Genomic DNA, 71,200 nt, shown 5'->3' with positions numbered 1-71,200 from the left:
CTATGTAAGAATTAACTGAAAATCTCACCTTTTACTAAGTGCATTGCAACCAATTTTGTAAATTGGCAGCAATGCATTTAGTACTCATCTGTCAGAGATGACAATTAAAATTAGGTTGGCAACAATGTATTTCATACAATATTTTTTAAGTGGTGATTACACGAAGTATCGTAAAAGTACCAAAAATACTGCGTGTATGCACAAATACTTTTTTGGGGAATAGACTAAAGACTTGTCTTGACAACTATAACATAGGGGTTTAAAGGTGTGTACGACCTTTTAAATGACAAATGTAACTATTTTCAAAATTGCTTTATTAGAATTAGATATGAGGATATTAGGTATAATTTGAGGTATATTTAACAAAAATAGTAGTTTATGTGACTGCTACATAATGAGAGGCATCAAAATACGAGTGTGGGTTTAAGAAACGAACGTTAGTGAGTTTCTTAATAGGATCACACGAGTTTTAATGCCTAATTATGTACAGTTACATACACTACTTTATCTAAACAGTAAACACATACTTAAAACGAATTAAAAGATAAACTGTACGCCAAATGACGGTGAATGAATACTTTTTTCACGCATGTCACGCATCCATAGTTTTTTTTTAATTCCTAGACAAAAGAATAGAGTTCCTATTCTCATGTCACTCGAGATCAAATATCGTGCGGTTAATATTAAAAAACATACTAAACTGACGTTTCATATCGATAACTGTTTTAATATCTATGGATACTAGAATAGAGACCCACTTGAGTTTTGACTGCTGTTCCAAATTTAAACTCATAACGATACTAAAAATTTGTAACGTTATAACTACTTATAACATTACATTACAAAGTTTCCTACTACCACAGATAAGAAAGTTCTCATAGTAAAATTGGTTGTATAGCCTGACCAGTGATATATGATAATTGTCAAGAGGGCGCTGTTATTCTCATGTATAGGGTGACAATTCAGTGTAGTATGAAAAAATTAGTTCCAGTGAAATTCCGCAACATGGCGCACCCTCAATAGATCCTGGTTCACCTATAATAAAGCTGGTCATTTCCTACGGTTTCTGAACGCATTATAGAGCACTAATGACATGTGTGTAGATAAAAATTTTAACGGTATTGTATCTGGAGAAACCCAAACTTGGTATGTTTTGAAAAATATTTTTATTATACTTTAAAAAAAAAGACTCAAATGTAATGATGTGATTGATATATTTTTGGAATCGGCTCAGAAAGCCCTTTCGTTTAATACTACACACGATAGGTTTCTAAACAATTTTTTTTTAAATTTCATACAAAAAAAAGATGACGTCATAACTCCTCTCGTTTTTTTATTTGTTGGTGCTTCGGGTCAAATTGTTTCAAATGTCCTAAAGATCAATCGTACCGATTTTCATACCTTTAACACCATTTGCAGCGTTTTTTGGCGAACCGCTATCGCTATAACAACAGCAAGAGCAGAACACGTGTGAAGGAATCCATGTCTGATTAAACAACTGGTAGTCGAATTTTATACTTTACTATGCAGCGTGGCATCGCACGCGGCGCCGCACGCCGCTTGGCGGCACCGCGCGCGGCGAAACTCACCGCTTTGCGGCACCGCGCGCGGCGAAACGCACCGCTTTGCGGCACCGCGCGCGGCGCCGCGCACCGCTTTGCGGCGCCGCAGCGCGGCACCGCAAGATTTTGCGTTGCGGCGGGCGTCGCCGCAGATTTCTGCGGTGCCGCGCCGCGCGGCGGCGGCGGCGCCGCACCGCTGACATGTGGCCGGGCCCATACATAATAGTACAAATGGCGGACTTAATGCCGAAAGGAATTCTCTACCATTCAACTAATGGGTCAAACCAGAAAGATTAGGTGTATGTGTAGGTAGGTCTTTTAAAGTACGTAAATGTACTTGAAAACAAGACATCAGATCAATATTGCTATTATGTATTTGTAAATTTACACATACACTAACCTTTGCCCCAAAACATAAAATTTTATTTGGTTTTTTATCCAAACAACGCGCAGCAACAGTAAATATGTGTTTTGGTTGTTTATTTGATTAGAAAGATTATTTTACAAAAATAAATTAAAAATAACACAATTTATTCTAAACACAGCTAAAATATTAGTTTAAATACCCGTGTAACAAGTAGATGAGACGACTCGTAAGCGAGCCCGCGCGTCCCCCGGGGCCCGTTGCAAAAGGAATGGATAATTCAATCACCTCCGGAACGTACCCGCTAATCCCGAAATTAGCAATACGATATGAATAAATAGATTTCGGTCGAACAAAGCTCGCCCTGGGAATAGAGGGAGTGTTTAGCGAGTCATTAGTTTTGCTAATGACGGGTTGCGTTGCGTGCGTTTATTTTATTCCAATGGCATTATGGCAATGTGTTATGGCGGGGCATTTTGCTCGGCGTTTTATGAAGGCGTTTATGTTTAGGTTAAAGCCGTTAAACTTTTTACCCGGCAGCAACCCGGCAGTCGAAAGAAGAGGAGCTAGTGCCTTTCGAACGTCTATTTATGTATGCATTCTGTATGTATGTCTATTTTTGCGTTGTTCGTTATGTCAAACGGCCCGACGAATTTTACAACATGAGGTAGTGTAAGATTCTCCTCAATACAATTCATAGGTAGTGAGGTGTTGAAGAGACAGTTAATTATATAATTAGTCCGTTTATTTGTAATTAATTATTATAACATGATTCGCCTTTACATGCCCTTTTAAGTCGTCCACATTCTTAAAATAAAAATACATAAATACAATGCTAAAATAATCAGTTCGGTATGGGTTGGTTTAAGAAAGTTTGAAATGCAAATTCGTGCCCAATTTCGAGGCTTCTAAAACACGAAAAATCAATGTCTGAAAACGACAAAGAAACACAGCTATGTATTTCTGTTTATGGCTGAGGCGCTCGGTTGTCCCCATTTACATAAACAGAGCTTCACAATATTTACAGGAAAGCATCTGTCTCACCCTCGCTCGTCTTTCTCTGTCATTGCCTGGAGTAGACTCTGGGCCGATACCAGTATGGCATTGCTACGATTTGACACGGTGATGGTGCAATAGTTTTTTAGTAAACGCCTTCTCCAGAGCACACTTAACGCTCATAATATCTAAGTAGGTAGGTACCTAATATAGTTACCTAAACTTTCTCAATTCGCATCAATTTCGAGGTATAACTTCTGTTGGAAGGTCAGATGGCAGTCACTTTGTCAATTCTTGAGATAATTTTGAAAAAATCTGACACCAGTTTTCATTAAGCTGCAACCAGGAAAACGCTAAGACGAAGGACTTAAATCATAGGTATTTACCACTATCCGCACTGTTAGCTATTCGTAAAGCTTTTTTCAAAGACAAAGTCCAACGATCATCAGTTAAAAGCACTATGAGTGTTGCAAAATCATAGTCAGGTGATTAAATATAAATTAGAAAATTCTTTACCTATTTAAATATATGTGGCTCTAGCGGCTCTTGCATATTCAAGCAATAGAAAGACAAATATAACAAATAGACGAACGAACGAACAAAGTGACTTCTCATCTGCTCGCAAAAATGGGTGTCGAGAGGGTGGTGACGAATCGGGCTGCGTCCTCTCAGGGTTCAGCCCGGGGAGGCAGCGGGGCCGGGGCCGGAAGCAATTAGCCGGCGCGCACGCGCGCGCTTCCTCCGCCTAATTGGCGTATCGCTCGATGTGTCCCATTATAATCCATGTTGATATTATCTGTGGATTAGTGCCGTGGTTGCGGTCACTGTCTTGAATGTGTTATTATCTGTGAAGGCGGTGCGGTTGCTACTGATGCTTGCTTGAAGCCACTTGACTATACATACCTACACTACATATGAGGCATGATATGTTCAATCACGGTTGAATGTACAATCATTTGTGGTTCGGTTCGTTGGTGTTCTGTCTAGTTAAAGCATCATTATTGTATTTCTTTGATTATTCTATTTTTAAATATAAAGAGCACCAACCCCTCTGTGATCAGAACCGAAGGTGCTTAAACCTATAGGTAGCTTAGGTACGTCTACTTATCCCATTATAAGAAACCATTGGTTGCGGTCACTCAAACGCTTAAGTTTCCATACGTTTCCAGCGATAAAATGTGGCTGCGCCATAATAAACGCCACGAGCTTCCGACATAGATAATTAAAGTGTTTGAATATTATTTTAAGGTCTTATTTTAACCTTCCCTGATTGAAAATTTCAGGACACAAATAAAAAAATATTTTTTATTATATTAATGTTCTTTGATTCCCGCGAGTGAACCCCTAAGGTTCTTTATTTGAAATTTTTATAACGGTAGTAGATGAGTTGAGCCAAGTAGTGGAGCCCGCAGTGGAGGCGTGGAGCAGCAATTAGTCTGTTACTAAAAGTACATCAACACCCAAAATATCTAAAGGAAGACAGCAAATAATACACTCAATAAATAATGAACCACTTGTTTAAAACATGGCCACTACGACACGCGGTCATCTGAAAGCAATCTGGTTCACAACTTCACAACGCCCCCGCGAAGACAGAAGACTGCATGTCGAATAGACGCGTGGCGAACACGCGTGGCGGTAGCGATTAGCAACTATCGCTGAATCAGACATTGTTAGGATTTCCTTTACTTCACTGATGTGTAGAGAATGAAATAATTGTATTGACATTGAGAGGACTTGTAATGGTCGCATTTGTCCCTACTGGCAAATTGTGACCAAAGCATGCAATTTGACTAACTTAATAAGGAATTGATATGTGTCGCCATTAGATATAGGTATAGGAGCGGCCGAGGGGCTCAAAAATATCTGAACACACGCTCTATAGTGCACGCAATAGAGGAGGGTTCAGATATTTGTGAGCACCTTGGCCGCTCCCATATATCTGATGGCGACTTTACTTAGCATACCTATACCTAGCAGTTAAGCATAATTCTCTTTCTAACACATAGGTACACTAATTACAGTGGAAATGGGACTTTTTAAATAATTTGTTGGCCTATCAGCAACACTTTTAACTGACCATGAGTACTTATCTTTGCAATAAATACGAATTGTCTACATCACAACTTCACAACAATGCTTGATGAAGACTGTATCGAATTGTTGAATAGAGACGCATGGCGTGGCGCGTGGCACACGTCGATTAGCAACTGTTACTGAGTGGTGGTTGTTAGACTCGTTAGGCTTTAGTTAATGATTCCACTGGTGTGGCTTTGTACAAGAATTAAACGGTTCTTTTGACATAAAGAGCTTGTAATGTCCGCGCTCGACTTTCTATCTGAAGAACGGGGAAAAAAATTGAGTAAATTGAAAGAGATTGTATGTTGGCCTACTGTACAGCCTAAACGACTTGAGTGATAATAAAGTATGATAAAGTGTCGTTAGATTTGTGTAGGTTATGAAACCCTAAACATGTACATACCTACTACTTGTGTTAACCTACTTACAAACAGGTAGCTTTAGCAACACGTGCTATACTTAATTACTAACAATAAGATCGATAATAAATGTATTACAGCTTTAACTTATAAACCTCTCGTTAGTGTAGCAAATTAACATTAATCAACTTTTTGAGTTTTTCTCGTGAACAATTTCTCTGCTCTACCTATGCGGCGCAACCGAGGCTTTATCTCATACAAAAATATGATATACCGATGGATGTCAAATTTCAGATAGCATAATAAATAAAATTACTTGAAACACAAATCTCTAAAATGTACCTAAGTATGTTACGTTTATGGAACAATATATTTGGGTATATCCACCGTGATCATTTATAAGCTTCATATATACGTTACGTTACGTAACCACAACAAACAGATGTTTGTAACATGTTTCACCATACAATTATGCAGCTTATGATGAAGAAAGGAAATCATTTTTCATAAACATCAACCCTTTATCACAAAATTCATAAACAACATAATAATTAAGTGCCATCGTACTATTAGCTATTATCTAGATAGGACTATGTCGCTTTTGACCGAATATCCCCGTTTTCAACTTGAATGCGATGCAACCGATGGCTTTTTTAAGACATTCCAATTTCGTTATTTGTTCGTTACCTTTTTTAACCTTTTTATTACCATTACTTATATCCAGAAAAAAATGTAATACCTGCATGCTGAAAATTTGGTACAAGTGGTACAACAAATAAAAACATTATTTGAAATCATTAAAGTTACTTTCACAGCTTGTTTCATCGGCACGGCGACTGACAATGACGTTTAAGTTCGAAGTTAATTTTAGAAGATACAGTCATGCAAAAATGTAAAATCTGGTAATTAAATATCAAAATTGAGAATTTCAATTAAGTAAGTAGATAAGTAAGTTACCACGCAGTAGGACAAAGACAAGGCATTTAGTTCCCATGATGTAGAACTTGTAGAAGTCTGTAAGTAAGTAATAACACCTACTGACTGTGACAAGGTCCTAAATGACCATAAAAGGGGAGACCGGAGTAGTTCATCATCCGATAATAGCGGATTATCGCGACAACCCTTTGTGGTAAAAACTGCACCAAACATTTGCCGCTACTGATTATTTAATGCGCGCCCGGCATTAACTCCGTCAGTGAATTTGTAATCACGACGGCTCTGTGACATTCTGACGTGTTGGTAAATATTTATCAAAATATTACGGCTTTTCGTGTTTTCATTCGGTTCGGTATTTATTTAAATGTTTTGTAGTAGATTGTCTTTTGTCTAAACCAAACGTATTATGCAGGTGCGCGCCTGTCCGTCTCTCAGTCCACCTGTCAGCCACTCAGCGGTTTATAATATAACTCAAGACCGTATTAGGATTTAGGTCAGCGCAATACTAGGTACCTATAGGTATAGTCCTACTCTCCTCTCCTTATTAATTTTACCAAATTATCATTAATTCCAAAAAACCGTTTTCAAAAACTGTCGAATATTCAGAAGGGTTTCAAGTACCTACATATGTTATTCTCTTATGTCTATTAAAAATGTTAGAACATTAATGGTGTTGGGAAAAAAATACTTTCGGACGATTACCAAGGAAAGGAAAAGTTGACAAATTACTGAACATTATTTTCATTTGTGTACGTACAATACAATAAAAAAAAATTGTTTGTCGTCTAAACTGTGTTTTTAAAACACCAAAGGCAACCCTAATAAAGACATCCTACTTAGTTTAAAACATACAAATGCAGCCCTTTCATAACTAAATATTATCGCGACCCCTTTACGTCAGCGCGCTACGGGACTTCACAAATAAAATATTCACATCACACGTTGAACAAGCCCTCCGCGTCCTAACAACCACTTTCGCCATCAGTCGCTGTCAATTTATATTTGCCTGTAGGTAATCAAAATTTGCGCGTCGACACGTTCAAACGGCAGTTTGTCCGAGGCCGGCCAAGGGAAACACCCTGCCCCCCGCGTGCTTCCTGCCGCAGGGTGGCAGAGGGGCTTTAGGACCATATTCTCAGGCGGCCGACTAAACTAGCCCAATGAATAGGTGTCAAGAGCAATGCGTCAGAGTGGCCCGGCGGCTCCGGGCGCCCTACGTGCCGCGTAACCGGAGCTCCTCGCCTCATAATGCTACATAATTCAATTGATTCCCCGACACTACCCGCACGCTTGCTACTAACTTCGTTTGGAGCGTTTTGATATCGGATACGCTTTGACGCCTCCTTGTGCAATTCTTCTGACCGCTCGGGGGAAAATAAAAGGCGAAAATTCGATTTATAGGCTATAGTGATGTATTAAAATAAATACTAACTTAACAATTAAGTACTTAATGTTGGTACGAGACAGCTGGCGATGAGTAGGTAACATGGCCGACGTGGGTGGGGTAGGCGTGAGGGGCCGGCGCGTAGGCCACGTGGTGAGCGGCCGGAGCTTGGGCATACGCCACGGGAGCAGGTGCGTACGCGACATTAGCGCCGGGCTGGGCATAGGCGACCTTGGCGGCGTGCTGAGCGTAGGCCACGGGAGCTGGTTGCGCGTACGGGATGGGCTGCGCGTAGCTTATAGCGGGCGCTGGCGCCGGGGCGTAGGCCACTCTGGCGACAGGTTGGGCATAGGCCACTGGTGCCGGCGCCGGGGCATACGCTACTTTGCCAACATGTTGAGCATAAGTCACTTGCGCTGGTGCAGGAGCGTAGGCTACTTTGGCGACAGGTTGAGCATAAGCCACTTGGGCTGGTGCAGAAGCGTAGGCTACTTTGGCGACAGGTTGAGCATAAGCCACTTGAGCTGGTGCAGGAGCGTAGGCTACTTTGGCGACAGGTTGAGCATAAGCCACTTGAGCTGGTGCAGGAGCGTAGGCTACTTTGGCAACCGGCTGAGCGTAGGCTACCGGGGCGGGAGCAGCCGCGTACGCGACCTTCTGGGGCGCTCCCTCGTAGCGAACCACAGCGTTGAACCCGTGGATCTTATCAGCAGTGTACTCCACGATGCGCTGCACGCCATCGGGCTGAACGAGAGTGTAGAATCCGTGGACAGCATCTCCGTTGCGGTTCTCTTTGGCTTGTTTAGAGTCTCCGGAGAGCTGGTCGTGGACGGAGTACTCGTACTCGTACTGGGCGGGGGCCTCGGGCTCCTCGTAGAGCACCTTGGCGGTGGGCGCGACCTGGACTGCCTCGGGGGCGACCTCCACGACCACGGCCGCAGCCGCTGCTACCATGCAGAAGAGAGTTGTAATCTGTTGGAGAGATGGATGACTCTATAATCAAAGCGCTAATATCCACTACAACTAGCATTCACCAGAACTGGAATAAATTAAGGTACAACAACTCTTACGACTGATTTTAATGTTACCATTTATCAATGTCTTAAACTTTGATTGAAAATCGTAGATGTGAATCAAGGGGGTTGTACAGTTGTATATGGTTGTTCATTTATTTTTCTAAAAGCTTTAATTATGATAAAAGCACTGAAGGCAGTTAGGATTCCACATTTAATCAAATCTAAATCATTGCGTAGCTCGAACTAGTTCTAAATAAAACTGGATTTCATTAAGTAACTAGGTAAGTACTGGATTTTAATCAATATATTTATTAACGAGATGAATTGATGCTTTACTCACTTTGACTGCCATGTCGAGTGTTTGTCCGTCAGTGTGCTGAGATGAGCGCTGGCGCAGCATTTATACGTGACAGTTGCGCATACGATGACACGCCCTGCGTCTAGGGTCAAAAACCGGATCAATTCAAACGTTATGTAATTTTGATGGGAATTAAGTTAACATCGATAACTATATTGGATTATCGATATGTTTCGATAACAATCAGCTATGCACCAACAATAATGAATGAATGATAAAGTGAAACCGGTTATCCTCGTTGCTTTGTATTAAGCTTAATGAGCTTACATGATTGATTTAGATTTGATAATAGGGTTGTAGATAAGTGTTCGTATGAATTATCATGCGCCAAAAAACAAAAGTTACCGATGCGCTCTCCTACGCGCAAAAATTAAAATGGCGATGGGCCACATAGCCAGACTGACTGACGACCGCTGGACATTGCGAATAACCTCATGGTTAGGACCAACAGGAACCAGGAAAAAAGGCAGACCTACCACAAGGTAAGTACCTACCACACGACATCACACAAATAGGAGGCAAAAAATGGATGGATGCTGCCAAAGATAGAGAACACTGGTCATCACTGGAGGAGGCCTTCACCCTCACAGGAGGGGTTCTTGCAGAATAAAATAATAATAAGAATAATAAGGAAGAAATCAAATTATATTTATTACTAATTGGATAATATTAGAAAACATTATTTGATTTCTAAATATGATAAATATAATAATAATAATCATCATTCGACGATCATTGTCCCGATAGTTGTTTCAGCGAACGGTCTAATAGCGAAGAGTCTCGACCAACATCTTGAGAGACTCTCGCTAGGTGGTTGGATCAAGGGCCAGATGCAGAAGGCGGTGATCTTGGACACAGCGCGGATAGTCCGCCGGTTCCTCTCTCTGCAGCCCTGACCACCGGCAGCTTGGGTCTTGCCCCGCTGCTGGCGGCACCCTAGGTTAGGTTTTTTATAATATGTTTATAAGTATTTTGTATTGTTTTTGTATTTTATTTTTATATCCATATTGTAAAAAACCAACCTAAGAAGAGAAATAAATAAAAGAATAATAATCATCTCTATTGGGATCGATCTATCATCACTGACAGGACTATTGTAGCCAATAAGCCTGACATTGTGATAATTGATCGATCGCAACGCCGGGCCGTGCTCGTTGACATCACCATCCCCCATGATGAAAATCTCGTGAAAGCCGAGAAGGACAAGTCCAGTAAGTACCTAGACTTGGCTCACGAGATAACCGCCATGTGGGATGTTGATTCGACGATCATTGTCCCGATAGTTGTTTCAGCGAACGGTCTAATAGCGAAGAGTCTCGACCAACATCTTGAGAGACTCTCGCTAGGTGGTTGGGTCAAGGGCCAGATGCAGAAGGCGGTGATCTTGGACACGGCGCGGATAGTCCGCCGGTTCCTCTCTCTGCGGCCCTGACCACCGGCAGCTTGGGCCTTGCCCCGCTGCTGGCGGCACCCTAGGTTAGGTTTTTTTATAATATGTGTATAATATTATATATTGTTTTTGTAAGTGTTTTTATATTTTAATTTTATATCCATATTGTAATAAAACCTAACTTAAGACGAAAAATGAATAAAGAGAATAATAATCACTTGCAATACTAAACCTAAAGTAAATTTATGTCTACCTATTGTTTTTTAAGCTAATTTGTTTGTTAATTAAGTATCTGCCAGAAATAGAAGGCTTTTTTATTTTTATTTTATTTATTTATTTTATTATGAATTAAGAATATCAAAGGCCAGATAACAGGAATCAATAACACAATTTATAGGTATATAGGTATTATGATATAGCCAGTACCTACGTCGATTTGAAACCTTCATGACGACTGTGGGACTCTTCAACCAAATGATCTCCAAGCCGCTTGATACTGTGGGTCCAATGCATGCTAGATAATGCAAATTAATTCTTGTAGGTATCAGTATTCAGTACCTACAGGAAACCTGAAGGTTTTTTCTGAACAAGTGCTCTAAACAGTTTGAACATATTTGAAGTATAATATTCGATTTTAATATTGTTAGTAGGTATGTCACTTTAATCATAAAGGTAACCGAGCCTGTGCAATGTGGTTGTCTGGTTGACCTTCGTTAAATTATTAAGTAGCTAAATAGCGTCAAAATCCGTACTCACATTTACATAAAAATAGAATCAAACTCACCATTAACGCATAAATCGACTTTGAGCAACTTTAATTACCTCGATTAGTACCTAATAAGTTTAGAATTATTGGCGTAATTTCCTCACAATATTTTTTCACACGACCATGTTCACATTGAAAATTTCGATCCTCATACAAAAATATGAGAAGTTGGGTGAATTGCAAAGAAACGTACATAGTTAAGGACCTGTAATAAGTCTAAAGTTAATTGATTCCATTGTGTTATGACATTTCAGCCGTTTCTATTTTTAAGTTATACCTATGCAATACAATAAATACATTAAAAGTGGAAAAATTCACTGTCTTGGGTGGGACTTGAACCCACGACCACTAGTACAGTGCTCTTCCATCTGAGCCACCAAGACCGCACCCAATTCAGCGAATATTTCCACCATATATGAGCCCTAGGGAGGCTCATAGCGACATCTACCGCAAGAGTACTACACTTCTTAAACGGCTACCAGAGTTTCAAATCATATTGGAAATGAATTGAGTGCGGTCTTGGTGGCTCAGATGGTCAGCACTGTACTAGTGATCCAGTGGTCGTGGGTTCAAGTCCCACCCAAGTGACCCAAGACAGTGAATTTTTCCACTTTTAATTTATTTCGAAGCTTAATAGCATCGTTCGCAGACGTTTCTGCTAAATACAAAATTAATTTACAATAGGTAAATACAATCCAATACAATTTACCGACGCAGTTAATTTCCGTAACACAATGGAATCAACTAACTTAAGACTAATAATTAAAGATCCTTAACTATGCTTAACTACTTACAATTTATATTGCAATTCATCCAGTTTTCAACATTTTTAAAAATGGAAATTTCGCAATTTTTTTAAACTTTCTAACGGCACATTAGTATATCAACTACAATCGAAAGCCGCACGAAAAACTTGTACATACATGGTTACACATTGGTAATCAATGTAATCATGAATAGGTATACCTACATGTGCGATAACTCGTCTAACAAGATCATAATATAGCCGATACGCGTTAGACCATTACTCTAATTCCAAATTGCCAAACTATAATTTACATAATTCTGTACGCTTGGGTAACTTGATTGTTTTGCTAAGATTTAAGTAGTAAATTTTACATAGACATAAATACTTCGTTCGCGTGGAATTTTATCATAGTTAAATCTAGTTTTACAGACACGTTAAAACCAACGCACGTTCTTTCTTATTTTCATGAACAATTTTGAATTTCGCTCTTCAAAAAATAAGCTAGATAATCCGATTTCTTGATTTGTAGTACATAGGTACATATTTGAAAAGCGTAACCATAAGCCTACGTGACACACGAATTGATCCTCGTAGCCTTACAGATTACTATCTGTCACCACCAAAAACCTGCATAACTGTACAAACTAAACAATACCGCTAATTATCATATCACGCTGTCGAAGTCTTCGATCGATCAAGCATCATTCCAATCACTGTGCGACTCAGACTCAAGTGGAACAGTATAATAGGACCTCAGATTATACATATACAGTCGAGATCACGGTGAAATGGATAGATAAACGAGTCGCGCAGCGCTCATACAACCGATTGGAATGCGTAGCGAGCTTTTAGTGTTACACATATTATACGCCATGTCGGCCAAGGCCACGGTCACCTAACCACTTTTATGACGACCATAATTAAACCATCTTAACCAGACCTCACCTATTGCCACTTACTACGATATTCTCCTTGCGTCCGAGAAAGCTCGGGGATCTACTTAGTTGGACGCTGGCAATTACCGGTTCTACATGTTTTAGATCTGTATGTAATACAAACATTTATAGAAGACACTTTCGTAATTGTTTACAGTAGGTATTTATGAGATCGGCTTTTAATATTGCAACATTTAAAGTAACAAATTGCTTCTTGCAAATAAACTTACCTAGGTACTGAAGATAATTTTCTAGATTAAATATCATTCAAATATATATGTAAAAACTGCCTATGCCAATTCTCGGGATTAGTTGCCAAGCGGACCCCAGGCTCCCATGGGCCGTGGCAAAATGCCGGGATAACGCGAGGAAGATGACGACTACCGACTTATAGTGGCTAAATTATTTTATAAAAATAAAAACATACAGAATTCGGAAACTTAAGTTTCCACGTCAAAAAGACAATAATTAAGCGTTAAGAATATTTATAGGTACCTGCCATCTCATGATACAACTGCTTATCTGGTTGCACCTATGTATGTTGTAACGTATCCCAAGTCTAATCAGTCAAGCGAGAAGGTAGTTCAAAGTCGATTAGTTACCTAAGATACCAGTACCAGTGTTAGTGCGAGCCAAGATAACCCATAGTTGTTACGGATCTCGAGGTCACGTTGTCTTGGTCTTGGTACCTATAAACTATACCCGTGTCTGCGCAAGCAATTAGAATAGGTCGTACCTACTCACTTGTTGTTATCGTCTTGTCAAATCAAGTTGATCTGGTTATGCATTTCTCGAGTGACACAGCATGACCTTCAACTCACAATATGTGAATGAGCATTACGATTGACAACGAAAAGGCAGCTACTAGTAAGACATGTAAACATTGTTAATGCGTTTTTATTTTGGAGTGCAGATTAGCCCTCCGGCCGGCGCTGGTCGCCTGTAGGCGCATGTCGAAGTATAAAAAGTGTCGCGGGTCAGTAAATGTCATAGTCCACTACAGACAATCACATCAGCAACAATGGCCGCAAAGGTGAGCTTTTTAATTAATCATTTAATTACCTACTTTCATTCAATTTAATCAGTTAATTAATTTTGCGAATAATAGATTTGGGATTAGTTTCCGAACCAGGCTACTTGGAAAAGGGCATCCTTTTTCTACAGAGCGAGAGATAGCGGAGGAAAAACAATCACTAACACCATCCACGGCAAAGCATTCTCGTACTATTACGCTACTTCGCTTACTTAGCATCTTATGTATAAATGTTATTATAACGATTCATTATTTTTCAGTTCGTCGCTATCCTCTCCCTGGCCGTGGCCGCGTCCGCCATCCCGTTGGTGCCCCTCGCCAAGGTGGCCTACGAGGAGGCGCCCGCCCACTACGAGTTCCAGTACTCCGTGGCGGACCACCACACCGGCGACATCAAGCAGCAGCATGAGGCGCGCGCCGGCGACGCCGTGCACGGCTCCTACTCGCTGCTGCAGCCCGACGGCGTGCAGCGCATCGTGGAGTACACCGCCGACAAGGAGCACGGGTTCAACGCCATCGTCCGCTACGAGGGACACCCTACCGAGGCGCCCCACAAGGTCGCCCTCGCCCCCGTCGCCAAGCTCGCCTACGCCGCTCCCGTCGCCAAGCTCGCCTACGCCGCTCCCGTCGCCAAGATCGCCTACGCCGCTCCCGTCGCCAAGATCGCCTACGCCGCTCCCGTAGCCAAGGTCGCCTACGCCGCCGCCCCCGCTCACGTCTCCTTCTCTTCCCCCGTCATCTCCTACCACCACTAGACTGATGTTTGAGGCTCGTTGTTATTATGACTAGTTTCTAATAAATTATTTATTGAACGAACTTTGCATTTCACATTTCTAATTCCTAATGGTACCTATTCGCAATTGGCTGCACTGGGTAATTTAAATAGCAATGGACTGCGACACTTCCAATTAGCGCGAGACTGATCAATACTACGCACACGCTGTTACAGACTGTAAGTATGCTTAATTATCTAGCGCAAACTAGATTACCCATTTCTATTTAACTAAGTACCTACAAAAAGTGATACTGCTGATAGTAAAAGATAGCTGTGAAGAAGTTTAGATAGATCTGGCTAGATCTGGTTTGCAAAAATATTAAGGGATATTATCATATTATTCTAAACTGGGGGCCTATCAAAGATGACAATCATCTGCAGAAAACAAAACGAAACGCTCATCATCTTCCTCGCGTTGTCCAGGCATTTTGCCTCGGCTCATGGGAGCCTGGGGTCCGCTTAGCAACTAATCCCAAGAATTGGCATAAGCACTAACTAAACAAAAGAAAACAAAACGATACACTATTCTGTAAAAAAGTTATAAAAGCGTTTTAATTAACAATTTTATATTAAAGTTACGAGTACCTACTATAAAACTTTTTTTTATAGTAGGTACTCGTAACTTTAATATAAAGTTATTTCCATAACATTATTAACATTTGTATTTTCGTTTTTAATAGGCTTTTTTTAATGTGGTTTTTGTTTTTTTTTAGTAGTGTAAGTTGTGTAGGTATTTTTAATTTTATTTGTACGTATAGTAATTTTTGACATGTGTTTTAGATATTAGATATATTTACTTGAATTGAATTGCCTCTCTATCACTTTTCCGTTAGGGCTTGTGGACAAATGGCGCGAGGTTTTTTCGGCTGCTTTTTGAAACGGTAAAATAGACCTACATAAAAAGAATTGGATTCACTACAGATAGATTTTGCTCACAAAAGCAGGTAGATACAATCGGTACATCTTTTCACCTAGCAGAGTCGGACGATTTTCGGTGCACATAGTGTCAGTACATAATGTCTGCCGCATGTCCAGCGGAGGTATCAGTGTCGTAATCACGGGCCGGCGGCGCTGCCATTCAATGAGATGAAATCACTATGCGCGGGTATGAATAATTCAGGTGCGGTCCGCCGCCGGCCGGTCCGACATCGATATAAAGTTTTCATATGTGCTGTGATAGTCGGTAAAGATAAGGTACAGAAGCAGTTTCGTAGCTTAGTAAGTTGTCTTCAGAAATTCTAATATTACTTGGTCCTTCGTATAGAGTTCTCACTTGAGCAGTTTCAATAGCTTGGCGGATAGTGAGTAGTAAACGTATAAAATTTACTGCTCACTATCCGCCAAGCTATTGAAATATTAAAATAAGTACCTACTTGGCGCAAGGAGAGATTTTTTATTATCTTCTCTTTTTCATTTGTTAGCGGGTTCATAGTACATATTAAGGGTATTGTTTCCCAAATAGATTAAGCCATGATGTATTGTTTGCCCGCATTTTCGTTAATCATCATTAATTCGGTTCAGAAACGCGTCACTTTTCAGGATTTCCATAATACAAACCTAACATAACCTATCTATGTATACTGTATAGGATAACCTAACGAAAATCCTGCAATATTAACGGTTTCAGTTTTATGATTAATGATAGTACCTACCTATGACAAACAATACATTACGACTTAAAATTTTATGGGAAACAACGGGACCCCACATATTAATCATATCTGGGGGCACGGCAGTGTCCCTGCCAAGTTGAGCAAAACAAAGAGGCACGGCCGTACCGTTGTTATAGTATATTACATACCTAGGGAGGTGAATTCGTGAATGCTCCAGATCGCAGGTGTTTAGTTTTTAATGCCATTAAGTATATCACCTCATTCATTCCCACCTTTTTGTATATATTATGTCGTTTGGGGAAAAAAGTAAAAAGAAGAAAGTCTGTAAAATGAAAGAACACGTGCGGTGCGGACAATTTTTTCACGTTGCTAATATAATGCTATTATTTCTGAAGAACTGCGGAATACATTGAAATATTGCGGAATCATTGTTGTCTTGAAGACATGGACCGGGGGTGAGTGTAGGGCTCATATCTATTTATTTTATATTTTGTGTTTTTTCCACCCTTCATATGAAACGGGTGTGGATTTGGCGAGGCCATTGAACCAGCGCAAGGCATAAGTCAAAATCCACGCCGAACCGGCTGGAAGGCTTAATTTTACAGCAGGTGTTTGATGTAACTTCTAAACCGGTTATGATCACGTCTTAATTTTTTTGTGCATTATTAATAAACTTAAGGCATTAATTTGAAGTTAAAATATTATTTAAAAAAATTATGTCGAACTGACTCAAAATCTCACGAAAAACTTTACTTCCGGTTTTCTACAACAAAAAATTAAAAATATTTTTTTTACCAAATCATAAAAAAAAACATCCTTTTTGCTATTTGAAACAATGTCATTTGTATTTTATAAAAATACCACAGATTCTCAGTAAAGCGTTAAAAAAGGTCTTTCCTCAAACATGGTTAATTCTTCAATAGCCCATAACTAGGCAATAAAGAGTGACATGAGAAAAAAAATGTGTGTTCATATTTATGCTTACTAGTACTATAATTGACCGGAATATAAACAAAATCCACGACCTCATTTTTTTTGCCCCACTCGCAAATTTTAGAGCGCATAGTTTACATTCGGTCAAATTCTAAATCTACAACAAATTGATGGATAAGTATCTAGTTTGTAATTTTCTTATAAGCCAAATTTAGAAATTCATGAGTAATTAGGTATGATTAATTATTAAATAGAAGCGGGCGAAACGGCTAAGCTTAAAATAACTAGCTTTCGCTAAGCATACTCCCAGCCTGCAACAGCGAGTGCGTAGTATTGATCAGTCTCGCGCTAATTGGAAGTGTCGCAGTCCATTGCTATTTAAATTACCCAGTGCAGCCAATTGCGAATAGGTACCATTAGGAATTAGAAATGCGAAATGCAAAGTTCGTTCAATAAATAATTTATTAGAAACTAGTCATAATAACAACGAGCCTCAAACATCAGTCTAGTGGTGGTAGGAGATGACGGGGGAAGAGAAGGAGACGTGAGCGGGGGCGGCGGCGTAGGCGACCTTGGCTACGGGAGCGGCGTAGGCGATCTTGGCGACGGGAGCGGCGTAGGCGATCTTGGCGACGGGAGCGGCGTAGGCGAGCTTGGCGACGGGGGCGAGGGCGACCTTGTGGGGCGCCTCGGTAGGGTGTCCCTCGTAGCGGACGATGGCGTTGAAGCCGTGCTCCTTGTCGGCGGTGTACTCCACGATGCGCTGCACGCCGTCGGGCTGCAGCAGCGAGTAGGAGCCGTGCACGGCGTCGCCGGCGCGCGCCTCATGCTGCTGCTTGATGTCGCCGGTGTGGTGGTCCGCCACGGAGTACTGGAACTCGTAGTGGGCGGGCGCCTCCTCGTAGGCCACCTTGGCGAGGGGCACCAACGGGATGGCGGACGCGGCCACGGCCAGGGAGAGGATAGCGACGAACTGGAAATGAATGATTTGTTATAATATCGTTACATTATTGAAAATACCTAGTCTTGTCCTCTTTTGATGCACATCCTTTACAAATGCTAATGAAATTATAAAACTCCTGTATCGCCTGACATATAGGTATAGGGTGACAGTTCAGTATAGTATGAAAAACTTAGTTCCAGTGAAATTCTGCAACATGGCGCGTAATCATACTGATCAAGTGAATACGAGTGCTAGAATAAAAAAGCAAATATGCGAATATTTCACTTATCAAGTAAGTACCTATATTTTTTTATATAAAATAAAGATTCTTAGGAAAGAGTAGGTATTTTTACTTTGACAAATAATAATTATAAGACTTAACAATAATTAAAATAGCTCACCTTAGCGGCCATTGTTGCTGATGTGATTGTCGGTGGTGGACTATGACATTTACTGACCCGCGACACTTTTTATACTTCGACATGCGCCTACAGGCGACCAGCCCAAGCCGGAGGGCTAATCCACATTCCAATATAAAACGCACTAACAATATACGCATGTCGTACACACTTCGCTATTTGTTGCCAACACGAGGTGAAGGTCGTCACGATAACGACACTTGCGCGAGAAATGTATAACTAGATCAACTTGATTTGGCAGCGAGTTCAAGTGGCCCCACTTTCCATCTTTACATGTCTATGTCTAAATATTGGAAAATCTCCCGATCAATTATAATGAAACCTCATTTTTAAGAAGCGGAAGCGGTGGTTGGTTCGTTTTTCCCAGTCTTTGACCACCCCGGTTTTGTGTGGGTACAAAACATGGTGCTCGTTTTAGGTATCTACCTTATATATTTAGACTTGGTACCTATCTAAAAGACTAGGTATCTAGCTAAAATTTACCCAAGAAAGACCACAAAAAATCATTGACGCCGCCATCGTCATTATAGGTATAAAGTATATGAATGCCTAACTTTGATATTCGTCAACAGTCAATATCAATAAATCCAGCTAATATCGACTACCCACTCAAAATAATGAATCTATTTGAAAACACGATCCAATCACATCATCAATACAAAGCTACATCGTACAAAGCGCCGAAGTATTTTCCTTATTTTCCGCAACCGCCAAAAACCTAATAGTGCTTCCATTATCCGGCCATGTTTGAGGTCCCTATTCATCGTGCCAGTAATTACGACAGAAAGGGCGGGATTTATCAAAAATATTTACATTGTACGAGTCAATTGGCATGGGCTTAATTTGCGGCGGCCCATGGGGAAATCGACTTTACATTCAATTTGCCGCTGCACAGATAAAAAGCAATCTCTTTCCATTTTTACCTGCGCCGGTAAATCGCTGTTTCGGTAACAAGGTTTTAAAGCTAACATTTGTAGCGGAATATAGGGTAGCTTTAGGGGAAACGGGGATGCTTTGATAGTAGTAAAATAGTAGGCATAACAGCATCATCAGTCTTAGATATCTTAGATGTTAGTAGCAAGCATATAATAGGGTAAATTAATTTGAAATCTGGATAATTTGAAAAATTACAAAATTACTCCAAAGCGCTGGTGGCCTAGCGGTAAGAGCGTGCGACTTTCAATCCGGAGGTCGCGGGTTCGAACCCCGGCTCGTACCAATGAGTTTTTCGGAACTTATGTACGAAATATCATTTGATATTTACCAGTCGCTTTTCGGTGAAGGAAAACATCGTGAGGAAACCGGACTAATCCCAATACGGGCCTAGTTTACCCTCTGGGTTGGAAGGTCAGATGGCAGTCGCTTTCGTAAAAACTAGTGCCCATGCCAATTACTGGGATTAGTTGCCAAGCGGACCCCAGGCTCCCATGAGCCGTAGCAAATGGCCGGGACAACGCGAGGAAGATGATGACAAAATTACTCCAAACAAGTTTTTTTAACAAAAGGTACCTATACCGTTACCCTTACTACTTTAACAACGACACATCGCTTGAGTACCAAATGGCTTGAAAGATGACCCAACTGTGTTGATGTGGTAGAAGATAGAAGGTAGGTGTAGGTACGTAAGTATCCCATTGTAATTGTTTTTGCAGTTAATCATTAGGTAATCTTAAAAAAATCGCTGGGCTGTTAAAAACTTTAACTTACTTAGCATTTCAGGTTACAAAAGGGAAATAGTTATTTGTACAACAAGAGATCAAAGTTTGATATTTCTTCGAGTGCTTATTTTGAGTCCCGTGCAAGCGAAAGATTCTATACTTTTTCTATAATTTAGAATCACTGAGTGAGCAAAATCGCATTTTGCTCATTTTGTCTCACTCAGTGAGCAAAATGCGATTTTGCTCACTGTTTTTAAGTAGCAAAGTACCCTTGTTCGAGCTGTTGAGGTGAGAAAAATATTGATTCATTAAAAAAATCTAATTCAAATTAATGGCAATGCAAACCACCGCTCTTAAAACTTCATTAGTTCCTCAAGGACAGATTAAAAGGTTGTTTTAAGGAGTATTTAATGGAAGCTCCCGCGAGTATCATGACATGAGCGAGGCAATCCGCTTACCGGCAAAAATTAATCAACCGCCAGACGGCTTAGGGGCTAATACTGCGGCCCTTCGGCGACACGGGGCCGATACGGACACGATAAGGTGTGTTTTAGAACTTTTAAAGGTGAATACTTTCTAGAAATTAGTTTTTTTAGAAATAGAAAACATAACACCATGCACTATCTGTACGTAGATAACTCGGTACGTATTAGATAATAATTGTTAGGCCGAATTAAATCGTTTACAAATCGCGGAAATACGATTTTTTATATACCGCGTCTTGTGTCAAACACGTTTAAAGACTGCCCTATTGTAAGCGATTACCGTAGCCTATGGATGATTGCAACTTCAGATTTGTCACATACGCGTCGCCGACGTTATAAAAACTTGTACCTACCCTACACTACACTTTTTTGAAGAATCCTTTTTTGTAATCCTAATTCCTAAGAAGTTAATTTTACAACTCTGCCGTAGAAGGAACAGACGAAATGAAAAATAAAAATAAGTACTTACCTTGATCTCGAAAATTAAAACTTAACCATAACATAACCTATATTATAATATATATAATCATAACATACGTTCCTGAAGGAAGATTCTCTGGGAAAGGTATGTCTGATGTGCAGGCATCGGAGTTTTTGTCGCATGGTAAGACTAATAGCAAGCTATGGAGTCGACATTTGCCATAAATGTAAACTCTTATTCATACTCATACTCATTTATTTAATTTATCTTAAAATGCCTTTAGAGCGGTCGGTCGTGTATATTATCTTAGTCGAATTATATAAAAAAATATTTTTCTATTACATTATGAATTCATAACTTCAACTATTTTAACATACAACTATACAAACTACATCGCTGCGAAAGACCTAATGTCATGTAGGTACTGACCGCTGATAAAATTGATTAGTATTTGTCATGTGTCAATCACTGGTGATTGCAAACGTAGTAGTTATTTATATCTGTATGTGGTAAATACGTTGAGGAATATTCCATAATTAATTATTATGCCTAACCCAGAAATAGCTGCAATTTTGGCATGGATAGAGCTATACAACGATTTACAATATGACTATGAAAAATCTGCTATAGTGTGCTTGAGTTGTGAAGTACAACTCGCCCAATTGAAACATACATTTATTGCAACAAATGAGGTTTAATAAATTAAACTTATATACGTAGTAACTATTTAGTAATCTGTTCTCATATTAAATAAAATTAATCATGAGTATGAGTATGAATAAGAGTTTACATTTATGGCAAATGTCGACTCCACAGCTTGCTATTAGTCTTACCATGCGACAAAAACTCCGATGCCTGCAGTGATGTGCCCTAGAAAGTTTCCAAAGGGGTAAAATTTTCATATGGAAATATCTCATAGTAATTTTGTATGAGGATCGAAACTTTCCATTAATAAAACGGAGTTTCTTTATTTCTTGTAAAATAGGTTTTTAATTTCATAGCCTTATGGGTTAAGGGGATCAGGTTTAATAACAGAAAATTTAAACACTGTAGTAAGCATAACATTACTTGATCACTTTTTGGCAGCAGTTTTAGGCGGTGGCGGGCACTCGTAGATGTTAATGCACTTGTCCTTAGACACTGACAGGAGTTTGTTGCCTTCGGGGTTGAACTGCACGCCGCACACCTGCGAATCAGTGATATGATACGTCAATCTTTGTATAAAACGCCTAGTTATAACAGTTTACTCAATTGGTAGATGTCGCTTTTTATTTCTACAACTAGCCAACGGACCTAACGGTTGTCTATTGTGGATGTTATAAGATAATTTTGTTTTGTGTTTTCGAGAGGATTAGTGTGGAGTTCAGCCGAATTAAACATACTACTGTAAATAAGTATAGGTACGAGGTGTTTGATTCAAGCTTTCCTTTCGAGACCCAGAGTCCAAAATTGACAGTTTTCTTAATGAACACAATATCTTCGTGGAACGCATACCTAATTAAAATATAAGAAGTTAATTACATGTTTAGAACACCCTCACTGTGTACAGAACTTTAAACATAAGTAGGTAGTTTACAAAAATTAACGGAATAAAGGTTTTTGGATACTAAGCACAATACGAATAATTCAAGCATAATTTTTAACGCATTCATGTCCGTTCTACATATGCGTCAACAACACGCTCTCCAACATCGGTACCTACCTACTCCATGGTTTTCTAACATAATAAAAATCTCGCAGGCCTGGCGTGCTTGCTTTAATTTATAAACTATACTTTATATAGACTCCCGCAGAGAACGATTCACCGGATGACTCTAACAGCGCCGATGTGCGCCTTGGTCGAGGCTAGCGACTCGTACGGGGCCGTCGGCGGCGGCGGCGGCGCGCCCGTCTGCACTCGCTACCACCGTCTCCGCTCTGCGTGTGAGTTTCATACTGCTTTACAGCATCCCACACTTGTTCTTAGAATCACAGTATGATACTCACAGCTCCTGTGTGCTCCTTGAAAACATGTAGACCTTGTAGTTTGTCGAGACTGGCGACGCGTACGGCACCGTCAGCCGCAGCGGCGGCGCGACCGTCTGAACTCGCGGCCGCTGATGCCGCTCTGCATGTGAGTTTGATACTGATCTACAAACTTGCACACTTGTTCTTAGAATCACAGTATAATACTCACAGCTCCTGTGTGCTCCTTGAAAACATGTAGACCTTGTAGTTTGTCGAGGCTGGCGACGCGTACGGCACCGTCAGCCGCAGCGGCGGCGCGACCGTCTGAACTCGCGGCCGCTGATGCCGCTCTGCATGTGAGTTTGATACTGATCTACAAACTTGCACACTTGTTCTTAGAATTCACAGTAGGATACTCACAGCTCCTGTGTGCTCCTTGAAAACATGTAGACCTTGTAGTTTGTCGAGGCTGGCGACGCGTACGGCACCGTCAGCCGCAGCGGCGGCGCGACCGTCTGAACTCGCGGCCGCTGATGCCGCTCTGCATGTGAGTTTCATACTGCTTTGCAAACTCCCGCTCGCGCTAAGGGTATAATATAACATGGTATAATTAGGCAAAGACCGCAGAGTGTTCAAGTATTCGATAACTTATATGTAGGGTAATTCGCCAGTAACTGGCCACTTTTCGTAACTGGCCACCCTAAACTAAAAATGAATTATATTTACCTATAAACAGATATCATATTAGTATAAGGCGGCTAGTTATTGAAGGCTGGCCAGGTATTGAAACTTATACTAAAATGAATTCTGTTGAATAGAATTCATTTGGTGGCCAATTACTAAGTGGCCAGTTACTGGCGAATTACCCTATATCAAATTTTGACTTTTGAAAGGCAAAAGTAAGTAAAAAGTAAGTAGGTACGCTATGTTTTTTAAGTCGTTACTAAATTTACGCGTAAACACTACTAAATTGTACATTTGATTTAAGTAATATACTATAAAATTATGTCAATTCATTTCATGGTGTCGGTTTGCGTCACTTTCATTTAAAATAACTCATAAATGAAAGAAATGTAAGTGGATTTTTTGAACAAATCCCTATATCAGACCACAAAGTGCATTGGTTAGATTTAATGAATCTATCGTGCGCCTTTATGGAACAATACCTATTCTTATTCTTGACGTAGGTATATTATTAACTTAGGGCTCATTTAGACGATGCGAGAACTCGAATGCGAGTTTCATTACATTGCGTCATTTGATCGATCGGCTGAAAATCGTATATATATCGTATACCCGTCTAAATGAGCTGACAATCTCGTACTTGATAAGTAAGTAAGTATAATTAACTTACACATTATAGGTGTGCACGTTCCCGTCTGACGACGCAGTAAGCAGAAGCGACGAGTCTGGTGAGAACGTTACGGTGTTCACGGCCTAACAAAATTGGTAAATAAATACATATAAATTTAATCTACTAAATAAAGGTTTAATTCTGTAATTGGGTGGATCAACTATTTCTTGTTGTTACTCTGTCCGGTCAGCCAAGAGAAAATATTAGCATAATTTGTTAGAAGACATTGTACACCACGTTCTTCTGACACGCTTGGTAGACGACCCTCAATGGAAAGGGTTTATAAGTATCACAAAAAAGCGTGTTTGGTGAATTTAAATGCCTAAAAATCAGGTTTTAAAGAGTGACCCAGGAGAACGTAACCATGGCAACGACTGACAAGAAAAAGTTGATTCACCCAATTAACTAACGCGGTAGGTGTTTTTTTTACATTGAGAAATGCATTGCTTTCAATATGAAGGTATCACAGGTTCTATATAGAAGGTATGCCAAAATAGAAGTAGGTTTAAGCGTTAGCTTTTTTAGCAAAATTTAAGGTTTTAATTGTAAGGTGTAATTCCGACAATAAAAAACACAAAAACATTGGCGGATAATTTACTACTATCTTTCTTATGTAATTTCATTCCTGTCGTGTATTACTTAATAATAAATATTATTAACAAATGAGTATATGAATACAACTAGTCTAGTTAAAATTGTCATTGTAAGTTAAACTTTAAATCATAACTAGTAAGTAATAAAATTATTTATTATTATTATTTCGCTCTTAAGCGATAAGACCGCCTGTTGTTACCTCTATTGTCTTTGTTTATGTTATTGTACATTTATTGTAAACTACGTGTATGTGAGGTGTGCAATAAAGAGTATTGTATTATATTGTATTGTATTATTTTTTTAGTGTATTATTATACACTTGAAAGGGAGGTATTTGTCAGCTCTGTTACAGTTATTGGTGGTTGTAAGTAACATATATTCAGTACCTACCTGTGTGTGTGCCTGTATGGTGTGCAGCAGCTTGCCTTGCGCCGCGTCGAAGAGACACGCAGCGCCATCTGTGGCGCCGCTCGCGATGTACTTCCCGTCAGGGCTCTGCCGGTGGTTATACTTGTTGAGGTTTTGAAATTTTATACCTTATACAAGTACTTTACTATCAGATTAAAACACTTGTTATTTATTAATTGTATGGCATTAAGCCCCGTGTCCATATCGCGCGGCAAACTATCGAACATTGGCTCGCCTGGCCGCGCGCAATGGATAGCTCACGAGCCAACTCGCTGGCTTTACAGTTAGGTCTGGATTTAAACTTAATTTCTTGGTTATGTATTTTATATTATTTGTTTTAAACAATAATACACCTAATGCACAACTTACCCAAGCCACACTTAAAACAAATTTTCCTCTAGTATCCAAAACACACTCCAAGGACGCTTTCTCAATCCCATACACCCCCAGCTTCCCGGTATGGCTCCCGGTGACTATATGGTGGCCCTCGGGTGAAAATGCCACCTTCCACACATCTGTGCCACTGTTCTGGATCTCATGGACTTTGTGACCGGTCAGCAAGTCCCAGATTATCAGGGTGGAGTCCAGAGACGTGCTGGCTAGGGCTAAGAAATATTACATATTTTTAATATCCTAAAATAAAATTATAAAGAAAATCCCTATTTTTAATTCTGTAACACCTGATATAAATATCTTATACCTTTAAACGAGCAATTCTTGCATATTTATTTATTTATTTATATATTTCGGCGATCTCGGAAACGGCTCTAACGATTTCGATGAAATTTGGTATATGGGGGTTTTCGGGGGCAAAAAATCGATCTAGCTTGGTCTTATCTCTGGGAAAACGCTCATTTTTGAGTTTTTATATGTTTACCGAGCAAAGCTCGGTTTCCCAGATATTAAATATAATATAGAATACTACACACATTTATACTTATGATTTGGAAGTAAATTTTCAATTTAGATACAGAAAAATCATTGATAGCACTCTTTAATACTATGTATGCATGCAATGTAGGAAAGTAGAAAAATAAAATCAACTTACTGTGACTGTCAAAGCTGATTGCTACAGAAACTACAGCCATAGAGTGCTCCGCTAGAGAGTGCACTAGCTCCAATCTATTGTTCTCAAATAGCCATACCTTTACTAGGCCATCTAGACCACCTGTTGCAATGAAATCTTTGCAAGGTGCCCTACAAACAGAAATAAAAAGTTACAATCAAAACAAAATTTAAATTGGGTAAACTTTTCGAAGCAGCTTATACATTTTAGTTTACAATTAAAATGTAGTTTAATTGATTATTTATTCTATTATCAAGTATAAGGAGGAGGCCGCGCTGAACCGCGATAAAAGGAAATCCCTTCTGAGAGCCCTATGTCTCTGAACTCCCTGATAAAAGGATACCATCATCGTCATCACTTATAACTTCTTTTCTTACTTCGGATCTTCAGAAGTAGCCGTTTTAGCCCATGCGCAGCAGTAAATTGGGTCGTCGTGAGCATTTTCTTTCTTCAGTAATATGGAATACTAACAAAAATAAAACAGGACATGATTTTAAATTATCGTGGAATAAAGAAACTCACATAAATACTTAAATATATACATACAAACATGAACGCTGAAAACAATAAACTCTTTTTGTTTAGGCAGTCGTGTAAAAAGTTGATGCCGCAACAGATGTTTATAGTATAAACAATTGTTTAGGGTTATTTGCTTACCGCAGTTGAAGCTGGCATCGTGTTATAAGAAAGTATCACGTTTCAACGTAGCTAGTTAGAAAATCCAAACATACACCCAGTTAAGTATTTTTTAATAAAAAAATAAGTATTTTAAAAGTTTATTTATTTTGGCAATGACAATGACATTCATAGTTGTCAAAATTTGTACCATAGATTAGATAATAAGTAAACATTCATAACGGTCCGAGAAATGTTCGATAGTGTGGAAGATAAAATTTTGCTCGCACGCCTATGTGGGATAACACTTACTTTACTCTTTGCGGGTAACTTTTGGGACAATGTTCTTTTATAAATGTCATATTCTACAGCTACACGCTTGTCAATAAAGTTTTTATATGACCCGTTAAGTGAGAGCGAGAAAGAGTTATGCGGAGCCACTGCCGAGCAGACCACAGTCGCGGTACGGTACGCCCGTCTGTTATAGCTAATTCCGGTCGAAGATCGTAGTTGAATCGGAAGTCCATCTGTCAGACTTGACGTTGACGTGGACATGTACTTGACGTTTTTGTATTTATTATCACTTTTCCTTGTTTCTGGACTACGTTTAACTTACTTTGAGGACAACATTTTTTATTTATTCGGTAATTATTAAACATTTTCTTGGATGGGCCTGCCTCAAGGATTATCCAGTTTCACTTAAAGGTTTCTTTGACAGTAACTTAAACGTGAAATATCGCATATTGATAATCGAGATCAAGGAAACAGAGTGAAAGTCACTGGACACGCTGGATACTCGTTTCTGAAGTACCATCACTAGTCACCATATCAGCGAGGCAGGCCCTAGAATGAATTCCCCAGCGAAAGTATATACGTAGCCAACAAAATCACATCTGTAGATGACCAATAGTCGCATGAGCGGAAGTTGTGGATAACTGAATCGAAATAGCGGATACAAGACGCCCTGCCCTTCCTAGAGATGTTAGGATATTACTACCAGTTCTACAGTAAGTAAAACACGCTATTTATTACAAGTGGAAAATACTTTTATAACTACTAATAGATTTTGCAATGTCAAAGAGCATAGATGTAGTCCAAGTGAAGGTAGAACCACTATATACAGATAATGAGGAAAATGTGGAGCCTGCAAGGAAAACGGAAGAAGCTGAACATATATATGAATATGTTAAAAAGGAGCCAATTTGGAACATTGAGGACTGCTCACCGGCCCGCCTCTGTAGGGACCAAATAATAGAAAAGGACCATGTGAGTCACACAAGCGGAAAAATGGATCACATAGGCCATGAGATAAAGAAAGAAACTGAGCAAAACCATACAGAGGACTCACAAGTTGACTGGTGTATGGACAATGTAGTTAAAATTGAGAGAGAGGTGGGTATGTCTGATGGAAGCATGGTAGCATTACAAGTTAGTGAACACACTCAAAACACACCAGTGCAGAGCAAAGTGTCACAGGCTGCATGCACAGACTATGGTATAAAAAAAGAGAATGAGTCTACAAAAGATGCAAATTCACCTAGTATATGTGAGGCAACCACACCGAGTGGCCTGTCCATAGATCATGTGGTCAAGATTGAGAGGGAAGCAGATATGTACAGTGCAAACAATGTAGCTCCGCAACATGAGTTCAATAAATCTGAAAGCAAAGCCGAATGGGCCAGTCAAATATGCCATGATATGCAAGATGAAAAGGCTATAGGACAGTCTTGCCTGAGCACAGATCAAATGGTAAAGGCTGAAAGTTCAGTCATAGGGTTGTACATGGACCATGTTGTAAAGGATGAGCTGGTAGTTGGACCGGAGGTACTACAGAGGCCAAAACTTGTACCGCATCAAGGTAAGTTTGTTGTACAGTCGCCATCAGATATATCGGAGCGGCCAAGGCCTTCACAATATCTGAACAACCACCCTAACGCTTGACAATAGAGGCATGCTCAGATATTTGTGAGCACCTTGGCCGCTCCGATATATCTGATAGCGACTGTACATGTATTGTTAAAACTGTAAATTAATTTAAGGTGTTAATGAAATATTTACTGGCATATGTGTGCAATTATAAATTGTTATGAATACTAGTCTTGTAGTGTCAGTATAAATTTAATAAATTATAATTGGGTTTCAGACTTACGAAACCTCATCTTTATTTTAATTTTATAATTGTTACAGCAACTATTGGAAGTAAAGTCCTTGGTAGGAATTGCTCTGTCAGACTGGAGACAATGCATGTGAGCATGGAGAGTGGCATGTGTAGGGTTGGTCTCAATACATACAAGTTCCGAATGTGTCTCCTAAACTACCAAGACAAACATGTCAACAATGAAATTTATAGTAAGCTTTATTTTATTCTCATTAATATTCAAATATCAACATTTTGATATTGAGTAAATATAAAAATTAATTAAACAGTCATTTATAGTTTTATACTTTAACACCTACAACTATTTTGCTCAATTTATTAAAAATATGACTTACTCTAACTCCAGGCTATGTTATACTACTATTGTTAAGCTTAAGAAATTCAGTATCATCACCATTATTTTGTTACTCATAATTGACAATGTTGTGTTAGTAATGTAATGCTTAGTATTATTATTGCAGGATCAACTCCGCAAAAAGACGAAAATATGCATATGGGAACAAATTCCAAATCACCTAGTAAGAAAAGTATTAAAGTCCAAGAAAAACGATACAAATGTGACCTCTGCAATTATGCTACTGATGAAAAATATAGGCTTAAAGTACATGGAAAGGTGCACAGTGGTGAAAAACCCTACAAATGCAAACTCTGCAGTTACTCCACTGCCTATAAAGCTCACTTGCAAATTCACGACAGAATACACACTGGGGAACGACCTTTCAAATGCGACCAATGCAGTTATGCCTCCATCCAAAAATGTGACCTGTCAGTCCACAAAAGGGTGCACAGTGGGGAGAAGCCACACAAATGTAGCCACTGTAGCTTCGCCTGTAAACGTAAACGTGACTTGTTAGCCCATGAAAGGACACACAAAGTTGAAAAACCATTTAAATGTGAACACTGTGATTACACCAGCAACCGCAAACGAGATCTGTTAATCCATGTTAGTCGCACACACTCTTTAATAACTACCAAAAATGATCAGAATACTTACAAATGTGACCACTGTAGTTACACTAGTCCTACTAGACGCAACTGGAAGAACCACATCAGAATAGTGCATATGAAAGTTAAACCTTACAAATGCCATAAATGTGGTTATGAAACTAGAGATAAAATTAGGTTTGGAACTCACGTCAAGAAACACACTGGGGAGCCAATCGAGTTGCGTTATAAATGTAGTCAATGTAATTACGCTACTGACCATAAACATCATATGTTAGGCCACCAAAGAACTCATTCAGGTGAGAAACCTTTTACATGTGTCCACTGCAGCTACGCTACGGCCTATAGACGTGAATTGTTAGCCCACAAAGCTTTACACAACGAAGAAAACCCTTACAAATGCAATAAATGCACGTACGCATGTGGCAGTGAGAGTAATCTTCGAAACCATGAAAGGACACACATTGGTGAGAGCGTGAATAAACTTGCAGACACTCAAAAACCTGTCTGTTCAGAACAGAGTTAAAACTATTTGGAATATTCAATTCAAGCAGGGTTACAAGGAAAATGGAAGATTTGTAACAAACAAACAATAATTAATTTACATGAAACTGGGAAGGATAAAATCTGCACAAATGCAAAATAATATTTTTATTATCGATAGAGATAAGTATAATATATAGTAATTAATTACTTTAATTAGGTTTCTAGTTACAAATAATCACACGTTTATCACAGATCACAGCATAGCCATCACAATTTTCTTCTTTATTATTATGTAGGTAGTATAATTGTTTTTTTTTATCATTGATTGAATTTACATATTTATTTGTATTTTATTTACAAATTAATTTTCATCACAAAATGACTAAGTCGTTCCATTTATTGTGTTTATTACTTTAATTTAATATTGATATTTATAATTAATAATAGAAATAAATGAAGTATATTTATAAAAAAAGTTTTGTCCATTAAACCCTAAAAAGGGCTCCCAACATCACCCGAGTCCGAATTTCTCAATCACGTGTCTATCGATACAGACGCGCGTCGACGGCGCGTTAAAAAACCGCGGTCTGCATAGGGAAAGCAACGGTAAAATTACATTACCAAAAACCCCAAAGAGGGTTCTAAATTAAGCTTAATTTGAATGAAGGGAATAAAATCCGAAATGAGTATCCACCATTATTAAAACCCCTAGAATCAAAGGTTTCTCTCTTATACCTATTTTAATAAAATCTAGAGCGCCATCTACAATTAGCTTTCTACGGCTTTTAGCGTTTATGCCGGTTGCATTTTCTCCCCAGAATTTTTTGAAACTTATCGACGCTAATATACTTATCGACTAATAGCTATCCTGTGCACACTTGCACAGCCCAGAAATATTTTATTTCAAATAAACTCAAGACGCACGCTTGCGGTGCTTTTTTATACCCTCTATTTATGTTAAGTAAAGGGAAAATGCGCAACTTGTTTATAAAATTGTTTATTTAATTAATTATATACACGCTATAATGGGCACGAGTAAATGATTAAACTTTTGTCTTCGGAAACAGATACTATTTTGTTGCTATCTGCGTTGAATTTCACTCCCCATACCTGTAACAGAAAACAAACACTTTAGTTAGACACTATTTAGTTGAATATACACGATAATTTGCAAAAGTATTCCAAAAATTACAAAAAACAGCAGAAGTAGCTAAGTCGGTGAGATGTTCAAAATAATCTATACAAGCTTAAGCCGGGTATTCATTAGGCAACTTTTGTTAATAAACACTGTTTAATGACTGTTTATAAACAGTGTTGCACGATGTTTCATCATATCTGTAAACATGTTTATAAACAAGGATGATGTAATATTGTTGCATAAACATGTTGCTGTGCTCCCCACTCTAGGTGGAGAGCAAGACGAAACATTCATTTTATAAACAGATGTCATCGAGTGTGGACGTGTGTCACGCAAGTTTAGAAACATGGAAAATCCTCGGGCGACATCCTAGCAACAACTAAACTAGTGTGGACTGCTAAGTTTGAGAAACAGTGTTTACGGTAAACTTGTTGCAAAACATGATGATCAAATTCATAAACAGTTTATTAACAAATGTTGCCTAATGAATACCCGGCTATAATCTCTAACAATAAAGTTGTGCTCAGTTCATTTTGGAAACCTCACCATTTCCGCGGTAATCGAAATTTCGATATCTGCCTCTTCATCGCTCGAATACGCAAGGGTGTTATGAGGCATACCTCGCAACCGAGCTAGCAAATCTGTAGCAGTTGTACGTCAGGGTTATCACTACTACGCATAAACTAAAGTACAAAAAATATTTTTTCTTTGTTTTCAAACACACCAATATTTTGAAGCAGTGAAAATTCCATGGTAATATTTGAAAGAAATGCGTAAAAAAACGTGATTTTATAAACAAAATAACAGATACATTGAAACGCATCTAATATTGACATTGACCTGTTAATTTATATTATTTTGACAGTAAATTAAACCGGGTTATATCGGAAGAGGGTCAACAAGGTTCTCGATCAATTTTATTAATCTTACATACAATAAAGTTAAAGCAAAATGGTTCATCAGAATCGCCAACCCTGACACAAAACTGTCATATGCTACGGTTTTGCTAGCTCCGTTGCGGGGTATGGTATGAGGCAGATATCGAAATTTCGATTTTCACGGTAGGCCCTCAGATCCCGCCATACCTGGTCATTGTTGTCCTTGAAGACGTTCTGGCACTGCATGGAGTCCAGGTCCCAGACCCGGACGGTCCGGTCGGCACTGCTGGACACGAAGCGCTTGCCGTCCGGTGAGAACGCGACGGATAACACCCATGAGGCGTGGCCGGATAATGTGCCGGCCAGGTTCGCGTGGACACTGCAATTTTAATTCACTTTTTAGGGTTCCGTAGCCAAATGGCAAAAAACGGAACCCTTATAGATTCGTCATGTCTGTCTGTCCGTCCGTATGTCACAGTCACTTTTCTCCGAAACTATAAGAACTATACTGTTGAAACTTGGTAAGTAGATGTATTCTGTGAACCGCATTAAGATTTTCACACAAAAATAGAAAAAAAAACAATAAGTTTTTGGGGTTCCCCATACTTAGAACTGAAACTCAAAAATTTTTTTTTCTTCAAACCCATACGTGTGGGGTATCTATGGATAGGTCTTCAAAAATGATATTGAGGTTTCTAATATCATTTTTTTCTAAACTGAATAGTTTGCGCGAGAGACACTTCCAAAGTGGTAAAATGTGTCCCCCCCCCTGTAACTTCTTTAATAACAGAATGATAAAACTAAAAAAAATATATGATGTACATTACCATGTAAACTTCCACCGAAAATTGGTTTGAACGAGATCTAGTAAGTAGTTTTTTTTTAATACGTCATAAATCGCCTAAATACGGAACCCTTCATGGGCGAGTCCGACTCGCACTTGGCCGCTTTTTTAAGTTTATGAACTCATATATGCTTTCAGTTAAAATGGCAGACTACAACAATACGTGCAACTTCCAAATCGGATGCCGAATCCTGGATCGTATCATGTCAGGGCATTTCTATTTAAAGTTGTACCCTCGAGTTTTTCGCATGTCCCCTTACATTTTTTGCGATTTACTCTGAAGACGAATTTTTTAACTGGACAAATGATGTTTTTTATTGAAATATATTATATGGACACATCATTTATTAAGTTTAATGCTCTATAAATCACTTTTTTCTTACTTAAAATCTGGTTTTTAGATATGATAAAATCACCCCGTAGTACTGTCCCCTTCACCGACTTCAACTTTTGATGGACTTTTACACATATTTTTTCTATGAAGGCAACACCAAGTAATGCATTCCTGGCATAGTTTAAATGTTGAAAAATGTGTAATTTATGAAAAACAGCTTTAAAAACATTAATAAAAGGGTCTAAATTCGAAAAAACCGTTGTCCCGCCGAAATCGCGAATCGGACATAGTCCGGGTTCGCAGTTTTCGCCAAGTAGCGAAGTATTTTTTACCAACATTTTAGGTTTTATTTTATCCTGGCAAACCTGTGACCATAGATAAAGCTTATTTAAACGTTAAATTTGATTTGAAACGGTCAAAATCGCGACCATCGTGGCCTGCTGCTGTTGACATGTAATTTTACCCAATGTTTTGTCCGTTTTGTTCAACAGTTTTTGAGGCTTAAACCTTAAGTAACTGAAATACTATTTATATTAAATAAAACTATGTCTCATACAGTTATTTTTCAAGTAAATAAGTTGAATATTGTGGTTAGTTTTGTATTATTTTGAATATATTTAATTCTGGCCCAGACAAATCGTTACGTCCGTTTGGTAACAATTTGAAGCGTAACATATAGCCGGACTAGAAAAATGTAACCAAACGGACACGGTAAAGTCGCACGCACACTGAGTATATGTAGTTTTTACCGTGACTTTGTCTGTACTTATTTAATTCATGTGCAATTAATAAGTAATATTTTATGAAGTAATATTGATTTATTTTATGTTTAAAACTCTATCTACTGATTTTAGTACATATATTGTAGTCCTTTTTTTATTCACTGAGTATTTGTGTAAATTTTTAATTATTGTGATCTCGTCTTTACTTTGTCCATTTGGAAATGTCCCCTTGTTTTCAAAAGTATTTATTATTGTTTATTTAATATTTAAAAGCTAAAATATTTAATTTTTTTGACAATAATCACATGTTTTGATAATTCTAATGATTGTTATTCGTCACATGGCAGTAATACCAATAACTATTTAATAAACCTAAAAATAAGGTACGATTTGGGGTCACCTCGTAACCAAACCACCTAAAATCCCCTTTTATGAAAAATGTTTGTTCTTAATCGGTCAATGATGATTGTTTTTAGTTTGTTTATTAACAGTTCTACGCTTTGAACATAAAAACATTTGCTTCAAGTATGTTGTTTATTTACTACATCAAAAACCATTTGTAACCAAACGGACCACAAAAAACCTCCCTCATCCTATTAAATATTAATTTTAACTGATTTATCCTAAAAATATGACGATTCTCTTTAGTGTTTGGTAAACTAGAATATATTTACTCATATAATTACATGAAAAAGTACCAAATAATCCAAATTATATTTTCAACTCGTCAAGTGAGTCATGGTACAACTTTAAATAGAAATGCCCATCAATGAGTTTTTCGGAACTAATGTACAGTCAGCAGCAAAAGTTGCTAAGATGGCGGGGTGTTCAAATTTACATTGACACGCTCTTATTCTCTTAATAATAAAGTCGCGTCAAGATCATTTGGAACACCTGGCCCGCTTAGCAACTTCTGCTGCTGACTGTACTACCGATCGTATAAATATAGTGAGGAAGTACTAATCCTAGTATTGTATACAAACCTTTATTCTCATACTTACACATCATATAGCTTCATATGACCATCATCGGAGGCAGTTAGCAGTAATTGCGAGTCCGGAGAGAAGCATAGACTGCGAATGGGCATGGCATGGCCTTCTAGCGTGTGCACCAGCTTGCCTTGTGCTACGTCGAAAATATTGATGATACCGTCCAGAGCACCGCTGGCGATGTACTTGCCATCAGGACTCTGAAAGATATATTTTTTATTTTATTTTGCAACTTTCATGTCCTTTTGACTAATGTTCTTTCAGGAACCTCTGCTTGCTCTCATAAGTTACAAGCTTTCAGAAACATCTTTTCAATAAAGAAGTTGTGTATATATATATATAAACTTAAAATAAAATGAATTCACATATGCGACTCTGAAAGAATATTATTGCTCGACTTGGCGGGGGCACGGCAGAAAGTCTTCAAATTAGAGTCAGGCCAAGTTAACTATATAGCGATTTTGATAGCACAGACTGCAAGTGTTATTTTAAACGTCAAACTTCTATGAAATTATGACGTTTAAAATAACACTTAGTTGGTCTGACTATATTGCCTTACATAAGCAACACTCAATGTGAATTTTCCTCTAGTATCCAACGTCTGTTCCTGCTTGCCACTCTCCACACTGAACATGAGGATCTTCCCCGCATTGCTGCCCGAGATCACATGCTTGCCGTCGGGTGAGAAGTCTAGTGTCCACACATCGGAGGCGCCCGGCTCCATTGTCTTGAGTTTTTCACCAGATGCAATGTCCCATAGGATTAAGGAGGAGTCTTGAGAACTGCTTGCTAATGCTGCAATTAAATTGATTTACATAAATAATAGGACATCTATTTATGATCTATATTCAATTGAGATTATTAGAGTTGTACGTGATTCAATCTAGTGTGTTTAGTAATGTTTGTATGAACATATTTTAACCAATATTCTATGAAGGTTGAATCAAGGTGTAAGATTACAGTTAAAAACCCAATTTTTGCTCAAGTCAAAATCAGATAGTCAATAGGAAAATAAATCCACCACAATTCTGGAAAATAACAATAATACTCACTTTTACCGTCGGGACTCACAGCCACAGATATGACGCCGAGAGAATGTCCCTCCAGTTGGTGCCTTAGCTCAAGCTTCCCATTTTCTAACTGCCAAATCTTAATTATATCATCCAACCCTCCTGTGATGATATAATCTTCTACTGCTTCTTGAGAATGGTTTGAATCCCTGAAAACAGATAATATTTTATTAAAGATATATGTTTAAACTACAAGATGTCTATAGTAGAATTAGTAGAGTAATTAGGTTAACTTACTGTGAGTTCTCGTTACTTTCATTTTCACCATTATCCTGGGGTTTCTTCTTTTCATGGCCTATTCTACTCCAACCGCAACACCAGATTGAGTCTTCATGCGCATTCTCTTTCTTTAACTCTAAATAATACTGCAAAATTACAAAATATAAAACATTGCTTCAGTTAGCCTGGTTAAAACAACTTTATTACACATGCTAGGTACTTACCAATGTTGTAATCGACATTGTTGTTATAAATAAGTGCGAGTATTATGAATGCTACAGTAATTCAATATTGTAATAATTTATTAAATCTTATCCGTAATGCACAAAATAAACAAGCACTTTCCAAGCGAATACATGTCAAAATTGTTTAGTTTGACGTTTGTGAATTGTGATCCAAGGAGAAAATACTTTTTTTTAGTTTACTTTGCATTTCTAGGGACCAGACAGTACTATACATCCATAGGTACAATTAAGCGACTACGACACGTTCCAGCGTACGAGCTTTCGTACTAGCATACAATAATGCTCATGAATGGAATGCTTTAACCATAAAGAACAGTGACATTTTTGTTATCTGTGGCCTGCCACTGCCATTGAGAATTTGGTATTCTTTCTTTTCTGGGAACGCGGAACGCGTAAATCCATGGTATAATAATATACGTAAATCCTACCATCTATGCGCGTAAAGGATTTATTTGTCTCTAATTTGTGTCGTGATGATTAAATATCTAAACTTACGTAGAACCTATCTTGTTGTTTAGTTTGCAGTTAGTAAAAAGCAAAAGGTGATTTTAAATACTGAAAATGGCTGTGTCGAAATCGACGAACACTTACAATCGACAGAATTGGGAAGATTCGGTATGATTAAACCATATTTTCTATACATATTCAGCTTAGATCAGTTAAATATTTATTAATATTATGCTTCTTCTTTTTCAGGACTTTCCAATTTTGTGCCAAACATGCCTAGGAGACAATCCATATATTCGTATGGTAACGTGTTACTTTATCACAATTTAACTACAAATAAGGTTACTATTGATCATTAATAAATTATAATATGATTAATTTCTTTACAGACGAAGGAAAAGTATGGCAAAGAGTGTAAAATATGCGCTCGACCATTTACAGTCTTCCGTTGGTGCCCAGGTTCTAGGATGCGCTTCAAGAAAACAGAAATTTGCCAAACATGTTCCAAGTTGAAGAATGTTTGTCAAACTTGCCTGTTGGACTTAGAATATGGGTTGCCTATTCAAGTTAGAGATGCGGCTCTTAAAATACAAGATGATCTACCTCGAAATGAAGTGAATAAAGAGTATTATATTCAGAACTTAGATAGTCAAATGTCTAAATTTGATTCTACTCAACCGAGCAATTCTGCTCTGAAGTCCAAGGGTGCTTCTGATCTGTTGTTGAGGTTGGCCCGAACTGCCCCATATTATAAGAGGAATAGGCCACATGTGTGCTCATTCTGGGTGAAAGGGGAGTGTCGGAGAGGAGAGGAGTGCCCGTACCGTCATGAAAAGCCCACCGACCCTGATGATCCATTGGCAGACCAGAACATCAAAGACAGGTACAGTTCTCTATTTTTTGATATTCTATTTTGTACCCATATAAAAATCATATTTTATGTATTGAAGAGAAGAGAAGAGAATTCTATGTAGGAAGTTTATAAATTTAAACTTCCTACATAGAATTCTCTTCTCTTTTCATTTAAATCAGCACACTTCTGCTAAGAAACGTTTGCATTATGTATAGTAGTAATTAGAAAGCATGGTCCTAAATTACCATGATAGCTATAACCATTTAACTGATATTAACCATTCAAATTCCTTTGATAATCTGTATGATCTGTATGCTGTTGATAATTTAACAGCTATAATATCCTTATAATTTCTCCACAGATACTATGGTGTGAATGACCCAGTAGCGGAGAAGCTAATGCGCCGCGCTGCCGCCATGCCGGCTCTTCCGCCACCCGAGGACAGAACTGTCACCACTCTGTATGTGGGCAACTTGCCCGAGAACATCTCTGAGGATGAGCTGAGAGGACATTTCTACCAGTATGGAGAAATAAGGTTTGGATACTTAAGTCTTCCTTATCAATTATCTATTATTGTAATCTTTATCTAGCTTTTATCTCGGGAATGCTCTCGGTACTGGCCGCGTAGCCAAAGTACCAATCGCTAACGCTCCGTAGCGATCGAAACGCAACTGTCCCTGTCGCACTAATATGGAAATATGGAAGAGTGATAGAGAGACTCAAAGCGATTTGATAGCGAAGCGATAGCGATTGTCACCTTGGCTAGGCTTGCAGAGTTTGTATGGCGAGAACCGGGAATTCCCAGTTCCGGTACTGTATTTGTATAGAAAATCAGTATGGAGCACTCCCTACTCTTGTCACATTTATTTGGGGTCCATACAGCATTTATTCGACTTCTATTTATCTCTGTTGCCTGTCATCTCATTATGCTCTTTCTGTTTCATGTTGATGCTTACTCACTTTACATCCACAGTCCATCCACATTTTCCATGGGTTGTATTTTTTCTTAGCGATAGATCTCAGTTCTTACATTAACTCTTCTTCTAAGTTCTTACATGCTGCTTATCCTTTCGCATCATGCCGCAGCATCAAATTTTGTCAAAAAAGTTTTAATTTGGAACTTTTGGAGGTTAACATCACTTCCATTCACTTTTTAACTATGGGTTAAAGTTGATGGCACACTGAAACTTAAGCTATTTCCAGATTTAATTTAATTTAAAATGAATACACTATAATTCGATAACTAATTGAAAATATTTTATTACTTTTCTTCATATACAATAAAATAAATAAAAATAAATATTGGGGGACATCTTACACAGATCAACCTAGCCCCAAACTAAGCAAAGCTTGTACTATGGGTGCTAGGCGACGATATACATACTTATATAGATAAATACATACTTATATATGTACATAGAAAACATCCATGACTCCGGAACAAATATTAGTGTTCATCACACAAATAAATGCCTTTACCGGGATTCGAACCCAGGACCATCGGCTTAGCAGGCAGGGTCACTACCCACTAGGCCAGCCGGTCGCCGAATACATATTTGTTTACACTAATTATCAGGTCGCTGACATTGGTGCCGCGAGCGCAGTGCGCCTTCGTGCAGTACACGACTAGGAGCGCCGCCGAACACGCGGCAGAGAAGACCTTCAACCGACTGGTCATCGGCGGCAAAAGGCTCACCATCAAATGGGGCAAATCTCAAGGTAAAGCTAGAGCAATTTGGTTACTGTAACTGTAGTTAAGGTGTAAGGAATCTTAGCCTCAATCTTATTAGAGTCTGTGCGGAAAGAGAAGAGTCGTGAAATGTATGGGGTCCAATACATTCTACGACTCTTGTCTTTCCGCACAGACTCTATAATGAATATTTGTTTTGTGTTCTTTCTTTCTTTAGAACTCACAATTCCTTTTATTATACCAAATTTTAAAAAGATTTGCTTGTTCCACTTGTGTGAGGATTGAAAATAGTTTTGGATATTCTACTACCTGTTAACAAACATTCCATCGGCGTCACAGTTCTCTGACCGGTTTTGAACCTTATTGCACTGAGACAAAGCCTAATGACTGGTCAGGTAAGTGTATTGCCGATAATACCTACTTAATACCTTACACAGTAGATTAAGGAAGATTGTTGAGTGCTACCGTTCGCCAACAAACTGTCATGCAGTTTGGCGAAAGAAGATGTGTAATGTATTGCTGTGTATTTTTTTATTGAGTAAATAAATTAAAAAAAAATGAAATGCTAATTTTTTTTTGTACAAATCAAATATTATTTTTAAAATATCCATAATTATTATTGGATATTTGTCCAGTGTTAGTTATTTCAATAATTTAAGGGAATTGAAAAAGTACGTGTATCCATAAAATAATTTAAAATGAAGAATATCTGTTTTTAGATTAAAAAGAAAGAAAAGTATTAACGTGTAAAAGTTCGGATTTCTTTATTTTAACCTCGTTTCAGGTCGTCAAGGTACAAACGAGAAAAACGAAACATTACCAGCCCTGGAGCCCGTGCCCGGGCTGCCCGGCGCTCTGCCACCGGCGCCTGCCTTCCTGCATCCGTTTCCACCACAGGTAAATACATACCACAGTAAATTCATAAATCATAAATCATTTATTTTGCTTAAAACATGGTACAATAGATGGTCAACAGTTATAAGTGAAGCACATATTTCACCAGTAGCTGGCATGCAAAATCTATACCTACTTACAACATTTTAAATCAACAAAGTCATAACGAAAAATATAGTTAATGGAAGTACGAATCACATAAAAATATTAAAATACATTAGTAATTTACACATTAGTCACAACACACACAACGCAGTAGTAGGTATTAATTTAAATAATTAAGAGATTCGAGAAATGTCAAGTATACAAGAACTTAAAACTACATTCCAATTTGACAATTATAATAATCAAAATAATCACTGACACTATAGAAGCATTCGTCTATTAACCATTTTTTTAACCTAGGTTTAAATAAATTAAATGGTAATTCTTTAATGTCATCATGTAAACGATTATAGATACTAATTGACATACATAGCGCATTTTTGCCATACAATTTTGTTTTTTTAGGTGGAATAATAAGTCTATTAGGGTACCTCGTGTTGAACTTACATATATCTTTTTTTTTACTGAAAAATTCCGGATGAAGTTTCACAAATAGACAAACTTCATAAATATATATGCTAGGTACAGTCAAAAATTTTAAGCCCTTAAAAAGCGGCCTGCAAGATGTTAAAATATCTACATTACATATAGCTCTTATACACTGTTTCTGAGCTATCAGCACTCGTTCGGCATGGCTCGAGTTACCCCACAGAAGAATTCCATACCTAAGCAGAGAGCAAACGTATCCATGATATGCCTGTATTGCAGTTTCCCTCGTGCTTATCTTTGTCAGTTTCCATAGAGCAAATGCAAATGAGTTAATTTTACTACATAAATTATTAATGTGATCGCTCCAGGAACATTCATCGTCCAACCATATGCCTAGAAATTTTGTGCGACATGATTCTGTTAAGTTCTGATTTTCATACGATACAGTTAATGAGTGTTTATTGGCATTTTTATTTACAAATTGTATATAAGTAGTTTTGTCAATATTGATATTTAAATTATTTTTACGTAACCATGTTATAACATCAGTAACTGTATTGTTAATATCATTATTATATGTGTTAGCATCATGGCACGGTATGACGATGGATAGATCATCAGCAAAAAGTGTACACTTAAAAACAGTTACATTTGGTAGGTCATTGACATATAATAAGAAAAGAAGGGGTCCCATGATACTCCCTTGTGGAACACCTACATTGTTGACATTAGTGGACGATTTGTATTGAATTATGGTATTGGTAGCGTCCATTTGGGTTACTTCCACGAATTGTGTCCTACCATATAAGTAGCTCTTGAGCCATTTGTTAGGTAGACCTCTTATACCGTACAGCTCACATTTAGCTAGAAGGGTTTCGTGGCAGACAAAATCAAAGGCTCTGCTCATGTCGAAGAAAATGGCAGTTACAGACATGCTCGTGTTCATATAGCTGAGTATGTTATTTGACAAGGTGAAAGCAGCCAAAGTAGTCGATTTCCCTTTCTGGAAACCAAACTGTTCAGTTTTAATAATATTAAATTTATTTATAAAAGATGTTAAACGTATATGAAATGCCTTTTCAAAAATCTTAGATATTACAGGAAGGAGTGAAATTGGCCTGTAGTTTTCAACACTTTCTTTGTTACCTTTTTTGTACAATGGTTTAATGAGAGATAATTTCAAAGGCTCCGGGAAAATGCCTCCCGAAAAAGATAAATTTACTAAATAACTTATAACTTCAGCAATTTCTTTTTTACATTCTTTGATTATTTTGGTTTGTATCTCATCATAACCAGCAGAGTTTGTAGAATTGAGATTAGTGATGATTTTATATACTTCATTTTCATCTGTTGGCGTTAGGAACAGATTGGCGTTACTTTTATCTACTCGAGAGAAATCAGGTTTAAAGTTGTCATTATTATTAGAATTCGTAAGATTAATATAAAAGTCGTTAAAAGAATTGGCAATATCGATAGGATTATTCATTGTGTTATTATTAAAGACTAGTTTCTCGATGTTACCATCAATTATCTTAGTTGTATTAGTTACATTTTTAATAACATCCCAAGTTGCTTTACCTACGTTTTTGGACCTACTTACATGGTTTATATTTGCATTTTTTTGAGCTTGGTTTATGCATCGCTTTAGAATCTTAGAATAATTGTTGTACTTATTTTTACTATGCAAGTAACTAGTATGGTGTTTGGATTTAGAATAATAACTACTATAATATAATAATAAATAATTGACCGATGAAACTCTTATTTGTAATATAAAAAAAACCAAGTGCGAGACGGACTCGCGCACGGAGGGTTCCGCACCATCAACAAAAAATAGAGCAAAACAAGCAAAAAAACGGTCACCCATCCAAGTACTGACCCCGCCCGACGTTGCTTAACTTCGGTCAAAAATCACGTTTGTTGTATGGGAGCCCCACTTAAATCTTCATTTTATTCTGTTTTTAGTATTTGTTGTTATAGCGGCGACAGAAATACATCATCTGTGAAAATTTCAACTGTCTAGCTATCACGGTTCGTGAGATACAGCCTGGTGACAGACGGACGGACGGACGGACAGCGGAGTCTTAGTAATAGGGTCCCGTTTTTACCCTTCGGGTACGGAACCCTAAAAAACAGGAAAATAAAATAAAATAAATAAAAATAAAATTCATTTATTTCGAGTAACGAGGACTCATAATCACAATAATATACAATTAAATTAAAATTACATTAAACAAAATAAATAACATTAAACATACACTATTCTAAATACTACGCACAACACAACAAAAATAAAACTCCATACACTTTTGGCCTTTTATATGATTTTCCCTTAATCCTTTTATAGATGCCGCCGCCCCACCGGCCCAACGACTTTTTCAACCTGCACCACTACGGCCCCGCGGCGGGCTGGCCGTGGGGCGCGCCGCCCCCTCCCCCCGGTCTACCTCCCGGCCCGGGTCTACCCCCTCCCGGCCCGGGTCTACCGCCGCCGGGTCCGGGTCTACCGCCGCCGGCGCCGGCCCTGCACTACCCGAGCCAGGACCCGAGCCGCTTGGGCGCTCACGCGCACGCCAATGCACCGCAGACGTAGTGTGTTTGAGCCACAGACAATCCAACCTCTAGACATAGCATAGTCGCGCTACCCCCTCTGCCACACATAGGGTAGCGTTACTCCATCTTCGAGTCAATCCCGTGCCGTGATTGGTCCGTGTCTTTGAACGGACCAATCACGGCACGGGATTCGCTCACCTCGTCCCCCCGCACCCCCGTATTTTTGGCAGCATCGGTGTCATGAAAGAATTGGCCTAAGCTCAGTCTAGAGGTTGGATTGTCAGTGGTTTGAGCTTTACAGCTATCACGGGAGAAATTTACAAATCCATGAAACCATCCGAAATTAAATATGGGACATTATCTATGAAAAGGGATCTTATTGTCGATGGCGCTTACGCCACACAGCGTCGCGCGGCATTGTATTTATATCGGAGCATCGTTAATTATGGCATAAGCGCCATCGACAATAGGGTCCCTTTTCATAGATAACGTCACATGTTTCTACGAAATGCGGAATAGAGCGATATTTTTCCTTGAAAGTTATTGGTATATTGTAGTCGTAATATACCGTTGAAGGTGACAATTAAGAATTAGTATTTAATATTATAGGGTTTATAAATCGACATCGTTTCTTGGACATAATGTTTATTATGTGACGGGGGCACGGATCGAAGTGTGTTAGTTTATTGTGTTCGTATTGTAAGGAATTATAAAATAAAATAGTTTACTACAACGTACGTAGTTTTTATTACACACTTTGCTTCCCTTCGTATATTTTAACCACTTCTAATAAAACCAACACCACCGTAATTTTAACATGTAACATGCAGTGCAGACTAGATCTAATGCAGTAGAGAGATCACCTTTGGACTCTTTGGAGGTGACTAAGGCATTAGAAAGGTCTTGAGAAGAATTTGACAGACATCAAAAGAACATTAAAAAATCTTAAACCCTTTTCCAGGCATAGTAACGATTTATCGATCAAATTCAACTTTAGCTTCTCAATTTTAAAGTTCAAATTAGATTGCACTTTCAGGAAATGAGACTTGTCTTCAAATGAATCATCAAATCAAAGATGGATTAATTGGATTTTTAGAGAAACACTTGTGCGGCCTGGAAAAGGGTTAAAAGCTTTGTTGTATCCAAAAATTTCACGAACTTGTGTTCAAAATTGAACCATTCTTGGCGTTATGGGTTACTTACTGTAATTTTTTTACAATGCCTTTTTACTGAGGAATTTTCAATTACATTGATAATTGTAACGGAAAGGCATAAAATTACACAAGATATAATAAAACAAAAGAGTTTAATTGAAACTATATTTATTAATCATAAGTATATAACATGACTTAAGTTACAAAACAGTTAAACGTTCAGACAGACCCGCCTTCTTCTGGTTAGGACGGTTACAATAATTTACATTCTAGGCCCAGATACATGCCCGCAGTAATGACCCGCTTTACATGAATATTTATAGAAGGTGATCTATCAGGCATAGACATACATATTTAACACGCCTCCATTAGGTACTTCATTTAATTGGTTGTAGCACTTAAATACACTATCCTTTCCTGTTATAATCTCATTAATAACGCCAGTTTTATGGTGGCTAAGTGTATTTTTTTGAACTATATTTCATATCAATATATCAACAAGTAACATAGGGGCATTACTGCACTGATATACAAGAAAACGGTTCATATAACTTTTACATTCCTCAGGCCGTAAAGCGGTCTTCACTTAGGGCGCCGCGTGCAAGTGGGACATCATTATATAGGTGTTTAGCGTTGTCTCAGTTACACACCGGTGCGATTACGAGGCAACCATTATACGGCCACGAGGCGGCAAAATTCTGTAGGAACAACACCATGGGCGGTCACAAAAAAAAAACCTCTTGGCTATAACCACGAAAATCAAAGTTCGCAAATTGCGGGCATCTTTCTCTGACACTCTTATTACTCCTTCGTTGGAGTAAAAGAGAAAGATCCCCGCAATTTTCGCATTTCGGTTTTCGCGGTAGGCCCCCTGGTCATATGTTTGCACTTTGCAGTAAGTTACTCTACCGCGCTAGGTGTGTTATTCCGCCTATTGTGTAGTCAGGTGACTAGTAAGGCTTAAAAGAAAACTCCTATGCTATTTCTTTTAACAACAATATCTCTATGACGTCTTGTGCTATTATGAAATCTACTCGGAACATGGATATTAAGGCCGATTGTCATTATGGGTATAATGGGTAATAGTCTATTTTATTTTACTACTAGTAATAAAATGTATTGTTGGGTTAGTTTAGGACACTAGGTAGTTTACAAAAAAGGGGTTTGAAAAAACTGGGGCATCTATAATCCCAAACACAGTGTATCTAATAAAAAGTATGAAAGTTTTAATTGATACTCGTATTTCATATGACTATGTGATTCACGTTTCCCCAATTTTAGGTTTGTAAAATTTAATATATTTTTAGATTTAGCGGCTTGAAGTGTCAGTAAAAAAAATTAGGAACAGATTGCGGATCGCTCTTTAACTTTCATTATATATTATTACTATATCAAAACTAGGCTAAACCGAATGATTTATATTAATCAGTTCAAACCTACCAAATCCACACTGAAAGGTATTTTTAATACTAATGAACAGCAAGTGCTATATGTAGTCCTAATTTACATGGACATATATAAATTAGAGATAGAAAATATTTACATTTAGTTCAGACAGTTCGCTTTGGAATGTTCACATAATTGCCAAAAATAAGTTAACTGTGGATACAAAGGCTAAAGCAAAAACTAATGTGAACACCCCTTTATCTTACATATTACTAGGTTACAAGGGCATTCTATAACGTAATAAAATCTAATAAGGCTCAGCTCAAAAAGTGCGCAAGTAAAAAAATAATTGACATAAATACTATTATCGCACTTTGATGAACTTAATAATTCCATAAAATAATAGTCGGGGTAATTACAGCCATGGGGCATTTCTAACTGATAAGGAATAGTTATTTACGATACAAGTGCGGAAAAGAGGAAATTCGAAACTAGTGGCGATAAATTAAAACACGACCGAAGGGAGTGTTTTAAATCGACACGAGTTGCGAATTACCTATTCGCACGTGTATCGTACAACTTTTTACAGTACATATGGCCCTTTAAACTTTTGACATCGCACGAAAAGTGCTATTTTACGCACTAGTGCGGGAAAATAGGACCATATGTACTGTAAAATGCTATTTACTTTCCCTATTTTACGAAAGTAATCTGCCCCGACAGACCTTTATTCATTAAAAACTTTTCACCACATTGAAAATCATTTCATTCATTCAATCATAAGAAGGTAGAGAAAAACAAACAGGTTTATCTTTAAGTATAAGAGCCACCGCGACCCGATAAAACATAATTTCAATTAGACTTTGTAGAACATTAAAGCATCATTAAGCTCACATTATTTAAAATGTTTATACAATTAGCAATCAACTTAATAATTTAATTTAATTGGCGATGCTTAGCACTAAAAAATACGATATACTCAAACAGAGGTGACAGTGAAAAGCAGGGTAACACAATTTTAACTTTTAAGCCCCATTTAGATTGATCAAGAACTTGCATGCGATTTTCGTTAAATTGCGGTATTTTGTTGATCGACTGAATTAATTGTACTCTGTAGTTAGCAATGTATCGAATATTGCATCGCGCTGTGTAAATGGGGCTTTACATATATTTTGGCTAGGTGTATAGTAATACATAAGGTAAAGTAAAAGTTATCATTTATTTTGTGATCAACTCTTTACACTTATGAATTATTTTGGAGAATAATAAAAGTAATGTTGTACTTTATAACCTAGACAAAATACGAAGTCTTAAAAATTCGACTTTTTGTGTTACACTGCTTTTGCAAGCAGCCCATTATTATATTTGAAAATTATCTTTGTAAGTCATAAATAAGTAATAATTATCGATAATATTACGATTACACACACAGCCCTCTTGTCAATTTGGCTGTTCACTGACCGCAACAGCTATTAATAACAAACAAAACAGTTTGTCGTCGGAAAATTTAGATATTAAGAAAACTAAGATTTCTGAATGCCGCAATAATTGATCATCGACTTGATTTTAATACAACAATTAGATCGCGAATAATTACCAAGCAGAGACATGATCGACCAGCAAATATATATCGATTAATATATGTCAGTACATACAAATTTCTATGCAAAGGGGGAGTACCTTTTCTGCAGCTTAAGCTTTGGTTTCCTCCGATAGCGGTGCCGTCATATAGCGGCCGTCTCCATACAAATACTACGACATCCATATTTAGCCGTATTATTTAGTATGGAGACGGCCGCTATATGACGACACCGCTATCCTAGGAAAATCGATCTTTACTGTACAAAAAAAGTAACAGGGTAGTTTCACCGCATAATTTCATGAATCGAGTAAATCATCGAGGCATTGCATTTGGCAGCGGATCGCGGTATTAATTGGCAATTTCATGCATAGCGTAGTCATACAAGAAAACTTTATTAAGTTAAAATACTTTTATTATTAAATGTATTTCTGATTAGTTAAAGGACCATGAGCAACTTTGTATGGAGCCTGGACCCAACAGAAATGAGAGTAAGGTAATAGATAGGTATTTCTATGTACTTCATTTCTTTTCTATGGGCACCAATCGAAATTCCATTGTGGAACTGAGATATTGGTATTTTAGCCAAAATGACGTCACCCTTATTACCTAGGCAATAAAGTCCAAGTAAGTAAATTAATTAATGCGGCGGTGGATTCTATTGCCTAGGTAATAAGGGTGACGACATTTTGACTAAAATACCAAATTCTCAGTTCTGCAATGGAATTCCGCTTGGTGCCCATAGAACGAAATGAAGTACAGAAAAATACCTATCTAATGACCTAACTCTCAACTCTGTTGGTTTTGGGGCAATTTTGATTAATAGTCCTTTGCCATAGTCGCAATTACGCTTAACATTTAGCTCTTCCAACATGTCTCTGCATGGTGACGTAACATACACCAATAAATACGACGGAAAAGCCCACGAAATATATAAACATGATCATTCATGTTTACACGTCTCGTGAGCAAAGAGAAAAAGCGAATTACCACTAGCTCATTTGCAGTGTACGTTGCGTAACTTCTAAATGCACGTTTGGAGCGGTCCGTATGTTTCACATCTGAAAAAAAAAAAGATTATGGTTATGTATTGTGTACCTACTTGTTGGATGTATATGTAACTAAAGGGTCTCTATTGTTTCCCAAATAGTTTTAAGCCATAATGTATTGTTAGCCCGAATTTTCGTTAGTCATAATTCATTTAATTCAGAAACGCGTCACTTTTCAGGATTGCCATAAAACAAACCTAACCTAACCTATCTATAGGATAACCTAACGAAAATCCTGAAATGTTAACGGTTTCAGTTTTATGACTAATGATAATATGACAAACAATACATTATGACTTAAAATTTTATGGGAAACGACGGGACCCCGTAACTAAAATATACTTTACAATACAAAATACTCATTATGGCACATTCAAAGAAGAAAAAACAGCAACAGAAGTAGAAGTAAACATCAGGCGGTCTTATCGTTAAAAAGCAATCTCTTCCAGATAACTCTAAGACACTGGTTTGTATGGTATGGTAGGTATATTGCCTGCGATTATGAGGAATTGTTTACTACTCGTACATTTTGAGTCTACTTTATCATAGCTATCTTTATTGTGCTTATATAATCATATTGTTCTTTCACATTATTCATTGATGTCTTTATTTAAGTACTTATTGATATTTCTTTGTTAATTTTGGAAAAAAAACTTTTTTTAATGCTTCATTGTACGTTAGGAAAAACTCTATTTATCTGTTACGTTAAATAACTCTCAAACTAAACTAAACCATGAATTCACCGTTGTTACAAATATTTACCTCGGCATGAATTGCGCGATTGAGCAATTTATGCAAATCTACCCTCATGATAGTAATATGACGTGTACGTAATATGTTGGAATTCACAGGGCATTTGTAAGTGATTCATATGAACGATAGTGAATAATTGGTACTAAAACCATTTCCTTGTTATCTACTCGTTATCAACCACGTATAAACAAAGATGAATCATATTGAGGATAAGATACCATCTTTTTTAACACCTTAATATAAGCGGAAATGGCTATTATATATGTATACAGCTATCTATAACTATTAGCGCCACATTCCACTAATCCGGGGTTAACCGGTTAAACCTGGATTGACATTGGGTTAACGGTTTAACAGCTTAATCCCGGTTAAGTGGGATGGTGCAGGTGAGCCTTATTTATTTGGCCAACTAGCCGACTAAGGGGCACTTGCACCATCCCACTAACCCCGGGGTTAAGCGGTTAAACCATTAACCTAGTGTCAAATTGTACTCTTAACCATGGTAACTCCAGCTTTAACCAGTTAACCCCGGGTTAGTGAATGGTGCAAGTAGCCCTAATAGCACGTGCGGGTTGCGGAGGATCTCCGTCGTGAACTCCGTCTGTGCCTTGCTAGCGACGCTCCCGTCCGGTACAAGTGCCAACGTGCCCTATACTACACAACGTACCGGCTAGTAGCGGTTGGCCTGCGCGATCTGCGCGTTGACGGCGGCGGTCTGCACGTGCGGGTTGCGGAGGATCTCCGTCGTGAACTCCGTCTGTGCCTTGCTAGCGACGCTCCCGTCCGGTACAAGTGCCAACGTGCCCTATACTACACAACGTACCGGCTAGTAGCGGTTGGCCTGCGCGATCTGCGCGTTGACGGCCGCGGTCTGCACGTGCGGGTTGCGGAGGATCTCCGTCGTGAACGTCTGTGCCTTGCTAGCGACGCTCCCGTCCGGTACAAGTGCCAACGTGCCCTATACTACACAACGTACCGGCTAGTAGCGGTTGGCCTGCGCGATCTGCGCGTTGACGGCCGCGGTCTGCACGTGCGGGTTGCGGAGGATCTCCGTCGTGAACGTCTGTGCCTTGCTAGCGACGCTCCCGTCCGGTACAAGTGCCAACGTGCCCTATACTACACAACGTACCGGCTAGTAGCGGTTGGCCTGCGCGATCTGCGCGTTGACGGCGGCGGTCTGCACGTGCGGGTTGCGGAGGATCGCCGTCGTGAACGTCTGTGCCTTGCTAGCGACGCTCCCGTCCGGTACAAGTGCCAACGTGCCCTATACTACACAACGTACCGGCTAGTAGCGGTTGGCCTGCGCGATCTGCGCGTTGACGGCGGCGGCGGCCGCGCTGGACGCGGCGGTCTGCACGTGCGGGTTGCGGAGGATCTCCGTTGTGAACTCCGTCTGAGCTTTGGCGAGCGACGCTCCCGTCGATCGGTATATGCGGTGCACCTGAGGAAACATAAGTTAGACATTTACTCTAGCAGCCCAGACCGGGGGCATATGAAAAGGCCAGCCTTTGAATTGTTCTTTTTTTTTAGCATTAGAAAGAACTTGAAAGAAGGTAAGCGATTATGACACGTTTTTTAATTGAAAAACACTTTTTAAAAATCAATAACTATTACTTATGAAAGCAGAAGACTATAAAAGATCGTATTAGATTCATAATTGTTACATATTTACCGTAAGTTATTTTTAAAATGCGTTTTTCAATTAAATGACACATCAAGATTGTTTACCTTATTTCTAATGCTGAAAAAACGAAGTATAGGATCTATCCACCATCCACATTGCATTTGTGTTAGCGATTGCGAGACACGTGGGCGACACGAAAGATAAGGCCCAATGACCTATTTTTAACGGGTCTCTATTGTTTACCAAAAAGTTTGAAGTCATAATGTATTTGGTTCAGAAACGCGTCACTTTTCAGGATTGCCATAAAACAAACCTAACCTAACCTATACATAGGATAACCTTACGAAAATCCTGAAAAGTTAACGGTTTCAGTTTTAGGACTAATGATAATATGACAAACTTTATTATGACTTAAAACTTTATGGGAAACAAAGGGACCCCATTTTTAACCCTTTAAACGCCACGCCTATCGTGTGCGTCATCGTGAACCTTATCGGAACGCACGAAGGTTGATATTACGCTGTAGCCGCGCGCAAAATTACGATTCAACCAAATAATTTAGAAAAAAAAGGTGAATACGTTCTAACTAGTTAACAAACAAACCTATTATGCCTGTTAATAATGAGATTAAACATACAAAAGGAATAATGGGTATAATCGATCACATACAACTATATTTGGATATAATTGGACATGTGTTCGCAGGTGTTTCCATTATAGCCAGGTCACTAGTGCAAGCTGGGGGATCTTTGACATCATTGTAAACGCATTTGTACATTATGTAGGTAAGATAAGGTCTATAATAGCACAGGTTTTTTCTTTAAATTCGATAATCCAAATAGCCCTTAATTACTAGAGATGCCCCGAATAGTGGTTTTGGCCGAATACCGAATATTCGGCCCCTCTCTTGGCCGAATACCGAATATTGCATGACATGCGAACATTTTGAGTCACAATTATTATGAAAACTGATCGCTAACAAAGCTCAACGTTAGATGACGTTAGCTAAGATATATTTTTGTTGAACAGCATTAATGAAGAGTCAAACAAAACAGACTCATGACAAAAATAAAATGTTTTTTAATCAACAAATGCTTAAAAAAGGGACTTCGTATTTAACAACTTTCCAAGAACACATTCTAAATATACCTACATAGTTTTTGGTTATTTTTATTGTGCAATTTTTCTTTTTAAGTAGGTGCAACAGATATTCAGTATTCGGCCGAATAGTAGGCAACATTCGGCCGAATACCGAATATTCGGCAAAGTGGCCGAATAGGCCGAATACCGAATAGTTGCCGAATATTCGTGGCATCTCTATTAATTACCTTAGCCATGAGCATGACATCGGCCACGGCGCTGGTGATGAACCCGATGGTGATCAGAATGGTGATGATACCGACCCCGATGTTCGTCTGGAATATGGCGATGCTGGTGATAAGACCGCTGTAAAAAACGAAATATAACGTTAATATAGCTTGAAGTAGTAGTAGCATTTCATATTAAATGGCCCAAATGACAAGTCTTGCAACACTTGCAATATGTGACGTTATCTATGAAAAGGGACCTTATTGTCGGTGGCGGTTACGCCATTATTAACGATGCTCCGGTATAAATACAATGCCGCGCGACGCTGTGCGGCGTAAGCGCCATCGACAATAAGGTCCCTTTTCATAGATAATGACCCATATTTTTATTATTTTTGATACTATCACCATTTTGGCAGTATTTTGTCATAGAATTTACAGATAGGAGGTAAGATCCCTTAAGACAAAACTATGATTTCATGACAAGCCTCCTCACATTCTTATCGGGTTTGAATGTTGTGAATGTGTGTGTGATACGCGTAAACACGAGGAAATTGGCGTGTTATGAAATCACTTCTGTTAGCGACCATTTTTATTTATCATGCATGTCAAATTCAATATCACGACCACCTTAACTACGCACGCACGGCCTAAACTCATGCTACTAGTCTGTGCGGAAAGAGAAGAGTCGTGAAATGTATTAGATCCCATACATTTCACGGCTCTTCTGTTTCCGCACAGACTCTAATAATTATTTAATTGTGTAATTTAAATTATTTTAATTCGGAACATAATTGGATTTCTTTTGTTTTGTTCGTTAAACAGCTTAGGGCCACTTGGACCATTCATTAACCCAGGGTTAACCGGTTAAACCTGGAGTTACCATGGTCACCAGTACAATTTGACACTGGGGTAACGGTTTAACCGCTTAACCCCGGGCTAGTGGGATGGTGCAAGTGGCGCTTAGGAGGATAAAAAATACACGATAAAAAAGTAGCACTCACCAATAACCACTCCCATTGAACCCAACACTCTGCACCACAGCAATGATGATTTGGAACAGGAATATGAAGAAATACACCATAAAGTTGAAGGAGGAGTCACTCCTGAACGCCTTGTAGATGGGCCGGTACCAGCAGACGAAGCTGAAGGGAGTCAGCAGCACGAAGTAGAGTATGGCGAGGCCGAAAACGGTGAACCCTTCGCCGGCAAACATGAGGCTCATCGCGCCTACGATGTTCAGGGCGAGGATCAGCGCGTGGACTGGAAAATGTGTATTGTATGTCACTATAGTGCATTTGCGGTTTTCATTTGTTTTCAATAGGGAATATTACGCGAAACTCTGCGTAGGGGACGCCACTACCACAATTACTCACAATCTGAGGGTCTACCGCAAACGAGAGTCGAAATTTTGTTATATAACCTCTCTATCACTCTTGCATATTCAAGCGATCCCGGTAGACCCTTTCGTTACCCACAAGCAGAGTATAAACACTAGAGAAACAGTACAGAACACTCGCACATCCACAGGTGGTACAGGTGCCGCACGATCCTCTGGAACTCGAGCGGTATGTCCACATTTATGTCCTGGTAGAAGCACGGTTGGACAGGGCAGAAGCCTGGTAATGGCCAGTACCCACAAGCAGAGTATAAACACTAGAGAAACATTGTAGAACACTCACACATCCACAAGTGGTAGAGATGTCGTACGATCCTCTGGAACTCGAGCGGTATGTCCACATTTATGTCCTGGTAGAAGCACGGTTGGACAGGGCAGAAGCCTGGTAATGGCCAGTACCCACAAGCAGAGTATAAATACTAGAGAAACATTATTGAACACTCACACATCCACAGGTGGTACAGGTGCCGCACGATCCTCTGGAACTCGAGCGGTATGTCCACATTTATGTCCTGGTAGAAGCACGGTTGGACAGGGCAGAAGCCTGGTAATGGCCAGTACCCACAAGCAGAGTATAAACACTAGAGAAACATTGTAGAACACTCACACATCCACAAGTGGTAGAGATGTCGTACGATCCTCTGGAACTCGAGCGGTATGTCCACATTTATGTCCTGGTAGAAGCACGGTTGGACAGGGCAGAAGCCTGGTAATGGCCAGTACCCACAAGCAGAGTATAAATACTAGAGAAACATTATTGAACACTCACACATCCACAGGTGGTACAGGTGCCGCACGATCCTCTGGAACTCGAGCGGTATGTCCACATTTATGTCCTGGTAGAAGCATGCTTGCTTGTACAGAAGCCTGGTAATGGCCAGTACCCACAAGCAGAGTATAAACACTAGAGAAACATTATTGAACACTCACACATCCACAGGTGGTACAGGTGCCGCACGATCCTCTGGAACTCGAGCGGTATGTCCACATTTATATCCTGGTAGAAGCACGGTTGTACGGGACAGAAGCCTGGTAATGGCCAGTACCCACAAGCAGAGTATAAACACTAGAGAAACATTATTGAACACTCACACATCCACAGGTGGTACAGGTGCCGCACGATCCTCTGGAACTCGAGCGGTATGTCCACATTTATGTCCTGTACGGATATGATGGTCGTTCTTGTCTACGTGACAGCGTGATAAAACGGTGTCCGTCACTTTCTTTCCCACGGTGTTAAACAGTGACAGTTATTTTATCACGTGGATAAAGATGGATAAAGCAATCCATAATAGGCTGGCTGGTAGAAGCACGGTTGTACAAGACAGAAGCCCGGTAATGGCCAGTGCCCACAAGCAGAGTATAAACACTAGAGAAACATTATTGAACACTCACACATCCACAGGTGGTACAGGTGCCGCACGATCCTCTGGAACTCGAGCGGTATGTCCACATTTATGTCCTGGTAGAAGCATGCTTGCTTGTACAGAAGCCTGGTAATGGCCAGTACCCACAAGCAGAGTATAAACACTAGAGTAACATTATTGAACACTCACACACCCACAGGTGGTACAGGTGCTGCACGATCCTCTGGAACTCGAGCGGTATGTCCACATTTATGTCCTGGTAGAAGCACGGCTGGACAGGTAGAAGCCTGGTAATGGCCAGTACCCACATGCAGAGTATAAGCACTAGAGAAACATTATTGAACACTCACACATCCACAGGTGGTACAGGTGCCGCACGATCCTCTGGAACTCGAGCGGTATGTCCACATTTATGTCCTGGTAGAAGCACGGCTGGACAGGTAGAAGCCCGGTAATGGCCAGTACCCACAAGCAGAGTATAAACACTAGAGAAACATTATAGAACACTCACACATCCACAGGTGGTACAGGTGCCGCACGATCCTCTGGAACTCGAGCGGTATGTCCACATTTATGTCCTGGTAGAAGCATGCTTGCTTGTACAGAAGCCTGGTACTGGTCAGTACCCACAAGCAGAGTATAAACACTAGAGAAACATTATTGAACACTCACACACCCACAGGTGGTACAGGTGCCGCACGATCCTCTGGAACTCGAGCGGTATGTCCACATTTATGTCCTGGTAGAAGCATGCTTGCTTGTACAGAAGCCTGGTAATGGTCAGTACCCACAAGCAGAGTATAAACACTAGAGAAACATTATTGAACACTCACACACCCACAGGTGGTACAGGTGCCGCACGATCCTCTGGAACTCGAGCGGTATGTCCACATTTATGTCCTGGTAGAAGCATGCTTGCTTGTACAGAAGCCTGGTAATGGTCAGTACCCACAAGCAGAGTATAAACACTAGAGAAACATTATTGAACACTCACACACCCTCAGGTGGTACAGGTGCCGCACGATCCTCTGGAACTCGAGCAGTATGTCCACATTTATGTCCTGGTAGAAGCATGCTTGCTTGTACAGAAGCCTGGTAATGGTCAGTACCCACAAGCAGAGTATAAACACTAGAGAAACATTATTGAACACTCACACACCCACAGGTGGTACAGGTGCCGCACGATCCTCTGGAACTCGAGCGGTATGTCCACATTTATGTTCTGGTAGAAGCACGGTTGTACGAGACAGAAGCCCGGTAATGGCCAGTGCCCACAAGCAGAGTATAAACACTAGAGAAACATTATAGAACACTCACACATCCACAGGTGGTAGAGATGTCGTACGATCCTCTGGAACTCGAGCGGTATGTCCACATTAATGTCCTGGTAGAAGCATGGTTGAACAGGACAGAAACCGGGTAACGGCGGCCAGTTGTTCCGTCTGCCGGCGGACCCGGCCCGGAGCTCTGCCTCGCGCCGGGCTAGCTCCTCCGCTTTACGTTCTAATTCTTCTTGCCGCCTCTGTAGTTGAGATTCCAATTCAACACTCATCTTTTTTTGTCTTTTATAAAGCACGAATAATGCTATTTTCTTTTACATTTAAACATACTTGCTTATATTATCTCTCAGTACGTATTTGCCGTAAGAAGCAAATTTGAATAATGTAAGGCCTTTATTAGTAACGCAAGGTCACACTTTTAGTTAAATTCTTTACGTAAAGTTGTCTTAGCAGTGGCAGAAATTTACAGAATGAAGACTGAGTAAAAGAATCCCAAATTATAATAGGAAGTAGCTATGAGAGGAGTGGGCGCTAACAATTTGACAATTGTGATTGTGACCTCTTATCGGTACTTACATACATATTTCTACATTGTACCTATATTGTGAGAGCGTGGGATCAAGTATTTTAATCAAAAAATGAGTTGTTATATTATACATATCTGGTTAATATGGCTTTCTATCTAAAAATAATCATATTAGTCAATATTACTTTTTTGCGACAAGCTAGAAAATCAAATGGAATACTATTTAAATCACAAATTAGTTTTGAAAAATGTGTACACTTCATACAAGATACTGAGAAACATAAATAATAAAGCATTTATTTACATAACTACTAAACTATGTAAATTAATAACTAGCTTAGATCATAGAATCATTTAGTACAAAACGTACCAGAGTCTAAGAATAAGAGTAAGCAAAAATAAATAAAATAAGATAAATACTTAAGAGATACCTATAATTATAATGTGTTTACCTTTAACTCCTTTTTGTGCGATATGGAAAAGCAAAGCAAGTGTTAGTAAAGTGAAGTGACTGGCAATGTACGTATAAATAAGAGCAATATGCAATACATATCTAACAGTGTCGAGTGCTATTGAAAAACACTGCTTTTTGGTATATAGGTACAGAAGATTTATATATAACTTGTTGGACTAGTCTCTATTTCTAACTATGTACAGTCAGCAGCAGAAGTTGCTCAAAATGATCTTGACGTGACTTAACTGTTAAGAAAATAAGAGTGTATCAAGGTAATTTTGACCTCGCCCGCTTAGCAACTTCTGCTAACTGTACCTACAGCTACATGTAAATATCCGTCCACTTGTCACTTGTCAGCTTGCCAAAAATAAACGTACACGGCTACATACATTTGTAAATAAATTATTTTCGAGTAAAAATTGCAGCACCAAAATTTACACAATCAACGGAGCTGCTATATGCAGTCTCTATCCGTCTACATTTATTTAGAACGGAACAGCATGGAGAACAATCGCTAAATCTCAATTTTGTCCCTTTCTAAGACAGATAAGGACACACAATTATCAAGAGCTTGTTAGTATTGACAAGCGTTTCTGAATAACCTTATGTCTTTGCATTAAGGTTTACAACTTGTCAGTCACAACTTCACAAGTGTGAATATTCTAAAATATGTGGAGTAGTCTGTACACTACTGTATAATTTAAGTGAATGGGGATTGATGATGAATGTGGAGTGTACTACATTCATCATCAATGCCCATTCACTTAAGTTATCCACATGAAAAGTTTAAATTGTGCCCAACACAATTTAGCAGCTCGTTGTGAAACTGTGAATAGTGACTCACTGTTATCTGTACTGATAATATCTATGTGTATACCATTTTATTGTGAGGCATGGTGGTCACTTTCACTAATAAAAGGTGCTTTATGGTGCATAGCTATAACTGTATTGTACATGTGTTCATAATTACGTAGTACCTACTAAAAACGGTAAAACATTAATTCACTTTTTATGTCCCAATTACTTGAATTACTCAATTGAAATATAATAAATAGTTCCTTTAAAGCTACACAAATTATATTTATATTAAATAAATAAGAAGTTTTTAAGGTTTATGCTCTTATCTTATTTGAACTACTAAAGAAAGGTATTTACTATTGGCGTTATTCATAAACGGCTGCTAACTTAATCAGTTGATGATCATCGTTTGTCCCTATCTGTCGTTATGCCGTAGAGAGGGACAAACGACGATCATCAGCTGATTAACTTAGCTGACGTTTATGAATAACGCCGTATATATGTACAATGTGTATCTTAGAAGAAAAAAATCTAGCTGTTAAATATATTAACTTAATCAATGCTCTGGTCAGACAACCTCATTAACAACATTCCAACTGGATAATAAAAAAGTACTATAAAGAAATAAATATTAATTGCCGAAAACTTTGTTTTAACTATGTATTTCCTCGAAGGGACTGATTATCATTTAGTCATTTATATAATATTGCATTGTCATGTACATAATGTGTAAAAATGCATAATATATAGGTTCATGACACCATGTAAGGGCACACAATCATCATCATCATCATATCAGCCTTTTATCACCCACTGCCGAGCATAGGCTTCTCTTCGAATACGCAACTTATCCCAGTCTTGAACCAATCTCATCCAGAACACAATAGTCATCACAAAGTGTTCCTAAACTATTTTATAAATTTTAACTGTGTGATATAATTTTAATTGTATTTTAACATTTATTTGTCTTATTGTGATGTATGATTATTATTGTTTTTGTTATTTTATTTAAATTTATCATGTATGGATTATAGTTATCTGAAATAAATGTATTTTGATTTTTGATTTTAAACTTGTGTGACGGGTGATCCTGTTAAGAAACTGTTGTTTTATTGGAATACTTAAATCAGGGGTCAGCAATTAGTTTCCTCAGAGGTCCTTATATATTTCGCCACTTTGACCATCACTATCTATTTGAAGCTGACAGTATATCAACATAATAATGTTTATCAAATACATACCAAAAGGTCTGCAGTGAGGTTATTGTTGGGTGGCCCTTGCGGCTGCTGTTGAGGCGGCTGGGTCCTGCCTCCAGCAAAATGTGTGTTTGTGGGCGGCGACACAGCCTGCATGATTGCTGGCTGTGGAGGTTGTTGGGTCTGCACGACAATAACAATATTAACAGATTATTGTAGCCCTTTCAAACTAGTCTCATGTTTTTATTTAGTTGGACGGAACCCATGTTGAATTTTTCATAGATCAAAAAACAGACTCTGTAAAACATCTTGAATTGATGTAAATAATAGTTTTATAATAAACAGAAATGGGAGTTAGTTGCATATAAACTTGAAAAATACAATTTTATAGACAAGGTTCCTTGTGAGTTCATAATGTGATATGATCATAGTTTAAAATCATATTATGTATATCAATATGGGTATATTAATTACTGTTTATATTTATTGCATTGTTTACCTACTCGTACATTTCCCCTGCTATCTGTACGCAATTATAATAAAGAGAAACTTATTAACATTCGACACGATTTGAACTCGTTCGGCCAGTCTGATAACATGTTCCGATGCTGTTAATACCGTATTGACGCAGCAGAATTCGTTGACTCAACAAAAACTACACCGAATTACCGTGGGTTGATTTGGACTAGGCTGCCCGTCGAAGGGATTGTAATCGTCGAGACCTTGTGTGGCATTGTTCGTACTTCTCGCAACTTGCTGGACGGCTGGATCCTATAACAAAACGTCCACAATCACTCTGTTGAACTGCTGGAATACAAATTCCGATAACTTGGATGGGCTACTTACGGCAAATGGGTTGTCTATGGTAGGATCCCCAAACGGATTATCCTCGAACTTAGACATTGTTTAGGTTTCTACTATATTTTCTGAATCTTTTATATATATTACTTTCGACAAAGCAAGGGTTTTTCCATATATTTTTAGCTCAAAAGTCAAAATGAGATACACAATCAACCTGATAAAGTAGTGACAAATCGTTGATGACGAAAAGTGACAGTTGACAGTTAGTTTTTAATGTTACCAGTCTTAAACCTTAACAGTGCCGACGAAAAATCCTAAAATTAATTTATCAAACTACATATATTTTTAGAAAATTTGGTGAAATTGCTTTTCATTATTTGAAAACATGTAATGGGATCTTATTTTTGTAATACATTTATTTAAAATCAATCACTTGCATTATCACAATTTACCTCACTGGTCGATTCGTCGCGAATTAAAAAGTTGTTCACTTTTTCATACTAAACCGAGTTTTCTGATATCAATACACTGTGTATTATATGAATATCATTCTAAAATATTTAAGCAGGAACTTTCTACCCGAAACCTCATTTAACCATTTAACTCATGAAATGCAACGATCTCCGCAGGTTGGCACTATCAAAAAGTGGGGGCGAAGTGATAGCTGAGTGAAGCAGTTGGCAACTACGGACAAGTGTCAGTTCAGTTTCATCCCTGCTGTCAAATGTGGATGGTGTTTATGTTTTGTAAAACTATTTTTGTGATCGTTTTGCCTAGTTTTTGTTAATTATTATTATTTTTATAACTACGCTTTACTTCGTAGTTTTTAACGGTGCAATAAAATTGTGATATTACCATTGAATTTCTTTGAACCATGTCAGATGTCAAGAGGTGAATATTTTTGTGTTTAGTGTTACTTGTGAGTGACGGTTTTTGATATTTTTTCGGATTGGGACCGATAGCTGAAAAGGTAAGTGTTTCCTGTTATGATTGAGAATAGGTTTACACGCTGATAATGCAGTTTGGGTAGTTACGTGGCTGGTGAAACAATAATAATTGGCGCTGATCGAAATGTGTACGAGGCGAGTTTCAAGGCTTGCGTAATGTTAAAGAAACGCTGATTGTGATGGTGGAGGTGCGTACGAGTTAGCCACACGGTGTGGCCGGCCGCGCGTGCGCAAATCTGCCGCGGCAGCGCGCTGGAGGCCAGAGAGCGGCGAAAGTTGTTTGCTCTTGATATCGAGGAAGTAATGCCCAACAGGATATTAGGCTTACGCACCCGCGCACCGCGAATATACGTCTTATTCACTTGAACTCATAGCAACATCACACATCAAAGTTTTTTTAAATTGTAACAGAAATATCTTGTCTTAATCCTAACTACCTACTGCTAATGAAATAATTGAAATGATTCTACCCTATAAGATTCCAATAAGAGCATCTAACCTTGTTACTCATCAATATTTGGCCTGCTCTAGTTTTGGCTTTCCAAATGGTTCAACAGATAGGAATATTTACTTTGTTATAGCATTTAAACAAATGATTGGCTACATATATAACATTGTTCCTGTTTTGATTGCATGCTAACAATGAAATAAATATGGTTACCTACTATTGGTTTTTCATTGGTTTGCGTCAGTAATTTTGTTATATCAATTCAGTAATTTGAAGGTGACACCAGTAAATATGTTTTCTATTGAATGACGAACACAACTTATTCGGACCTCTTGATGTTCTATATATTTGTATTTTTTTTGCCGCAGTAAGTGTATTTTGTTATTTTAAATATTTATATTGACTTCTATATATTTTTTCTATTATTGCTACACAGACTTGCTTTTACGCTTGAAGGACATGGTTCAAATATTACAGGAAAATATTTCGGTTACATATCAATACTTTAGTTCACACTCATGGTGAAAAATTGTTGCAATTAAGGCATGTGTGTAACAGTACTAATTACAACAAATTTCTCCCTGTAATTAGTACAAGTGTGGTGGTATTAATGTGTATACCTCATAAACAGAACTAGTAATGTATTTATAATGTTTAGAAGTTTACTAAGGAAAATTACAAACAACATAAAAAAATACATATATTGTTGCATGATAGGCCATATTTACTCAGAGAATAGTGTAACATAATTATGACTTGATTTTTCCTTAAGACTATTGTTATAGATACCTATTTATTTTTATGACTTATGAGCGGATTATACTTCTCATGAGTTTGGTTTGGCTGCTGCATTTATTTATAAAACCCAAGCTATTGGTAGATATTACTTTTACTAGAATATAAAGAGTTAAGAAAACCAATTGTATGGCATATATACATGTGACTGGATTACATTACCGTACAAAAAAACGAATAGAATTTTGCCCTTCCCAGGTACGTGACTGCTTCTTCTGATAGGATCTTAAAATCTAATTGGCCTATGTATCTTATCTAGTACAGGAACATTTCAGACTGATGTGACGATTGATAGTCTGGCCTGCCCACAGTTACAGACAGGGTGCACCAGCCCCATTTGTATCAAGGGAATAGGAAATAAAATCAATAGATAACTAATTAACTAAATTATAATGTCTCATTCTTCATAGAGACTGTTGCGAGTCTCTCACATACACAATGGATTCAATGCCATGCATTCACGTTCCCATCGCAATCAAAACATCTTGAAACGTAAAAACAAACTAACCTCTTTCACTATGGCTTGTTAACTGTACAAGTTTTTTGTTCTATTAGCTGTGGAAGTTGTTTAGTTCTTATTAGTTGCGAACATGAGTACTTGGCTTCAAACAGTGAATATTTATTTTGTAGCATACCTAGGCGAGAAGTACGCATTCACTACAATCAAACTTTGAAGTATTTGTGTACAATGAACTTTTTTTGCGTTTTAACATCTGACGAGCGCTACTGGCTCTCCAATTACGGACTGTATGGTATATGGATTTAAATTTTTACGCGTTATACTCATTATTAATTGAAAGTAATTAAAACCAAACTTAAAAAGTTGATTATACTTGGTCCACCAGATGTTGACAGTAGAAAAGGGCGGCAAATTTGAAAAATGTAGGCGCGAAGGGACATCGAAGGGATATCGTCCCATAGAAAATTTTAATTTCGCGCCTTTTTTTACTGACAAGATTTGGTTGACCAGCTATAACACATAGGGTTAGAAAGAGACTTCCGCTTGTAAATTGTAACTTGTAGCTTTATAAAATAGGCCACTGTTATCACATACCTATAATAACGGTACTGAGAGTGGAGTGGACGTGGATAAAAGTGGTGAAATAATTACCACCATGGTCATAAAACACGAGAACTTTCTCAAAGTACGTAATGTAGGTCTAGGTACCTACCTATTGTATTATTTCGTAATCATGCTAGGTAATAACTAATAACAAAATATCCACAATACTCATTTGACGTTGTTGTTAACTGTGGGAAAATCGATAATCGTTGAGAAAATTACGATAAGCATGTTTAGCACCCTGCGGACCACTAATGTCCAAAAGAAGTACCTACCTAGGGCGACACATACTGGAACCCTATGAGGTACAGAGCATTACGGCCCAAAGAATCTGGAGCTTCCTGGATTCAACGGGCATCAGTAGTGAACTTTAAAGGGCTGTCACAATAGATCATAGCTTGGTCGAAGCGACACTCAAAGGCCCACAAAACCCCAATAATAATAATAATTAGCACCCATTAAACTATAGTAATAATAACGCTTATCGTTAAAGGGTAGGTATAAAGGCTTCGTCACACAGGCGCGTTCCGGGCGGGGCGTGAGCCGGGCGCGCCGCTTTTACATATAAAACGCTCACGCCCCGCCCGGAAAACGCGCCTGTGTGACGGAACCTTAAAAACTTCCTAGTTTAGTTACCATTCCATTTTTTACTTCATCTACATACGAATATTTACTTCCCCTACTCTATCATTATAGATGACTAGACGTAATAAATACTGTGATTATAAGATACTAATAATAGTTATATTGTAATTGAAGATACCTAGGCAGTATTGGTTAGCTTCATGTTAAGGCTTCAACCGACATTGCAACAAATGGGATTTTAGATAATTGGTGGCTAAGTAGGAGCAATGAATTCAATTAATGAACCAAATGCCGCAATGTATTGCAAATTACGTTTGTAGCAGCCATTATAATAGTAGGTATTAGTTCATTCGTAACTTTTTTTTTCTTATTTTGCGCATGAATGAGTACCCAACCCCCTTTTAAATAAACAAACACCGAGTTAACTACTAAATACATACATCGTTTCTCTCTCCGAGACACATGTGTCACGACGTCACTTTTGATACGTCGGTTTGGGTGTATCGGCTGAAATGTAACAAGATTACTTTTTCTCCGAATATGATTTTCAGAAACAATTGGGTACTTTCCTACTAGTCAAATCTGCAGCTTCTTTATTAGAACTGTCAAACGATTTGCCAATATGGAATTTATATCAAAACGTCACGGTCAACTCGCCTACTTTTTATATTTCTATCTGATTTATTAAGTATAAATTGTGTTTAAAAATAACTTCTATCTATGTTTTTCTAAGAATTATCTGGTGCTTTATTTCGTGTACGGTGCGAAATAATTTATTTTAAGTAGAGGAAAGTACCCAATTCCCTGGAATTCAAGGTATATACACCATACTTAATTATAGAAACGACTCTGTTTTCGCCGTTTTGACGTAAGCTCTGTTTATAGAGTATTGTTTGACGTAATCTGTCTGTGTAGCCTGTAGGCAGAACGTAGATGAGTGTTGATAAGGGCCAACTTAGGTGGGCGTCTCGTAATACTGAATGTTTACATTAACCTACGTAGAACCTACGAATGACGTCAACTTCTCTATCCCATAATCGGATAAATTGTACGGTATTTGCCAGAATTCTCGAGGGCTTCAGAAGTGATCAACTTGACATTCTCCGACTTGTTTTAGGACGGCGAAGGGCCGGCTTATGCTAACAATAAATTTAGAACTTTATTAATAAAAGATAATTTTAATTTAAATTGGTTTTGTCGTAGGTGTAAAGATCTTACTTAAACATTCGATTTCAATTAACCGTTGATAAGAGTATTATTTTTAGACAGTTTGATTAAAACCAGATCACACTGCCTAAAAATACGACTTACGATAAATAGAGTTTTTTGAAGTGAAAACTTCTTTAGCGGCGCTGTGCACTTTTTGTGATGGGGGAAAAAATGTTAAACTCGCGAGAGGTGTCACGTGACCGTAAGACGTAAGACGGACACGTGACCTGATCGAAAAACTGTTACTTCAATGTCATTGAGTTTTTCTTTATTGATTTAAATGCCATCTAATGAGTTTCGCTCTAACTGGTATTAATATAACTCGAGTACTAACAGTGATGTGCTTAGGGGTTTCAAGTAATGCGACTAAATAACGCTAGATGGCGTTAACCTCAATTATACATAGTGCTGCAGACATTTTGCAATAGTGATTGAGTTTTCACTTCTGCCAGCACTACCGGAGTGCAACCCGTTGTTTTTTTATTTTTTTATTTTATATTTATTTCGGATAACAAGATCCATACAATAATTACATTACATACATAATGACAATAAATTAAATTAATCCGTATTTTATAAAGTGTCAAGTTCCGATAGTGTACAATTGACATTTAAACGATAACAAACACTGCGCTTAATTTATTAGGCTTCAAAAAGTGTCCTGCTTTCCCGTAATTACATTGTTTTCTTGACCTTTTCCTAAAACAAAGTTGCCGAAAAGGTCGTTACGTCCGCCCGCAACCCAATGAATCGACGAAAAATGCGTTATGTGGGACGAATTTCGTAAAGAACCTCGAACTTTCCGAGCCAATGCACTTGTATAGGTGAAGTTTGTCGATGGCCGGATGGGAGTTCCAACTGCTTGCGTAAGCCTGGGTTAGTCGAGTTCCCGGTCAATCCAGCCTATCATGATCTCGAAATGATTAAATATAATGTGTAATCGGAGAGCGTAAGTTTTACTGGTTTGCCTGAGCCTGAGACTTCTACTCGCTCGCGTTCAATGAGTGATCGGAATATAATTTTTGACAGAACGACACACCGGCGACGCGACGGCTGCGACGAATGTCTATCACTCGTCGACTTGCTAAATGAGGGAGACAAACAGATTTTAGCTTCGACACTTTATAGGGACATTCTAACTTTTTTAACAAAGTATCTAGAAGTATAAAGTGTTTGTTTTGTTCTAAAATTACGAGCACAAGCGTCTCCATTGTCGCTGGCTCACTTTCATAAAACATATACATAATTACTAATTACATACCTTTTCTATGCTGGAGTCGTTGCTACTACGCTGATTTTGACATTTATTCTGTAGTTACAGTTAAACATGGAACCAATTTAAAACCAATTTACATTAACAAACAGAAAGAGATTCCTTGCGATTTTATTTATAACTGTTCTTTATGGTTCTACGGTGGTCTATTAGACTTCCAATTAGTTGGTACAATAGCAATCAATTTAGAATAGTATATTTAACAATAAACCGCGCGATCGCACGCCGCAGTTCCACCTATAAACCATTCCGTCGTGAGGTAGTTACATAAGCAAAAGCGGTCCCATTACCTGTCCAATTAAAGAACTGCTGTTTTATAGAAAACCATTCGCCAGTAAATTGTTCCATGTTTTTAAACTTGTATCTTATTCCAAAGTCTAATTGCGAAAGAAGCTCTTCTTTACGCGAAATAAAGTTGTTATTCCACAAAGGCTAAAGGTAATGTGGTTTGGAAAGTTGTTGTTTTTAAATTGTATCGAAATAACCGGGATATGTTGTTAACTCGAGTTGTAAAATGCGTTTCTCTTGTTTTGTAATCTTAGGGCATCCGTTAAGATCGCTTTGGGCATAATACCTATTCGCTGTCTTGTAGAACGAATTTCAAAATTTTCTATTTGTTTTAGAATACAGCGTGTAGAACATTGTATCCTATATTTTGTAATGACATCTGAAAAACGTTCGGTAGTTCATTCGTCGTCAAATAAATTTACAAAAATATGAATCGATTCGTAATACTCATATGCAGAGATCGGCCGGGGTGAGCTATTTTCCTTATAATATGACGTAAGACATGTCAAATTATAAGGTAAATAGCTCACCCCCGCCGATTCCTGCTCATGACTGAATCTTTACTAAGTACAACATTTTGCAGAGAGCCTCACACCACAAAAGGTGAAGTCCTGAAAGCACTATTACACGGCAATGGCACCAATTTTCCGTGAAAGACTAGTGAAGGCTCGTCCAAAAATTAAGGCATTGTACTACAGAGTTGAATGATCTGCATTAGACTCGTACAGTTAGGATTGAAGCTCTTGTCTCTTTTGACTGGGTCTGTAGGTCTAGATTGGCGCGACATTATCTCACCGCGAGATGAACTACCATCTCGCGGCGAGATAATGTCGCGCTAATCATGTGCTAGCCCGGCTAAACACGTACGTATACAAATAAAAGAGTTCTAGCTCTATGACGGTCGTCTCAGCAATACATTTTATATGCCGACTTCTCCACATTGACCTCAGATGACCAGTTTGATTGATTTCATTTCATTTCATTTCATTTATTTTATGCATAAACCATGGTTATAATAAGGTGTTACATAAACATTTGGTACATGGTCGCCCTGCAAGGGCGTAGCACTGTCTTAAAAACTAGTTTAAAACTAAAAAGTTTATTATACCTACAAAACACGATCATTTTTAAAATTGTTAGATGTAGTAGAAATATAACAGTAATAAGTAATAAACAATTCACAATAAATATAGAACATTGATGATTTATCGTCAAGAAATAATTATAGTAAATTGGAATTATAATAATAAAATTAGTTAAATGTCAAGTCGTTACAGTTATAGTTTGTTAAATTATCATCAAAATACTCAGTTATGGTATAATAACATTTTGAGACAAGTAATTGTTTTAGGCGTCTTATGAAGGTAAAATCTAGTTCTTCGTTTCTAAGTACGTCTGGTAATTTATTGAAAATTTTGATTGCCATGACGTATGTGCTTTTTGAATGCATTTTCAAATTTGATGAGGGCAGCATAAGCATGTTTCTGTGCCTAACTGAGTGAGCTCTAGACAAAACCTCTTCTCGTTTTTTGAACATACTAATATTTTTTCTAATGAACTTACATATTTCTAGAATATAACAACTAAATCACGACTCGATTTGAGTTTGAAGACTTTGAAACTTGCAGTACGTTAACGCCAGCCGTACGTTATGGCCAGTCACACGACGTGACGACATGTAATATGTAATGCTCTCTTTTTAATTCTTCATGCTTCAATTTAAATTGCTGTCCCTATACAAGTGACTATGTTGTGGCGTTAGATAAAACGTATTTGCTAAATTTGCTTTCTTTTAAATCTTTCCGGTTATTTAAAATGTTAAAATAAATCGACTTTTAATATCTTTATCAATGTGATTACCTATTATTTTTGTTACTCCGAGAACCTATCTTTAACTAACCTCACCCCATCGGGATTATTTGATACGTGTTTACTTACATTCCAAACATGTTTGTAAATTCCTCTATGTTATCGAAATAATATATCCTGCAATTAGCAACCACGTAATGATAATGTAACAGGATATTAAGCAACTGTAAAACGTTTAAGTATATACCTACAACTACATTCGGGTTATTTCCAGTGGTGGTTGAGAAAAAAATCCCCGCTGATACCAGTGGTAATAATTTGGTGGTATCATCTGAGAATAAACTCCCCCCCACCCACTACCCCTACATTCAGCAGCATAAGAAGATTCTAAGCGGGAGGAGAGGTGTTAAAAATGATCTAATTACACACTTAGATATTATACGGCAAAAATTACCTATAACTTCATCTTTTTGTCTTTTTATACATACTTAAAATAAAATTATTAGGTGTTTCATAGGCGATGATTTTTTTTTATAATTTACACCGATAAAGGGTTAGAGCATATGCAGATTATTCTGATCGCCTCATCTCCTTAGCAACATATACCTACTATAAAGCTTATTATGCTTATTTTTCCTGTGCAAAATATAAATAGACTTATATCGACCGGGACATGAACCGTAATTACCTTTTGTATTCACATGTTCAAATCCCGGTCGATATAAGTCTTGTGAAACTAACAGTGAATCATTCAAAACTGTTAAAATATTAATGTTATTAACTTATTATAGTCGATATTTTAGATAATTAATTTGTTTAAAATGCCATCGTTATAATATTTAGTTCATGGAATTTCTGAAAATGAGACGTAAATTCAAAACACCTCTCGGCATTTTAAACGCCTACATTTATTCGCAGATTCAGATCTTGGTTGGTTCAGCGACGTCTAATATTTTAGGTATAAAATTGATACTATAATGTTAGGTATTTTATCAGTTTTTTTTAATCTGGCATATAAACTACGCTACGCCGAACCAAAAGATAGAGTTCTATGGACGCACCACCACCAATACAATAATTTACAATTGTAGTACAGTACTTGACGGTTGTAACAAATTTATGATTCCTGATTTATTGTTATAAATAAACTTCTTTTATATCGTTTCTCTAACCTAGTTTGGTAACGGTCTATAAAATGTACGTATTATACCGTAATACAAGATAAATTTATTAGAGCATAATGTATCGATGGCATCTGAGTATTAAATCTCGTTGCCTTTATAACTTGTTAGGCCAGCCTTGTATGAAAATTATGTAATAATCTAACTAGTCTAGTACCTATATTGCATCATAGATGAGTAAATTGCAACAACTATCAATCCACATACGCGTTTCTCGTTGTTTTTATGAATTGCTAACAAGCGGCAAATGTCGAGTTCATCGACCTGTATAGTTATAATAAGTCAAAGCGCCTTACAAAATATATGTCACCTCACAATATTTAACGTCATTACGTCAATAGTCAGTACGACAGTAATGAAAAACGATACTTTGTCTGGAGGCTACCTGTCTGTTATTCAATTGTCTCTTTTTGTATTTAAAAGGCGGATGTGTAAGCTCGGAGCGAGCTAGAGCTGTGAACGGTTGACCTTGCCAGGCGAACCTTCAAACTTAAGGTTTAAATTCTTAAGGTTGATAGTTAGGTCAGTCAAAGTGTAGTGCAACCCGTTTTCCGTTATTTTTTCTTGGGTGTATTTTGGTCATACTCGGATGGAAAAAACGTTGTGTCGATGTCAAAAAAAATTGCTTGAATAAGACAAGCAAGTGGAAGAAATGTCAAAGCCTGGAAGAAATTACAGTATACCGTAAACTTCCTGTATATTATCTATAAGGCCAAGCATTGCGTGGTTTAAAAAAATAGCCAATCTCTACAAAACAGCTTTATATATCTAAC

The 71,200-nt window shown here is 38.2% G+C and overlaps 8 protein-coding genes across 10 annotated transcripts; 3 read left to right on the top strand and 5 right to left on the bottom strand.

Moving 5' to 3' along the window:
- Positions 1–7,685: 7,685 nt before the first annotated feature.
- Positions 7,686–9,160, bottom strand: LOC134656507 (cuticle protein-like). The gene is made up of 2 exons (XM_063512067.1): positions 9,037–9,160; positions 7,686–8,652 (listed from the first exon to the last, which is right to left on the bottom strand). The coding sequence occupies exons 1-2, from the start codon at positions 9,094–9,096 to the stop codon at positions 7,744–7,746; spliced, it is 969 nt and encodes a 322-aa protein (XP_063368137.1). The 5' UTR covers positions 9,097–9,160; the 3' UTR covers positions 7,686–7,743.
- A 269-nt stretch (positions 9,161–9,429) lies between these two features.
- Positions 9,430–14,742, top strand: LOC134656537 (cuticle protein 18.6-like). Its single transcript, XM_063512098.1, has 3 exons — positions 9,430–9,536; positions 13,807–13,926; positions 14,171–14,742. The coding sequence occupies exons 1-3, from the start codon at positions 9,430–9,432 to the stop codon at positions 14,679–14,681; spliced, it is 738 nt and encodes a 245-aa protein (XP_063368168.1). The 3' UTR covers positions 14,682–14,742.
- A 2,949-nt stretch (positions 14,743–17,691) lies between these two features.
- LOC134656205 (cuticle protein-like) lies at positions 17,692–18,730 on the bottom strand. The gene is made up of 2 exons (XM_063511709.1): positions 18,592–18,730; positions 17,692–18,220 (listed from the first exon to the last, which is right to left on the bottom strand). Exons 1-2 carry the CDS (start codon positions 18,601–18,603, stop codon positions 17,753–17,755), a joined length of 480 nt encoding a protein of 159 aa, XP_063367779.1. The 5' UTR covers positions 18,604–18,730; the 3' UTR covers positions 17,692–17,752.
- Positions 18,731–22,232: 3,502 nt separating this feature from the next.
- Positions 22,233–27,285, bottom strand: LOC134656413 (superkiller complex protein 8-like). The gene is made up of 8 exons (XM_063511940.1): positions 27,200–27,285; positions 26,920–27,008; positions 26,525–26,673; positions 25,846–26,081; positions 25,459–25,563; positions 24,475–24,557; positions 23,541–23,703; positions 22,233–22,359 (listed from the first exon to the last, which is right to left on the bottom strand). The coding sequence occupies exons 1-8, from the start codon at positions 27,215–27,217 to the stop codon at positions 22,246–22,248; spliced, it is 957 nt and encodes a 318-aa protein (XP_063368010.1). The 5' UTR covers positions 27,218–27,285; the 3' UTR covers positions 22,233–22,245.
- A 2,069-nt stretch (positions 27,286–29,354) lies between these two features.
- Positions 29,355–30,801, top strand: LOC134656214 (zinc finger protein 239-like). Its single transcript, XM_063511716.1, has 2 exons — positions 29,355–29,506; positions 29,777–30,801. The coding sequence occupies exons 1-2, from the start codon at positions 29,398–29,400 to the stop codon at positions 30,784–30,786; spliced, it is 1,119 nt and encodes a 372-aa protein (XP_063367786.1). The 5' UTR covers positions 29,355–29,397; the 3' UTR covers positions 30,787–30,801.
- A 930-nt stretch (positions 30,802–31,731) lies between these two features.
- LOC134656511 (superkiller complex protein 8) lies at positions 31,732–37,298 on the bottom strand. The gene is made up of 7 exons (XM_063512070.1): positions 37,165–37,298; positions 36,959–37,086; positions 36,704–36,870; positions 36,211–36,446; positions 35,664–35,851; positions 32,970–33,141; positions 31,732–31,856 (listed from the first exon to the last, which is right to left on the bottom strand). The coding sequence occupies exons 1-7, from the start codon at positions 37,180–37,182 to the stop codon at positions 31,767–31,769; spliced, it is 999 nt and encodes a 332-aa protein (XP_063368140.1). The 5' UTR covers positions 37,183–37,298; the 3' UTR covers positions 31,732–31,766.
- A 357-nt stretch (positions 37,299–37,655) lies between these two features.
- LOC134656494 (pre-mRNA-splicing factor RBM22) lies at positions 37,656–44,507 on the top strand. The gene is made up of 8 exons (XM_063512054.1): positions 37,656–37,800; positions 37,882–37,935; positions 38,022–38,515; positions 38,847–39,020; positions 40,062–40,204; positions 40,960–41,072; positions 43,951–44,197; positions 44,441–44,507. Exons 1-7 carry the CDS (start codon positions 37,747–37,749, stop codon positions 44,194–44,196), a joined length of 1,278 nt encoding a protein of 425 aa, XP_063368124.1. The 5' UTR covers positions 37,656–37,746; the 3' UTR covers position 44,197; positions 44,441–44,507.
- A 4,619-nt stretch (positions 44,508–49,126) lies between these two features.
- LOC134656652 (secretory carrier-associated membrane protein 5) lies at positions 49,127–61,092 on the bottom strand. 3 transcript variants are annotated; one of them, XM_063512216.1, is made up of 9 exons: positions 60,875–61,092; positions 60,698–60,799; positions 60,074–60,211; positions 57,191–57,296; positions 55,338–55,436; positions 54,013–54,271; positions 53,030–53,147; positions 51,360–51,518; positions 49,127–49,336 (listed from the first exon to the last, which is right to left on the bottom strand). In XM_063512216.1, the coding sequence occupies exons 1-8, from the start codon at positions 60,929–60,931 to the stop codon at positions 51,363–51,365; spliced, it is 1,035 nt and encodes a 344-aa protein (XP_063368286.1). In that variant the 5' UTR covers positions 60,932–61,092; the 3' UTR covers positions 49,127–49,336; positions 51,360–51,362. The 3 variants fall into 3 exon arrangements, with proteins under 3 accessions (XP_063368286.1, XP_063368285.1, XP_063368283.1); XM_063512215.1 differs by lacking the exon at positions 55,338–55,436 and adding an exon at positions 54,853–54,951 and having other exon boundaries at positions 60,875–61,091; XM_063512213.1 differs by lacking the exon at positions 55,338–55,436 and having other exon boundaries at positions 57,092–57,296; positions 60,875–61,091.
- Positions 61,093–71,200: the final 10,108 nt, after the last annotated feature.

The sequence above is a fragment of the Cydia amplana genome, chromosome 18 (genome assembly GCF_948474715.1).
Source record: "Cydia amplana chromosome 18, ilCydAmpl1.1, whole genome shotgun sequence".
In the NCBI taxonomy this organism is placed as follows: Eukaryota; Metazoa; Arthropoda; class Insecta; order Lepidoptera; family Tortricidae; genus Cydia; species Cydia amplana.
Note: the sequence above shows the minus strand (reverse complement) of the source record. Positions and strands in the feature narration are given on the sequence as shown.

Excerpts from the sequence above, each read along its gene's own strand:
- LOC134656507 (XM_063512067.1), bottom strand. The coding sequence starts at position 9,096 with ATGCTGCGCCAGCGCTCATCTCAGCACACTGACGGACAAACACTCGAC. Across the intron at positions 8,653-9,036 it reads CACTCGACATGGCAGTCAAA|ATTACAACTCTCTTCTGCAT; the intron begins GTGAGTAAAGCA and ends TCTCTCCAACAG.
- LOC134656537 (XM_063512098.1), top strand. The coding sequence starts at position 9,430 with ATGGCGATGGGCCACATAGCCAGACTGACTGACGACCGCTGGACATTG. Across the intron at positions 9,537-13,806 it reads AAAGGCAGACCTACCACAAG|ATTAGCCCTCCGGCCGGCGC; the intron begins GTAAGTACCTAC and ends TTTGGAGTGCAG. Across the intron at positions 13,927-14,170 it reads CAGCAACAATGGCCGCAAAG|ATTCATTATTTTTCAGTTCG; the intron begins GTGAGCTTTTTA and ends GTTATTATAACG.
- LOC134656413 (XM_063511940.1), bottom strand. Across the intron at positions 26,674-26,919 it reads GCTACTTCTGAAGATCCGAA|GGCACCTTGCAAAGATTTCA; the intron begins GTAAGAAAAGAA and ends TTCTGTTTGTAG. Across the intron at positions 25,564-25,845 it reads TTGTTTTAAGTGTGGCTTGG|AGCCCTGACGGGAAGTACAT; the intron begins GTAAGTTGTGCA and ends AACCACCGGCAG.
- LOC134656214 (XM_063511716.1), top strand. The coding sequence starts at position 29,398 with ATGCATGTGAGCATGGAGAGTGGCATGTGTAGGGTTGGTCTCAATACA. Across the intron at positions 29,507-29,776 it reads TGTCAACAATGAAATTTATA|GATCAACTCCGCAAAAAGAC; the intron begins GTAAGCTTTATT and ends TTATTATTGCAG.
- LOC134656511 (XM_063512070.1), bottom strand. Across the intron at positions 35,852-36,210 it reads TCACATTGAGTGTTGCTTAT|AGTCCTGATGGCAAGTACAT; the intron begins GTAAGGCAATAT and ends TATATCTTTCAG. Across the intron at positions 33,142-35,663 it reads CATATGAAGCTATATGATGT|TGTCCACGCGAACCTGGCCG; the intron begins GTAAGTATGAGA and ends TTAAAATTGCAG.
- LOC134656494 (XM_063512054.1), top strand. The coding sequence starts at position 37,747 with ATGGCTGTGTCGAAATCGACGAACACTTACAATCGACAGAATTGGGAA. Across the intron at positions 40,205-40,959 it reads CAAATGGGGCAAATCTCAAG|GTCGTCAAGGTACAAACGAG; the intron begins GTAAAGCTAGAG and ends ACCTCGTTTCAG. Across the intron at positions 41,073-43,950 it reads TGCATCCGTTTCCACCACAG|ATGCCGCCGCCCCACCGGCC; the intron begins GTAAATACATAC and ends ATCCTTTTATAG.
- LOC134656652 (XM_063512216.1), bottom strand. The coding sequence starts at position 60,931 with ATGTCTAAGTTCGAGGATAATCCGTTTGGGGATCCTACCATAGACAAC. Across the intron at positions 60,800-60,874 it reads CCATAGACAACCCATTTGCC|GATCCAGCCGTCCAGCAAGT; the intron begins GTAAGTAGCCCA and ends GTTTTGTTATAG. Across the intron at positions 55,437-57,190 it reads CAACTGGCCGCCGTTACCCG|GCTTCTGTCCCGTACAACCG; the intron begins GTTTCTGTCCTG and ends GGCCATTACCAG.